This window comes from Leucopleurus acutus (assembly GCF_964270905.1).
Source record: "Leucopleurus acutus genome assembly, chromosome: 1".
NCBI classification, from domain to species: domain Eukaryota; kingdom Metazoa; phylum Chordata; class Mammalia; order Artiodactyla; family Delphinidae; genus Leucopleurus; species Leucopleurus acutus.
The window spans coordinates 102,243,014-102,315,102 of NC_139142.1; positions in this window are offsets into that span (position 1 = coordinate 102,243,014).

The window sequence follows — 72,089 nt, forward strand, 5'->3', positions numbered from 1 at the left end:
AGACCCATGGAATGGGTACCATGCAATATGACTTCAAAGGGTCTGCATTTGCTCACCGAACCTCACCAATCCTATCACTGCTGCGTTTATGCCGCTGTACACACGCTTGATTCTCTTTCGGAGACATATAAATCCGTAGTTTTTAAGATTATTTCTAGTCAGGTGTATTCTTAAGCGTTTAATATGGGGTGTTGAGTCCACTTCGTTGAGCAAGGAGTAGCTCTTGTCTATTGCATATTTGGCTTATGGAACGGTATCTGTGCTAATTTCAATCTCTGGTTTCATGCAGCACCCCAACTCACCTTTCCCCTTAAGCAAGCATAAGTTGGTTTTCTACATTTGACACCCTGTTCTGTTTTGTAATTCAGTTCCTGTGTAGCCAAGTTTACATTCCGTGTAGTAGTGATATCTTATGATGTTTCTTTTTCTGTGTGACTTATTTCACTTAGAATCATCGTACCTGAATCCACTCATTATGCTGCTACGGGCCTGATGACATAGATTTCAGTGCTGAGTGATATTGCATTGTACGTAAGTACCACAACTTCTTTATCCATTTTTTGCTTTCTGTGATATTGAACTTGTACCGTAAACGAGGTTCTTGTAAACAGAGCCGTCCCAACCTTTGGGGTGGCTGTGTCTTTTTGATTTTAATTTCCCTAAGCTATAGGACCATAAGTGGAAGTGCCCTAGGCTCTGTTGCTTTGTTTTTTAGATGTTTCAGGAAACACCATACACTTCTCCAGAGTGGCTGTTGGCAATTTACATCCCGCCCACCAGCATAACAAGGCTCCCAGTTCTCCATGGCCTGTCCTGCCTTTCTGGATTTTACACTTTTTTCAGATGGCCCTTTTGACCGGGGGGCAGTGAGACTTCATTGTAGTGCAGATTTCCTTTGCAAGCTTTCTTGGTTGGCCAAAAAGGGCGTATGCGTTTTTTCCTGAATATATTCAGGAAAAAACGCATACGCCCTTTTTGGCCAAGTGCATCATTGTGGACGTTCTGCCTCTTTTCCTATGCTTTACATGCAATTTCAGTGTACCCCCTGAAATCGATTTCCTGCAATTCTGCCCCGCTTTCAAGTCCTCTTGGCAGCCTTACTTCAATATATTTTTGGACGATAGCTGTCATTTATAACTCTGCAGGTTTGTGAATTACAGTGCCCCTGAGCTCGTTTCTTCAACTCGTTTTCTTGTGAGCTGGCCGCAACACCGCAGGATTGCTTCAGGCCCTAGTGTAGTTCCGGCACGGCACGCTGAGCCTTTGGTTAATTCCTCTTCCTGGTGGGAAATGAGAGTTAAATTTGCCCGTCCAGACACCTCCAGCTAGTCTCTCTTTCGTTCTCCCTATTCCTGTTCATTTTCCACAGAAATTACAAACTGGGCCAAACAGGAGGTTAAAGGCACTGACTCTCCAAGTGGGGAGAGTGTTAGTAAAGCGTCTGGAGTGTTGCACCCAAGTACCAGGGGACGAAAACTGAGACACATTTGAACACGTTTCCTGATCACACGGTGGATCATAATCTGTGTTCCACATGCATGTTTTAGCTGAAGGAAGAATCCCTTAAACCTGGAGAGTTGAGACCCATGGAATGGGTACCATGCAATATGACTTCAAAGGGTCTGCATTTGCTCACCGAACCTCACCAATCCTATCACTGCTGCGTTTATGCCGCTGTACACACGCTTGATTCTCTTTCGGAGACAAATAAATCCGTAGGTTTTAAGATTATTTCTAGTCAGGTATATTCTTAGGCGTTTAATATGGGGTGTTGAGTCCACTTCGTTGAGCAAGGAGTAGCTCTTGTCTATTACATATTTGGCTTATGGAACGGTATCTGTGCTAATTTCAATCTCTGGTTTCATGCAGCACCCCAACTCACCTTTCCCCTTAAGCAAGCATAAGTTGGTTTTCTACATTTGAGACCCTGTTCTGTTTTGTAATTCAGTTCCTTTGTAGCCAAGTTTACATTCCGTGTATTGGTGATATCTTATGAAGTTTCTTTTTCTGTGTGACTTATTTCACTTAGAATCATCGTACCTGAATCCACTCATTATGCTGCGACGGGCCTGATGACATAGATTTCATTGCTGAGTGATATTGCATTGTACGTAAGTACCACAACTTCTTTATCCATTTTTCGCTTTCTGTGATATTGAACTTGTACCATAAACGAGGTTCTTGTAAACAGAGCCGTCCCAAACTTTGGGGTGGCTGTGTCTTTTTGATTTTAATTTCCCTAAGCTATAGGACCATAAGTGCAAGTGCCCTAGGCTCTGTTGCTTTGTTTTTTAGATGTTTCAGGAAACACCATACACTTCTCCAGAGTGGCTGCTGGCAATTTACATCCCGCCCATCAGCATAACAAGGCTCCCAGTTCTCCATGGCCTGTCCTGCCTTTCTGGATTTTACACTTTTTTCAGATGGCCCTTTGACCGGGGTGAAGTGAGACTTCATTGTAGTGCAGATTTCCTTTGAGAGCTTGCTTGGTTGGCCAGAAAGGGCGTATGCGTTTCTTCCTGAATATATTCAGGAAAAAACGCATACGCCCTTTTTGGCCAAGTGCATCATTGTCGACGTTCTGAGTGTTTTCATATGTTTTCAGTGCAATTCCTGTCTACCTCCTGAAATCGGTTTCCTGCAGTTCTGCCTTGCTCTCAGTGCCTCTTCATAGCCTTACCTCAATATACTTTTGGAGAATAGTTGGCCTTTATAACTCTGCAGGTTTTTGAATTGCAGTGGCCCTTAGCTCCATTTTTCAGCTCTTATTTTTGTGATCTTGCCTCATATCCACAGGATTTCTTCAGGCCCTATTCTTCTTCTGGGGTGCCTTGCTCTGCCTTTGGTTAATTCTTCTTCCTGATGTGAAATTAGAGTGACATGTGCCCATTGATACCGCTACAGCTATTTTCTCACTGGTTCCCCCTATTCCCATTCATCCTCCGCACTAACTGCAGACTGTGCGATACCGGAACTTAAAGGCATTGACTCTCCATGTGGAGATGTTGTTAGTAAAGTGGCTGGAATGTTGATCCGGAGCCCCAGGAGAGGAAAATGAGGTGCATTTTAGAAACCTTTCCCGATCATATGGTATACCATCCGCTGGATTTCCCATGCATGGTTTAGCTGTAGGAAGATTCCCTTCAACTTGGAGTGTTGGGACCCTTGGAATAAGTAGCACGAAGTATTGCATTAAACTTTCGGCAGTTGCTCACCAAAGCTCTCCAATCCTTTCAGCCCCAAGTGTCCAGCCTTATGTCTTATCCAGCTGTGGGTTTATATGTGGTCATTCCAGGTTGCATCACAGCCCCTGAGCGAATTTTGTAAGAATTTTTCTCTCTTTCATTGTTTCTGCGTTTTGGTTTTAAAATTTATTTCTATAATGGGGTTTAGCTCATTTTCACTGCTGTGTTTGTGCCGCTCTGCGCACACTTGATTCCCTTATGGAGATATATCAATACATGGGTTTTAAGATTCTTATTACTCAGATATATTTCTCTGCGGTGTATAGGGTGTGTTGAGGCCAGTTCATTGAGCGAGGTGTAGATCTTGTCTGATACCTATTTGGTTTATTGAACGGTATCTGTGCTAATTTCAAACTCTGGTTTTATGCATCACCCCACCTCTCCTTTCCCCTTAAGCTGACATAAGTGTGTTTTCTAAATGTGAGACACTGTTCTGTTTTGTAATTCATTTTTTGTGCAGCCATATTTATCCTCCCTCTATAAGTGATATCTTATGATATGTTTCTTTTTCTGTTTGACTTATTTCAAGTAGTATTATCGGACCTCAATCCACTCTTTATCCTTCTACTAGCCTTATTACATTGATTTCATGGTGAAGAGATATTCCATTGTACATAAGTACCACATTTTCTTTATCCATTGTTCTCTTTCCTGGGATATTTAAGGTGTACTGAAGTTGAGGTTCTTGTAAACAGAGTAGCCCTAAACTGTGGTGTGCTTGTGTCTTGTTGATTTTTAGACTTCCCTAGATATACTCCCGTGATTGGAAGTGCCCTATGCTCTGTCGCTCTGTTTTTTAGATGATTTAGGAACCACCATACACTTCTCCAGAGTGGCTCTCGGCAGTTCACACACTGTCCATCAGCGTATAAAGGCTCCCTGTTCTCCATGGCCTGTCCTGCATTTCTGGTGTTTACAATTTTTTCGGATGGCCCTTTTGACCGGTGGGAAATGAGACTTCTTTGTTGTGCACATTTGCATTGCTTGCTTGCTTGGTTGCCCATAAAGTGCGTATGCGTTTTTTCCTGGATATATTCAGGAACTAACGCATACTCCCTTTTGGGCCAACTGCATCATTGTCGAAATTCTGCCGCTTTTCATGTGCTTTAAAGGCGAGTCCAATCTATCTCTTGAAATCTGTTTCTTGCAATTCTGTCTTGCATTCAGATCCTCTTCTTTGCCTTACCTCAACATATTTTTGGACGTTAGTTTTCATTTATAACTCTGCAGGTTTGTGAATTGCAGTGACCCTGAGCTCCATTTTTTAAGTTGCTCTTTTGTGAGCTGGCCTCAAAACCGCAGGATTGCTTCAGGCCCTATTTTGGCTCCGGCGAGGCGGGCTGAGCCTTTTTTTAATTCTTATTCTTAATGGGAAATTAGAGTGACATGTGCCCGTCCAAACCCCTACAACTATTCTCTCATTGTTTCCCCCTCTTCCCGTTCATCCTCCTCACAATTTGCAAAATGTGTGAAACAGAAGTTTAAATGTGCTGATTCTCTAAGTGGGGAGATTCTAAGTAACGTGGCTGGAATGATGAACAGGAGCACCAGGAGAGGATAAATGAGGTGCATTTTAGACACATCTCCCGATCACATGGTGTACAGTCCTCTGGGTTTTCCATGCATGTTTTAGCTGTAGGAAGATTCCTTGAACCTGCAGATTTGGGACCCATTGAATGGGTACCAGGTAGTATTACTTTAAAGGGTGTGCATTTCCTCACCCAACCTCACATTTCTCTTAGCGCGAACAGTTTCCAGCCTTATGTCTCATCCTGCTGTGGGTCTAGATGTGTTCAATCCATGTTGCATCACCGTCCCTGAGGAAAAGTTGTAAGAGGTTTTCTCTGTCTCTCTGTCGTTTATTTTTTTCAATTTATTACTATATTGGTTACAGCTGATTTTCAAAGCTCTGTTTCTTGCTGCTGTACATCCACTTGATTCACGTACAGAGAGACATCAATAAATTCTTTTTCAGATTCTTACCAGTCATAGATATTCTTTCCGGTGACTTGAGTGTGCTGAGTGCAGTTCTTTTAGCTACCGTGTAGGCCTTGTTGATTATCAGTTTGGTATTTGGAATGGTATCTTTGCTAATTTCAACCTCCTGGATGATGCCTCACCCCTCCCCACCTTTCCCGTTTAGCAGCCTTACGCGTGTTTTCTACATATTTGACTATGTTTTTGTTTTGTAATTTATTTCATGTGTAGCCATTTTGGATTCCACCTTTAAGTGATATCTTATGATATGTGTCTTTTTCTTTTTGAATTATGTCACTTAGAATGATCATACGTAACTCCTCCGGAGTTGTTACAACTGGCCATATTTCATTGATTTCCAGGCTGAGTAATATTCCACTCTACATAAGTACCACATCTCTATCCATTTTTTCCCTCCAGAGACATTTAAGTTATATCCTAGTCGAGGATCTTTTAAACAGAGAGGCAGTAAACATTGGGGTGCCTGTGTCCTCTCGATTTTTGTTTTTCCCAAGATATACGCCCATGAGTGCAAGTGCCCTATGCTCTGTAGCTCATTTTTTAGATGCTTTAGTAAACACAATACACTTCTCCAGAATGGCCGTTGGCAATATACATTTCCACTATAAGCCTCACAGGGCTCCCTCTTCTCCTTGCCCTGTCCTGCATTTCTGGCGTTTACACTTTATGAGGATGGCTCTTCTGACTGATGCGAAGTGATATCTTTTGTAATATTGATTTCCAGTGCCCACCTGTTTGGTTGGCTAAAAAAGTGTATGCCCTTTTCTTGAATATATACAGAAAAAAACGCATACAGCCTTTTTGGCCAACTGCAATGTCGGAAATGTTCAGCCCCTTTTCTTGTGCTTAATGGCGAATCCTTTCTACCTCCTCAAATCCCTTTCCTGCCATTCTCCCTTGCTTGCCAATCCTTTTCTTTGACTTTCCTCAAGACATTTTTCAGTGATAGATATTTTCAACTCTGCAGTTTCGTGAATTTTACTGCCCCTGAGTTCCATTGTTCAACTTGTGTTTATGGGAACTGGCCACAAAGCAGTGGGATTTCCTCAAGCCCTATACTGTTTCCATGGGCAACCCTAGCCTTTGGTCAATTCATCTTCCTGATTGGAAATTAGAGTGACATGTGCCTGTCTGAACACCTAGGACTTGTCTCTCATTGTTCCTCATCCTTCCGCTTCATCCTCTGGACAAATTCCAAACTGTACGCAACAGGATGTTGACAGTGTTGACATCTCCAAGTGGGGAGACTGTTAGTAAAGACGCTGGAGGGGTGAACCCGAGCACCAGGAGATGAGGAGATGAGATGCCTTTTCCAAACTCTTCCCGATCAGACGGTATACCATCCTCTGGGTGTGACAGACATGTTTTAGCAGTAGGAAGAGTCCCATTCATGTAAGGAGAACACCAGGGCTTTTTCAAAATCAGTGTCTCCCCGAAACCCAAACTGGGGAGTTTTTTAAGCTACGGCTACACATATGTTCATTAAGGGCCTTGGGAAGTAGGCAGAGTCCAAACTTTAGATGACTGAAGTCTTCAGGGTCAGAAGCACTCACCACCGGCTTCCCTTAGGTTACACTTTAACTGTCATTGATAGATGATGTCAATAAAAATATCTATTCTTTTTCCGATTATTTCCCCTTATAGGTTATTGCACAATATTGAGTGTAGTTCCCTGTGCTATACAGTAGTTCCTTGTTGATGATCTATTTTATACATAGCAGTGTGTATGTGTTAATTCCAAACTGTTAATTTATCCCTCCTCCCACCTTTCCCCTTTGGTAATAATAAATTATAAGATTTTATACTTCTCAGAAATGGGGGAGCTGAAAGAGAGGTATCATTTTCAATGGAAAAGCATTTAAAACAAGATTGAAGCTTTAACCAAGATTATTAGATGTACATCCTTGGAAAGAAATCACTTCATTTCTCTAATATTGACCTGACAAATAAGACAAACCTTTTCACTGAACTTGCTTATAATAAAGTGATGGAAATATCAAATGGAAGTGTTAGAAACATCTTATTTTACCCGAGCCTTATAAACTGTTCTATGTTAACTACAGTTTGGCTCACACATCTGTTCATTGAAGTTACAATAGTCTCAATTTCTGTTACTGATCCTCCAGAGTGGACCCCAACAAGGGTCCCCCTGCCCAGTGTCATTGGGGCCAACAGATCGAGACTGAGTTTGGTTCCCAAGCAAAGGAAACTTTATATTTTCATCAGAGAATGGAGAGGTGAGAGCATGCACTACCCCGTGGGCTGTGGGCTGGGCTGCTGTGTAGAGATCCTGTCAGAGTCAGTGAGAGGGAGGGGGCGGAGCTCTCAAGGGCCGGGTTGGCTGCAGCTCAGGCTCTATATCTCGGAGTCTGCACTGGGCCCCAGGAGCTGAGGTGTCGACCCAGCCATTCTGCACCAGGAAATCTGGTCTGAAGTGCCGGGTGTGGAACCTCTGCATGCGGGACCCTAGGAGCACGTGAAATTAGACAAAGCACAAAGGATAAAAAAGGTCAGACTTGACTTTATTGCCCAGATTCTATTTTTATCTCCCAGGGATTTTTAATGGGCTTTGCTGGGGACAAACCCCTCCTCTGCCTTTTGTCCCGTTCCTCATTCTTGGAGTGCTGAGGGTGCAGACCCTTCTTCTGTAACTGCTGAGTGCTGAGTTGGGAGCCCTCATACCAGGGGACGAGGGTCAGAACTTCTCCCCAGCAGCCTCCAGGTGACGTTGATTGGCCCCAGGACCCCTGCCTCCCTGCTCGTCCGCCTGAGCACCAGCATTGGAAGTGTTATAGATTCTAATGACCTTTAAGGGTCCAGGAAAGAGATGTGCAGAGACGCTGTGGGGGCCGGTTTCACCCCACCCCACATTTGTTCGGCCACCTTAGGCTGACCGTTTCTGCCAGCCTAGATGCTCTGACCAGTAGTCTGCTCTTTCTTCAATTAGGCCCCTGAATTAACGTAAAAACAGCACCAGGTGTCAGAGCCCTGCCCGCTCAACTCCCAGACAGTCCAGGGTCAGTGGTGATCAAGGACCATGATGGCCACTGAGTCAACAGCCTTTTGAAGTAAACAGGAGTCCAGCCGGTCTTATTGGCCACCATCATCACGGTGTCTGTAGGCTTTTCTATGGTGACAGTGTGATATACGGTTCCCCCGCCAAGATTATTAGCTCCCCTCCGGGTGCAGGAAGTCCTGCAAGCAGTAGTCTACTCCTTCGGGACACACTATTGTTGTTTTATGAGAGAAACTCCAGGTCAAGTGATGTTCACACGAGTCGTCATGGTGCCCTGTTGCCCCCGGTTATCTCTCTGGATGTTGGAGTTGGAGGGCCTCCTCACTCGAGGTCGGTGTGCCCACGGAGCGAACCCTGCAACTTCAGGGCATGGTTGGTGATTAGGATCACCACGTGGGGTCCTTTTCCCTTAGGAGGGAGGTGGCCTTTTGGGCTGCTGATTTCCAGGTTTTTAGATACCGCCAGTATCTTGGCCAGATGTGGCAGTGGGCCAAGCCCCTTGGTGACTGTAGTTTATCCTACCTGGATGGCATTCTTGCGTTGTTCCATTTCAAGTGGTCCCAGTTTTTGCACTAATTCTCCAATGGCGATTCACCTTTCACCGGGAATGGAAAGGTCAAAGGGTTTAGCTCAATTAGGGAGTTCCAGGGCAAGGGTCTGAATTGACTGCTCTTTCCATTCTTGAAAGGCCACTTCTGGATTCTGTTCAAAAGGATCATCATCTTTTCCTTTCAGTGTTTCATATAGAGGCCCAGCTAGTAGACTGTAGTTAGGGATCCAGAAGCAGCAAACCCTGGCCTCCCCAGGAACCCCTAAGCTGTCTTCTAGTTTTAGAAAGGGGTAAGGCTGCAAATGGTTTCTTCCCTTTCCTGGGATGGGCTTCTCTGACCTTGTGTGAGAATGAAGCCCAGGCAGGTCACTGCAGTCTGTGATATTTGAGCTTTTTCTTGGACAACTTCTATCCTTTATTGGCTTGGTAGTTCAGAGGCCTCCTTAGTAGGGCTGGCGATCAGAATGTCGTCTGCATATTGAAGGAGGGTTTCCTTTTCCAGAGGTAGAACTTTTCGGTCTTTAGCTAAGCTTTCCCCAAAGATGGTGTGGGAATTTTTGAACCCTTGGGGCAAGACGGCCCGGAAGTATTGTTTTAGTTGTATGTTGAGTCCTGCCACTCACAAGCCAAAATTTCTTGTGACTCTGGGACTAATGGAATACAAAAGAAGGCATCATTGAAGACTAATACAGAATACCATGTCCTGGTGGTTGGTAGAATGACCAGCAGGGTGTAGGAATCAGGAGCAACTGGAGGTATATCCTCGGTGGCTTCACTGACTGTCCTGACATCCTTTACCAGGTCCCCAGCAGCCCATGGGGCTCTCGTGGTCAGGCCAATCCCAGGATATGGAGCTCTCCTGGGCAGGTACCCCACCCCCAACCCAGCCCACGGGGCTCTCATGGTCAGGCCCCTCCCAGGATACAGAGCTACCCTTGCAGGTACCGTGGCAGGGCTGGGCACACAGGAACCGTGCACATAGCCCTCATTGAAGAGCACCCCCAGCTCACCTGTCACTCAGAGCTGACACAGAGCACCTCAGAGCAGGACTTGAACTAACAAACAGCAGCTCCGACAGGTCTGTGACCCTGGGCATCACTCTGTGTGGCCTCCCTCCACCTGGTCTTCCAGAGACTTCCACTGCACCCAGGGCACCAGGCCTCTGTCTCCAACCACCACCCACCCCTCCTCTCCCTGACTCCTGGGTTCCTCTCATTAGGAGAGGGTTTTCTTGAAGTTGTCTCCCACTCATGGGCCAGATAAAATGATTAGAAAACAAGCCAAAGCTGCAGCCCCTTGTCTATCCTGACTCTCAGGAGCCCACACCTGTTCCTTGGACCTGGCTGGTTCAGCAAGTTCCATTTTCTGCAACTGTGAGCCCCTGAGGGGTGATGATTGGCTACCTGGGCAGCCTTACCATGCCGGCCAGCCCTCCCCAGGTGTGCCTGGGTTGAGATCAATATAAATACCACTCCAGGCAGCAAAAGCCCCTGCAGCTGTGCCTGACGCCATTTTCTCTGCCCTGTCAGCAGTCTCGGGGCTGGGCTGGTGGGAGGGAGTGAGAGGCCACGGCTTTGTGGGTGGCCCAGTGTGAGTGGGGCTCTGCTGGACTTTCTGCAGCAGTTGCCAGGCTGCCACCTGCTAAAGAAGAGGATGTGTCACCCATACCTGCTGCTGGAATTTCTCCCTGGGCAGAGGTGAGGAAGGAAAAAAGCAGTGGGGGCAGGGACAGGACGGGTATCTCAGGCAGGGAAATGGAAATCTTCCAGAAGAGCACCCAGGGCCAGGACCATCCTGGCTGGCCTGCAGGCACCAAGTCAGCTGGCATGCTGTCACTCGTGTGGCTCCATGGCCCTTCCTCTAGGCTTTCAAGTCCTTGTATATATTCAGGTGTTTTACCTGGGAAGGGCGGGAACAGTTCAGCAGCAACTGGCCTGGGGCTCAGCTCACGTTTACTCACAGATGCCTCGGCACGGTGCCCCAGCTTTGCAATGAGGACGCTTGTTGTGTGGGGGCTGCTGGCTGAATGGGAGACGATTCCCCACCACTGACCAACTTCAGAATTGTTTACAACTGGAGCAAGTGCCCTGATACGGTTTTCCTCTGAGTAACTGGTGGGTTCTGTTTTTTTTTTCTCTTTTTTGTTTTTGGTTCAAGGTAGATTTTATTCCTCTTTTTTGTATTTACAGATATAAGCATGGAAATAATTTATTCATATAAATGTATGTGAAGGGAATAATTGTTTTTTCTGTTTTATTTTTTAAATTTTATTTCTTTTTAATTTTGAATTTTATTTTATATTTTTATACAGCAGGTTCTCATTGGTTATCTATTTTATACATATAAATGTTTACATGCCAATCCCAATCTCTCAACTCCTCCCACCACCACCCCTCCAAGAGCTTTCCCCCCTTGTTGTCCATACGATTGTTGTCTACATCTGTTGCTCTATTTATGCCTTGCAAAACGGTTAATCTGTACAGTTTTTCTAGGTTCCACATATATGCATGAATATACAAGATTTGTTTTTCTCTTTCTGACTTACTTCACTCTGTATGACAGTCTCTAGATCCATCGACGTCTCTACAAATGACCCAATTTCATTCCTTTCATGGCTTAGTAATATTCCATTTTATATATGTACCACATCTTTATGCATTCGTCTGTCTGTGGGCATTTAGGTTGCTTCCATTACCTCGATATTGTAAATAGTGATGCAATGAACATTGCGGTGAATGTCTCTTTTTGATTTATGGTTTTGTCTGGGTATATGTCCAGTCCTGGGATCGCTGTATCATATGGTAATTCTATTATTAGTTTCTTAAGAAACTCCATATTGTTCTCCATAGTGACTGTATCAACTTATATTCCCAACAATAGTGGAAGAGGGTTCCTTTTCTCCACACCCTTTCCAGCATTTGTTTGTAGATTTTCAGATGATGCCCATTCTAACAGGTGTGAGGTGATACCTCATTGTTGAGTCCATTTCGTTGAGCAGGGGGTAGGTCTTGTCTATTACATATTTGGCTTATGGAACGGTATCTGTGCTAATTTCAATCTCTGGTTTTATGCAGCACCCCCTTAACTCACCTTTCCCTTTAAGCAAGCATAAGTTGGTTTTCTAATCTTGAGACCCTGTTCTGTTTTGTAATTCAGTTCATGTGTAGCCAAGTTTACATTCCGTGCATTAGTGATACCTTATGATGTTTCTTTTTCTGTGTGACTTATTTCACTTAGAATCATCATGCCTCAATCCACTCATTATGCTGGTACAGGCCTGGTGACACAGATTTCATTGCTGAGTGGTATTCTGTTGTACGTAAGTACCGCAACTTCTTTATCAATTATTTGTTCTCTGGGATATTTAACTCGTACTGTAGAAGAGGTTCCTGTAAACAGAGCCGTCCCAAATTTTGGGGTGGCTGTGTCTTTTTGATTTTAATTTCCCTAAGCTATAGGACCATAAGTGGAAATGCCCTAGACTCTGTTGCTTTGTTTTTCAGATGTATCAGGAAACACCATACACTTCTCCAGAGTGGCTGTTGGCAATTTACATCCCGCCCATCAGCATAACAAGGCTCCTTTTTCCCCATGGCCTGTCTTGCCTTTCTGGATTTTACACTTTTCTCAGATGGCCCTTTAGACCGGGGGGAAGTGACACTTCATAGTAGTTCGGATTTCCATTGCAAGCTTGCTTGGTTTGCCAAAAAGGGCGTATGTGTTTTTTCCTGAATATATTCAGGAACAAACTCATACGCCCTTTGTTGCCAAGTGCATCATTGTCGATGTTCTGCCTCTTTTCCTATGCTTTAAATGCAATTCCAGTCTACCTCCTGAAATCGGTTTCCTGAAATTCTGCCCCGCTTTCAAGTCCTCTTCGCAGCCTTACTTCAATATATTTTTGGACGTTATCTGTTATTTATAACTCTCCAGGTTTGTGAATTACAGGGCCCCTGAGCTCCTTTCTTCAACTCGCTTTCTTGTGAGCTGGCCGCAAACCCGCAAGACTGCTTCAGGCCCTAATCTGCTTCTGGCAGGGCACGCTGAGCCTTTGGTTAATTTCTCTTCCTGGTGGGAAATGAGTGTTAAATATACCCGTCCAGACACCTACCTCACTCTCAACCCCTTGGTGATGTGGGTCCTCTGGTTTGTGGCCACCTTTGCTGGGTTCCTCACCTTTCGATGATGTGGCCCCACTAGTGTGAGGACACTCCTGCTTGGTTCTCATCCACGTGGTTATGTGGACCCCCTGGTGAGAGTCTGTTCCTGGCTTTGTTCCTCACCCACCTGTGAGGGAGACCCTCTGCTGATAGGTCACTCCTGCATGGCTGGCACACATTGCCTTGGTGAAGTCAGCCGTGTGGTGGCAGTTGGAGCGTGCTGGGAATCTCCTCCCCCCGGTGATGAGGACCCTCTTGCGTCAGGCCCTAACTGCTGGACTCACCAACTTTTCTTAGGGAGCCCGGTGATGCTTTGGCACTCCTCTTAGGATCCCATCTCCATGGGGTTGTGGGCCTTCTGCTCTGAGGTCCCAACGGCTGGGTTGTTCACATTTTCATGATGTGGGCTCTCTGGTGTTCACAGAAGCCTGGATCCCATAGCCTCTGTGCTCTTGGCCGCCTGCTGGGAGGTTCCAACTGCTGGATTCCTCAACTTTTATATTCTATGGACCCTGTGTTGTGAGGCCAGTCCTGCCAGCCTCATTCCGAACCCCTTGGTGATGTGGTTCCTCTGGTTTGAGGACACATGTGCTGGGATCCTCACCTTTCGATGATGTTGTCCCACTGGTGTGGGGACACTCCTGCCTGGTTCCCATCCCCTTGGTGATGTGGGCCCTCTGGTGAGAGTCTGATCCTGGCTGTGTTCCTCACCCTTCTGTGAGGTGGGCCCTCTGCTGTGAGGTCACTCCTGCCAGACTGGCACACATCGCCTTGGCGACGTTGGCCCTCTGGTGGCAGCTGGAGCCTGCTGGGAGCCTCCTCCTCTCGGTGATGAGTGCCCTCTAGCGTCAGGCCCTAACTTCTGAGCACCCCACGTTTTCTGATGTGAGCCCAGTGATGCCAGGACACTCCTGTCATGTTCCCATCACCATGGGGATGTGGGCCTTCTGCTCTGAGGTCCCAATGTCTGGGTTGCTCACAGTTTCATGATGTGGGCTGTCTGGTGTTAGTTCACTCTGGCCTGGTTCCTCTAGCCTCTGTGCTCTGGGCCGCCTGCTGGGAGGTTCCAACTGCTGGATTCCTCACCTTTCTTATTTTTGGGCCCTCTGTTATGAGGCTCCTCCTGCCTGCCTCACTCCCAGCCCCTTGGTGATGGGTGTCCTATGGTTTGAAGCCACATGTTCTGGGTTCCTCACCTTTAGATGATGTGGCCCTACTCATGTGAGGACACTCCTGCCTGGTTCCAATCCATTTGGTGATGTGGGCCCTCTGGTGCGAGTCTGATCCTGACTGGGTTCGTCACACTTCTCTGAGGTGGGCCCTCTGCTGTGAGGTCATTCGTGCCTGGTTGGCACACATCGCCTTGGCGACGTCAGCCCTCTGGTGGCAGTTGGAGCCTGCTGGGAGCCTCCTTCCCTTGGTGATGAGGGTCCTCTGGCGTCAGGCCCTAACTGCTGGTCGCCCAAAATTTTCTGATACATTCTCAGTGGTGCGAGGACACTCCTACCAGAATTCCATCCCCATGGGGATGTGGGCCTCCTGCTCTGAGGTCCCAATGGTTGGGTTGCTCAGTTTCATGACATGGGGCCTCTTCTGTGAGTTCACTGTGGCCTGGATCCCATAGCCTCGGTGCTCTGGGCCGCCTGCTGGGAGGTTCCAACTGCTGGATTCCTCACTTTTTTATTCTATGGGCCCAGTGTTGTGAGGCTACTCCTGCCTGCCTCACTCCGAGGTCCTTGGTGATGTGGGTCCTCTGGTTTGAGGACACATGTGCTGAGTACCTCAGCTTTTGATGATGTGGCCCCACTGATGTGAAGACACTCCTGCCTGGTTCCCATCCCCTTGGTGATGTGGGCCCTCTGGTGAGAGTCTGATGTTGGCTGGGTTTCTCACCCTTCTGTGAGGTGGGACCTCTGCTGTGAGGTAACTCCTGCCTGGCATGCTCACGTTGCCTTGGCAATGTGAGCCCTCAGGTGGCAGTTGGAGCCTGCTGGGAATCTCCTCCCCTCAGTTATGAGAGCTCTGGATAAAACACATATGCCCTTTTTTGCCAAGTGCATAATTTTCCAAGTTCTGTCTCTTTTCCTATGCTTTAAGAGCTACTCCCGTGTATGTTCTGAAATCAGTTTCCAGCAATTCTGCCCGGCATTCAAGTCCTCATCGCAGCCTTACTTCAGTATAATTTTGGATGATAGCTGTCATTTATAACTCCGCAGGTTTCTGAATTACAGTGCCCCTGAGCTGCTTTCTTCAACTCGCTTTCTTGTGAGCTGGCCGCAACACCGCAGGATCTCCTCAGGCCCTAATCTAGTTCCAGCATGGCACGCAGAGCCTTTGGTTCATTTATCTTCCTGGTGGGAAATGAGAGTTAAATTTGCCCGTCCAGACACCTACAGATAGTCTCCCATTGCTTCTCCTTATTCCTGTTCATCTTCCGAAGAAATTGCAAACTGGGCCAAACAGGAGGTTAAAGGCACTGACTCTCCAAGTGGGGAGAGTGTTAGTAAAGCGTCTGGAATGTTGCACCCGAGTACCAGGGGACGAAAACTGAGACACATTTGAACACGTTTCCCGATCACACGGTGGATCATACTCTTGGTTCCACATGCATGTTTTAGCTGAAGGAAGAATCCCTTAAACATGGAGAGTTGAGACCCATGGAATGGGTACCATGCAATATGACTTCAAAGGGTCTGCATTTGCTCACCAAAACTCACCAATCCTATCACTGCTGCGTTTATGCCACTGTACACACGCTTCATTCTCTTCCGGAGACATATAAATCCATAGGTTTTAAGATTCTTACTAGTCAGGTATATTGTTAGGCGTTTAATATGGGGTGTTGAGTCCACTTCGTTGAGCAAGGAGTAGCTCTTGTCTATTACATATTTGGCTTATGGAACGGTATCTGTGCTAATTTCAATCTCTGGTTTCATGCAGCACCCCAACTCACCTTTCCCCTTAAGCAAGTATAAGTTGGTTTTCTACATTTGACACCCTGTTCTGTTTTGTAATTCAGTTCCTGTGTAGCCAAGTTTACATTCCATGTAGTAGTGATATCTTATGATGTTTCTTTTTCTGTGTGACTTATTTCACTTAGAATCATCGTACCTGAATCCACTCATTATGCTGCTACGGACCTGATGACATAGATTTCATTGCTGAGTGATATTGCATTGTACGTAAGTACCACAACTTCTTTATCCATTTTTCGCTTTCTGTGATATTGAACTTGTACCGTAAACGAGGTTCTTGTAGACAGAGCCGGCCCAAACTTTGGGGTGGCTGTGTCTTTTGGATTTTAATTTCCCTAAGCTATAGGACCATAAGTGGAAGTGCCCTAGGCTCTGTTGCTTTGTTTTTTGGATGTTTCAGGAAACACCATACACTTCTCCAGAGTGGCTGCTGGCAATTTACATGCCGCCCATGATCATAACAAGGTTCCCAGTTCTCCATGGCCTGTCCTGCCTTTCTGGATTTTACACTTTTTTCAGATAGCCCTTTTGACCGGGGGGCAGTGAGACTTCATTGTAGTGCAGATTTCCTTTGCAAGCTTGCTTGGTTGGCCAAAACGGGCGTATGCGTTTTTTCCTGTATATATTCAGGAAAAAACGCATATGCCCTTTTTGGCCAAGTGCATCATTGTGGACGTTCTGCCTCTTTTCCTATGATTTACATGCAATTCCAGTCTACCTCCTGAAATCGGTTTCCTGCAATTCTGCCCCGCTTTCAAGTCCTCTTGGCAGCCTTCCTTCAATATATTTTTGGACGATAGCTGTCATTTATAACTCTGCAGGATTGTGAATTACAGAGCCCCTGAGCTCCTTTCTTCAACTCGCTTTCTTGTGAGCTGGCCGCAACACTGCAGGATTGCTTCAGGCCGTAGTTTGGTTCCGGCATCGCATGCTGAGCCTTTGGTTAATTCCTCTTCCTGGTGGGAAATGAGAGTTAAATTTGCCCGTCCTCACAGCTCCAGCTAGTCTCTCATTGGTTCTCCCTCTTCCTGTTCATCTTACGCAGAAATTGCAAACTGGGCCAAACAGGAGGTTAAAGGCACTGACTCTCCAAGTGGGGAGAGTGTTAGTAAAGCGTCTGGAATGTTGCACCCGAGTACCACGGAACGAAAACTGAGACACATTTGAACACGTTTCCCGATCACATGGTGGATCATTCTCTGGGTTCCACATGCATGTTTTAGCTGAAGGAAGAATCCCTTAAACCTGGAGAGTTGAGACCCATGGAATGGGTACCATGCAATATGACTTCAAAGGGTCTGCATTTGCTCACCGAACCTCACCAATCCTATCACTGCTGCGTTTATGCCACCGTACACACGCTTGATTCTCTTTCGGAGACATATAAATCCGTAGGTTTTAAGATTATTTCTAGTCAGGTATATTCTTAGGCGTTTAATATGGGGTGTTGAGTCCACTTCGTTCAGCAAGGAGTAGCTCTTGTCTATTGCATATTTGGCTTATGGAACGGTATCTGTGCTAATTTCAATCTCTGGTTTCATGCAGCACCCCAACTCACCTTTCCCCTTAAGCAAGCATAAGTTGGTGTTCTACATTTGAGAACCTGTTCTGTTTTGTAATTCAGTTCCTGTGTAGCCAAGTTTATATTCCGTGTAGTAGTGATATCTTATGATGTTTCTTTTTCTGTGTGACTTATTTCACTTAGAATCATCGTACCTGAATCCACTCATTATGCTGCGACGGGCCTGATGACAAGATTTCATTGCTGAGTGATATTGCATTGTACGTAAGTACCACAACTTCTTTATCCATTTTTCGGTTTTGTGATATTGAACTTGTACCGTAAACAAGATTCTTGTAAACAGAGCCGTCCCAAACTTTGGGGTGGCTGTGTCTTTTTGATTTTAATTTCCCTAAGCTATAGGACCATAAGTGGAAGTGCCCTAGGCTCTGTTGCTTGTTTTTTAGATGTTTCAGGAAACACCATACACTTCTCCAGAGTGGCTGTTGGCAATTTACATCCCGCCCACCAGCATAACAAGGCTCCCAGTTCTCCATGGCCTGTCCTGCCTTTCTGGATTTTACACTTTTTTCAGATGGCCCTTTTGACCGGGGGGCAGTGAGACTTCATTGTAGTGCAGATTTCCTTTACAAGCTTGCTTGGTTGGCCAAAAAGGGCGTATGCGTTTTTTCCTGAATATATTCAGGAAAAAACGCATACGCCCTTTTTGGCCAAGTGCATCATTGTGGACGTTCTGCCTCTTTTCCTATGCTTTACATGCAATTCCCATCTACCTCCTGAAATCGGTTTCCTGCAATTCTGCCCCGCTTTCAAGTCCTCTTGGCAGCCTTACTTCAATATATTTTTGGACGATAGCTGTCATTTATAACTCTGCAGGATTGTGAATTACAGAGCCCCTGAGCTCCTTTCTTCAACTCGCTTTCTTGTGAGCTGGCCGCAACACTGCAGGATTGCTTCAGGCCGTAGTTTGGTTCCGGCATCGCATGCTGAGCCTTTGGTTAATTCCTCTTCCTGGTGGGAAATGAGAGTTAAATTTGCCCGTCCTCACAGCTCCAGCTAGTCTCTCATTGGTTCTCCCTCTTCCTGTTCATCTTACGCAGAAATTGCAAACTGGGCCAAACAGGAGGTTAAAGGCACTGACTCTCCAAGTGGGGAGAGTGTTAGTAAAGCGTCTGGAATGTTGCACCCGAGTACCACGGAACGAAAACTGAGACACATTTGAACACGTTTCCCGATCACATGGTGGATCATTCTCTGGGTTCCACATGCATGTTTTAGCTGAAGGAAGAATCCCTTAAACCTGGAGAGTTGAGACCCATGGAATGGGTACCATGCAATATGACTTCAAAGAGTCTGCATTTGCTCACCGAACTTCACCAATCCTATCACTGCTGCGTTTATGCCACTGTACGCACGCTTGATTCTCTTTCGGAGACATATAAATCCATAGGTTTTAACATTCTTACTAGTCAGGTATATTGTTAGGCGTTTAATATGGGGTGTTGAGTCCACTTCGTTGAGCAAGGAGTAGCTCTTGTCTATTACATATTTGGCTTATGGAACGGTATCTGTGCTAATTTCAATCTCTGGTTTTATGCCGCACCCCAACTCACCTTTCCCCTTAAGCAAGCATAAGTTGGTTTTCTACATTTGAGACCCTGTTCTGTTTTGTAATTCAGTTCCTGTGTAGCCAAGTTTACATTCCGTGTAGTAGTGATACCTTATGATGTTTCTTTTTCTGTGTGACTGATTTCACTTAGAATCATCCTACCTGAATCCACTCATTATGCTGCTACGGGCCTGATGACATAGATTTCATTGCTGAGTGATATTGCATTGTACGTAAGTACCACAACTTCCTTATCCATTTTTCGCTTTCTGTGATATTGAACTTGTACCGTAAACGAGGTTCTTGTAAACAAAGCCGGCCCAAACTTTGGGGTGGCTGTGTCTTTTTGATTTTAATTTCCCTAAGCTATAGGACCATAAGTGGAAGTGCCCTAGGCTCTGTTGCTTTGTTTTTTAGATGTTTCAGGAAACACAATACACTTCTCCAGAGTGGCTGTTGGCAATTTACATCCCGCCCATCAGCATAACAAGGTTCCCAGTTCTCCATGGCCTGTCCTGCCTTTCTGGATTTTACACTTTTTTCAGATAGCCCTTTTGACCGGGGGGCAGTGAGACTTCATTGTAGTGCAGATTTCCTTTGCAAACTTGCTTGGTTGGCCAAAACGGGCGTATGCGTTTTTTCCTGTATATATTCAGGAAAAAACGCATATGCCCTTTTTGGCCAAGTGCATCATTGTGGACGTTCTGCCTCTTTTCCTATGCTTTACATGCAATTCCAGTCTACCTCCTGAAATCGGTTTCCTGCAATTCTGCCCCGCTTTCAGGTCCTCTTGGCAGCCTTCCTTCAATATATTTTTGGAAGATAGCTGTCATTTATAACTCTGCAGGATTGTGAATTACAGTGCCCCTGAGCTCCTTTCTTCAACTCGCTTTCTTGTGAGCTGGCCGCAACACCGCAGGATTGCTTCAGGCCCTAGTGTGGTTCCGGCACGGCACGCTGAGCCTTTGGTTAATTCCTCTTCCTGGTGGGAAATGAGAGTTAAATTTGCCCGTCCACACACCTCCAGCTAGTCTCTCATTGGTTCTCCCTATTCCTGTACATTTTCGCAGAAATTGCAAACTGGGCCAAACAGGAGGTTAAAGGCACTGACTCTCCAAGTGGGGAGAGTGTTAGTAAAGCGTCTTGAATGTTGCACCCGAGTACCAGGGGACGAAAACTGAGACACATTTGAACACGTTTCCTGATCACACGGTGGATCATACTCTGTGTTCCACATGCATGTTTCAGCTGAAGGAAGAATCCCTTAAACCTGGAGAGTTGAGACCCATGGAATGGGTACCATGCAATATGACTTCAAAGGGTCTGCATTTGCTCACCGAACCTCACCAATCCTATCACTGCTGCGTTTATGCCACCGTACACACACTTGATTCTCTTTCGGAGACATATAAATCCGTAGGTTTTAAGATTATTTCTAGTCAGGTATATTCTTAGGCGTTTAATATGGGGTGTTGAGTCCACTGCGTTGAGCAAGGAGTAGCTCTTGTCTATTACATATTTGGCTTATGGAACGGTATCTGTGCTAATTTCAATCTCTGGTTTCATGCAGCACCCCAATTCACCTTTCCCCTCAATCAAGCATAAGTTGGTTTTCTACATTTGAGACCCTGTTCTGTTTTGTAATTCAGTTCTTGTGTAGCCAAGTTTACCTTCCGTGTAGTAGTGATATCTTCTGGTGTTTCTTTTTCTGTGTGACTTATTTCACTTAGAATCATCATACCTGAATCCACTCATTATCTGCTACGGGCCTGATGACATAGATTTCATTGCTGAGTGATATTGCATTGTACGTAAGTACCACAACTTCTTTATCCATTTTTTGCTTTCTGTGATATTGAACTTGTACCGTAAACGAGGTTCTTGTAAACAGAGCCGTCCCAAACTTTGGGGTGGCTTTGTCGTTTTGATTTTAATTTCCCTAAGCTATAGGACCATAAGTGGAAGTGCCCTAGGCTCTGTTGCTTAGTTTTTTAGATGTTTCAGGAAACACCATACACTTCTCCAGAGTGGCTGTTGGCAATTTACATCCCGCCCACCAGCATAACAAGACTCCCAGTTCTCCATGGCCTGTCCTGCCTTTCTGGATTTTACACTTTTTTCAGATGGCCCTTTTGACCGGGGGGCAGTGAGACTTCATTGTAGTGCAGATTTCCTTTGCAAGCTTGCTTGGTTGGCCAAAAAGGGCGTATGCGTTTTTTCCTGAATATATTCAGGAAAAAACGCATACGCCCTTTTTGGCCAAGTGCATCATTGTGGACGTTTTGCCTCTTTTCCTATGCTGTACATGCAATTCCCGTCTACCTCCTGAAATCGGTTTCCTGCAATTCTGCCCCGCTTTCAAGTTCTCTTGGCAGCCTTACTTCAATATATTTTTGGACGATAGCTGTCATTTATAACTCTGCAGGTTTGTGAATTACAGTGCCCCTGAGCTCGTTTCTTCAACTCGCTTTCTTGTGAGCTGGCCGCAACACCGCAGGATTGCTTCAGGCCCTAGTGTAGTTCCGGCACGGCACGCTGAGCCTTTGGTTAATTCCTCTTCCTGGTGGGAAATGAGAGTTAAATTTGCCCGTCCAGACACCTCCAGATAGTCTCTCTTTCGTTCTCCCTATTCCTGTTCATTTTTCACAGAAATTACAAACTGGGCCAAACAGGAGGTTAAAGGCACTGACTCTCCAAGTGGGGAGAGTGTTAGTAAAGCATCTGGAATGTTGCACCCGAGTACCAGGGACGAAAACGAGACACATTTGAACACGTTTCCCGATCACACGGTGGATCATACTCTGGGTTCCACATGCATGTTTTAGCTGAAGGAAGAATCCCTTAAACCTGGAGAGTTGAGACCCATGGAATGGGTACCATGCAATATGACTTCAAAGGGTCTGCATTTGCTCACCGAACCTCACCAATCCTATCACTGCTGCGTTTATGCCGCCGTACACACGCTTGATTCTCTTTCGGAGACATATAAATCCGTAGTTTTTAAGATTATTTCTAGTCAGGTGTATTCTTAAGCGTTTAATATGGGGTGTTGAGTCTACTTCGTTGAGCAAGGAGTAGCTCTTGTCTATTACATATTTGGCTTATGGAACGGTATCTGTGCTAATTTCAATCTCTGGTTTCATGCAGCACCCCAACTCACCTTTCCCCTTAAGCAAGCATAAGTTGGTGTTCTACATTTGAGAACCTGTTTTGTTTTGTAATTCAGTTCCTGTGTAGCCAAGTTTATATTCCGTGTAGTAGTGATATCTTATGATGTTTCTTTTTCTGTGTGACTTATTTCACTTAGAATCATCGTACCTGAATCCACTCATTATGCTGCGACGGGCCTGATGACAAGATTTCATTGCTGAGTGATATTGCATTGTACGTAAGTACCACAACTTCTTTATCCATTTTTCGGTTTTGTGATATTGAACTTGTACCGTAAACAAGATTCTTGTAAACAGAGCCGTCCCAAACTTTGGGGTGGCTGTGTCTTTTTGATTTTAATTTCCCTAAGCTATAGGACCATAAGTGGAAGTGCCCTAGGCTCTGTTGCTTGTTTTTTAGATGTTTCAGGAAACACCATACACTTCTCCAGAGTGGCTGTTGGCAATTTACATCCCGCCCACCAGCATAACAAGGCTCCCAGTTCTCCATGGCCTGTCCTGCCTTTCTGGATTTTACACTTTTTTCAGATGGCCCTTTTGACCGGGGGGCAGTGAGACTTCATTGTAGTGCAGATTTCCTTTACAAGCTTGCTTGGTTGGCCAAAAAGGGCGTATGCGTTTTTTCCTGAATATATTCAGGAAAAAACGCATACGCCCTTTTTGGCCAAGTGCATCATTGTGGACGTTCTGCCTCTTTTCCTATGCTTTACATGCAACTCCCATCTACCTCCTGAAATCGGTTTCCTGCAATTCTGCCCCGCTTTCAAGTCCTCTTGGCAGCCTTACTTCAATATATTTTTGGACGATAGCTGTCATTTATAACTCTGCAGGATTGTGAATTACAGAGCCCCTGAGCTCCTTTCTTCAACTCGGTTTCTTGTGAGCTGGCCGCAACACTGCAGGATTGCTTCAGGCCGTAGTTTGGTTCCGGCATCGCATGCTGAGCCTTTGGTTAATTCCTCTTCCTGGTGGGAAATGAGAGTTAAATTTGCCCGTCCTCACAGCTCCAGCTAGTCTCTCATTGGTTCTCCCTCTTCCTGTTCATCTTACGCAGAAATTGCAAACTGGGCCAAACAGGAGGTTAAAGGCACTGACTCTCCAAGTGGGGAGAGTGTTAGTAAAGCGTCTGGAATGTTGCACCCGAGTACCACGGAACGAAAACTGAGACACATTTGAACACGTTTCCCGATCACATGGTGGATCATTCTCTGGGTTCCACATGCATGTTTTAGCTGAAGGAAGAATCCCTTAAACCTGGAGAGTTGAGACCCATGGAATGGGGACCATGCTGTATGACTTCAAAGGGTCTGCATTTGCTCACCGAACCTCACCAATCCTATCACTGCTGCGTTTATGCAGCCGTACAAACGCTTGATTCTCTTTCGGAGACATATAAATCCGTAGGTGTTAAGATTATTTCTAGTCAGGTATATTCTTAGGCGTTTAATATGGGGTGTTGAGTCCACTTCGTTGAGCAAGGAGTAGCTCTTGTCTATTACATATTTGGCTTATGGAACGGTATCTGTGCTAATTTCAATCTCTGGTTTCATGCAGCACCCCAACTCACCTTTCCCCTCAAGCAAGCATAAGTTGGTTTTCTACATTTGAGACCCTGTTCTGTTTTGTAATTCAGTTCTTGTGTAGCCAAGTTTACCTTCCGTGTAGTAGTGATATCTTATGGTGTTTCTTTTTCTGTGTGACTTATTTCACTTAGAATCATCATACCTGAATCCACTCATTATGCTGCTACGGGCCTGATGACATAGATTTCATTGCTGAGTGATATTGCATTGTACGTAAGTACCACAACTTCTTTATCCATTTTTCGCTTTCTGTGATATTGAACTTGTACCGTAAACGAGGTTCTTGTAAACAGAGCCGTCCCAAACTTTGGGGTGGCTGTGTCTTTTTGATTTTAATTTCCCTAAGCTATAGGACCATAAGTGGAAGTGCCCTAGGCTCTGTTGCTTTGTTTTTTAGATGTTTCAGGAAACACCATACACTTCTCCAGAGTGGCTGTTGGCAATTTACATCCCGCCCACCGGCATAACAAGGCTCCCAGTTCTCCATGGCCTGTCCTGCCTTTCTGGATTTTACACTTTTTTCAGATGGCCCTTTTGACCGGGGGGCAGTGAGACTTCATTGTAGTGCAGATTTCCTTTGCAAGCTTTTTTGGTTGGCTAAAAAGGGCGTATGCGTTTTTTCCTGAATATATTCAGGAAAAAACGCATACGCCCTTTTTGGCCAAGTGCATCATTGTGGACGTTCTGCCTCTTTTCCTATGCTTTACATGCAATTCCCGTCTACCTCCTGAAATCGGTTTCCTGCAATTCTGCCCCGCTTTCAAGTCCTCTTGGCAGCCTTACTTCAATATATTTTTGGACGATAGCTGTCATTTATAACTCTGCAGGTTTGTGAATTACAGTGCCCCTGAGCTCCTTTCTTCAACTCGCTTTCTTGTGAGCTGGCCGCAACACCGCAGGATTGCTTCAGGCCCTAGTGTGGTTCCGGCACGGCATGCTGAGCCTTTGGTTAATTCCTCTTTCTGGTGGGAAATGAGAGTTAAATTTGCCCGTCCAGACACCTCCAGCTAGTTTCTCATTGGTTCTCCCTATTCCTGTACATTTTCCGCAGAAATTGCAAACTGGGCCATACAGGAGGTTAAAGGCACTGACTCTCCAAGTGGGGAGAGTGTTAGTAAAGCGTCTGGAGTGTTGCACCCGAGTACCAGGGGACGAAAACTGAGACACATTTGAACACGTTTTCTGATCACACGGTGGATCATAATCTGTGTTCCACATGCATGTTTTAGCTGAAGGAATAATCCCTTAAACTTGGAGAGTTGAGACCCATGGAATGGGTACCATGCAATATGACTTCAAAGGGTCTGCATTTGCTCACCGAACCTCACCAATCCTATCACTGCTGCGTTTATGCCGCTGTACACACGCTTGATTCTCTTTCGGAGACATATAAATCCGTAGTTTTTAAGATTATTTCTAGTCAGGTGTATTCTTAAGCGTTTAATATGGGGTGTTGAGTCCACTTCGTTGAGCAAGGAGTAGCTCTTGTCTATTACATATTTGGCTTATGGAACGGTATCTGTGCTAATTTCAATCTCTGGTTTCATGCAGCACCCCAACTCACCTTTCCCCTTAAGCAAGCATAAGTTGGTTTTCTACATTTGAGACCCTGTTCTGTTTTGTAATTCAGTTCTTGTGTAGCCAAGTTTACCTTCCGTGTAGTAGTGATATCTTATGGTGTTTCTTTTCCTGTGTGACTTATTTCACTTAGAATCATCATACCTGAATCCACTCATTATGCTGCTACGGGCCTGATGACATAGATTTCATTGCTGAGTGATATTGCATTGTACGTAAGTACCACAACTTCTTTATCCATTTTTCGCTTTCTGTGATATTGAACTTGTACCGTAAACGAGGTTCTTGTAAACAGAGCCGTCCCAAACTTTGGGGTGGCTGTGTCTTTTTGATTTTAATTTCCCTAAGCTATAGGACCATAAGTGGAAGTGCCCTAGGCTCTGTTGCTTTGTTTTTTAGATGTTTCAGGAAACACCATACACTTCTCCAGAGTGGCTGTTGGCAATTTACATCCCGCCCACCAGCATAACAAGGCTCCCAGTTCTCCATGGCCTGTCCTGCCTTTCTGGATTTTACACTTTTTTCAAATGGCCCTTTTGACCGGGGGGCAGTGAGACTTCATTGTAGTGCAGATTTCCTTTGCAAGCTTGCTTGGTTGGCCAAAAAGGGCGTATGCGTTTTTTCTTGAATATATTCAGGAAAAAACGCATACGCTCTTTTTGGCCAAGTGCATCATTGTGGACGTTCTGCCTCTTTTCCTATGCTTTACTTGCAATTCCAGTGTACCTCCTGAAATCGATTTCCTGCAATTCTGCCCCGCTTTCAAGTCCTCTTGGCAGCCTTACTTCAATATATTTTTGGACGATAGCTGTCATTTATAACTCTGCAGGTTTGTGAATTACAGTGCCCCTGAGCTCGTTTCTTCAACTCGCTTTCTTGTGAGCTGTCCGCAACACCGCAGGATTGCTTCAGGCCCTAGTGTAGTTCCGGCACGGCACGCTGAGCCTTTGGTTAATTCCTCTTCCTGGTGGGAAATGAGAGTTAAATTTGCCCGTCCAGACACCTCCAGCTAGTCTCTCTTTCGTTCTCCCTATTCCTGTTCATTTTCCACAGAAATTACAAACTGGGCGAAACAGGAGGTTAAAGGCACTGACTCTCCAAGTGGGGAGAGTGTTAGTAAAGCATCTGGAATGTTGCACCCGAGTACCAGGGACGAAAACGAGATACATTTGAACACGTTTCCCGATCACACGGTGGATCATACTCTGGGTTCCACATGCATGTTTTAGCTGAAGGAAGAATCCCTTAAACCTGGAGAGTTGAGACCCATGGAATGGGTACCATGCAATATGACTTCAAAGGGTCTGCATTTGCTCACCGAACCTCACCAATCCTATCACTGCTGCGTTTATGCCGCTGTACACACGCTTGATTCTCTTTCGGAGACATATAAATCCGTAGGTTTTAAGATTATTTCTAGTCAGGTATATTCTTAGGCGTTTAATATGGGGTGTTGAGTCCACTTCGTTGAGCAAGGAGTAGCTCTTGTCTATTGCATATTTGGCTTATGGAACGGTATCTGTGCTAATTTCAATCTCTGGTTTCATGCAGCACCCCAACTCACCTTTCCCCTTAAGCAAGCATAAGTTGGTTTTCTACATTTGACACCCTGTTCTGTTTTGTAATTCAGTTCCTGTGTAGCCAAGTTTACATTCCGTGTAGTAGTGATATCTTATGATGTTTCTTTTTCTGTGTGACTTATTTCACTTAGAATCATCGTACCTGAATCCACTCATTATGCTGCTACGGGCCTGATGACATAGATTTCATTGCTGAGTGATATTGCATTGTACGTAAGTACCACAACTTCTTTATCCATTTTTTGCTTTCTGTGATATTGAACTTGTACCGTAAACGAGGTTCTTGTAAACAGAGCCGTCCCAACCTTTGGGGTGGCTGTGTCTTTTTGATTTTAATTTCCCTAAGCTATAGGACCATAAGTGGAAGTGCCCTAGGCTCTGTTGCTTTGTTTTTTAGATGTTTCAGGAAACACCATACACTTCTCCAGAGTGGCTGTTGGCAATTTACATCCCGCCCACCAGCATAACAAGGCTCCCAGTTCTCCATGGCCTGTCCTGCCTTTCTGGATTTTACACTTTTTTCAGATGGCCCTTTTGACCGGGGGGCAGTGAGACTTCATTGTAGTGCAGATTTCCTTTGCAAGCTTGCTTGGTTGGGCAAAAAGGGCGTATGCGTTTTTTCCTGAATATATTCAGGAAAAAACGCATACGCCCTTTTTGGCCAAGTGCATCATTGTGGACGTTCTGCCTCTTTTCCTATGCTTTACATGCAATTTCAGTGTACCCCCTGAAATCGATTTCCTGCAATTCTGCCCCGCTTTCAAGTCCTCTTGGCAGCCTTACTTCAATATATTTTTGGACGATAGCTGTCATTTATAACTCTGCAGGTTTGTGAATTACAGTGCCCCTGAGCTCGTTTCTTCAACTCGTTTTCTTGTGAGCTGGCCGCAACACCGCAGGATTGCTTCAGGCCCTAGTGTAGTTCCGGCACGGCACGCTGAGCCTTTGGTTAATTCCTCTTTCTGGTGGGAAATGAGAGTTAAATTTGCCCGTCCAGACACCTCCAGCTAGTCTCTCTTTGGTTCTCCCTATTCCTGTACATTTTCGGCAGAAATTGCAAACTGGGCCAAACAGGAGTTTAAAGGCACTGACTCTCCAAGTGGGGAGAGTGTTAGTAAAGCGTCTTGAATGTTGCACCCGAGTACCAGGGGACGAAAACTGAGACACATTTGAACACGTTTCCCGATCACACGGTGGATCATACTCTGTGTTCCACATGCATGTTTCAGCTGAAGGAAGAATCCCTTAAACCTGGAGAGTTGAGACCCATGGAATGGGGACCATGCTGTATGACTTCAAAGGGTCTGCATTTGCTCACCGAACCTCACCAATCCTATCACTGCTGCGTTTATGCAGCCGTACAAACGCTTGATTCTCTTTCGGAGACATATAAATCCGTAGGTGTTAAGATTATTTCTAGTCAGGTATATTCTTAGCCGTTTAATATGGGGTGTTGAGTCCACTTCGTTGAGCAAGGAGTAGCTCTTGTCTATTACATATTTGGCTTATGGAACGGTATCTGTGCTAATTTCAATCTCTGGTTTCATGCAGCACCCCAACTCACCTTTCCCCTCAAGCAAGCATAAGTTGGTTTTCTACATTTGAGACCCTGTTCTGTTTTGTAATTCAGTTCTTGTGTAGCCAAGTTTACCTTCCGTGTAGTAGTGATATCTTATGGTGTTTCTTTTTCTGTGTGACTTATTTCACTTAGAATCATCATACCTGAATCCACTCATTATGCTGCTACGGGCCTGATGACATAGATTTCATTGCTGAGTGATATTGCATTGTACGTAAGTACCACAACTTCTTTATCCATTTTTCGCTTTCTGTGATATTGAACTTGTACCGTAAACGAGGTTCTTGTAAACAGAGCTGTCCCAAACTTTGGGGTGGCTGTGTCTTTTTGATTTTAATTTCCCTAAGCTATAGGACCATAAGTGGAAGTGCCCTAGGCTCTGTTGCTTTGTTTTTTAGATGTTTCAGGAAACACCATACACTTCTCCAGAGTGGCTGTTGGCAATTTACATCCCGCCCACCGGCATAACAAGGCTCCCAGTTCTCCATGGCCTGTCCTGCCTTTCTGGATTTTACACTTTTTTCAGATGGCCCTTTTGACCGGGGGGCAGTGAGACTTCATTGTAGTGCAGATTTCTTTGCAAGCTTTCTTGGTTGGCTAAAAAGGGCGTATGCGTTTTTTCCTGAATATATTCAGGAAAAAACGCATACGCCCTTTTTGGCCAAGTGCATCATTGTGGACGTTCTGCCTCTTTTCCTATGCTTTACATGCAATTCCCGTCTACCTCCTGAAATCGGTTTCCTGCAATTCTGCCCCGCTTTCAAGTCCTCTTGGCAGCCTTACTTCAATATATTTTTGGACGATAGCTGTCATTTATAACTCTGCAGGTTTGTGAATTACAGTGCCCCTGAGCTCCTTTCTTCAACTCGTTTTCTTGTGAGCTGGCCGCAACACCGCAGGATTGCTTCAGGCCCTAGTGTAGTTCCGGCACGGCACGATGAGCCTTTGGTTAATTCCTCTTCCTGGTGGGAAATGAGAGTTAAATTTGCCCGTCCAGACACCTCCAGCTAGTCTCTCTTTCGTTCTCCCTATTCCTGTTCATTTTCCACAGAAATTACAAACTGGGCCAAACAGGAGGTTAAAGGCACTGACTCTCCAAGTGGGGAGAGTGTTAGTAAAGCGTCTGGAGTGTTGCACCCGAGTACCAGGGGACGAAAACTGAGACACATTTGAACACGTTTCCTGATCACACGGTGGATCATAATCTGTGTTCCACATGCATGTTTTAGCTGAAGGAAGAATCCCTTAAACCTGGAGAGTTGAGACCCATGGAATGGGTACCATGCAATATGACTTCAAAGGGTCTGCATTTGCTCACCGAACCTCACCAATCCTATCACTGCTGCGTTTATGCCGCTGTACACACGCTTGATTCTCTTTCGGAGACATATAAATCCGTAGGTTTTAAGATTATTTCTAGTCAGGTGTATTCTTAAGCGTTTAATATGGGGTGTTGAGTCCACTTCGTTGAGCAAGGAGTAGCTCTTGTCTATTACATATTTGGCTTATGGAACGGTATCTGTGCTAATTTCAATCTCTGGTTTCATGCAGCACCCCAACTCACCTTTCCCCTTAAGCAAGCATAAGTTGGTTTTCTACATTTGAGACCCTGTTCTGTTTTGTAATTCAGTTCTTGTGTAGCCAAGTTTACCTTCCGTGTAGTAGTGATATCTTATGGTGTTTCTTTTCCTGTGTGACTTATTTCACTTAGAATCATCATACCTGAATCCACTCATTATGCTGCTACGGGCCTGATGACATAGATTTCATTGCTGAGTGATATTGCATTGTACGTAAGTACCACAACTTCTTTATCCATTTTTCGCTTTCTGTGATATTGAACTTGTACCGTAAACGAGGTTCTTGTAAACAGAGCCGTCCCAAACTTTGGGGTGGCTGTGTCTTTTTGATTTTAATTTCCCTAAGCTATAGGACCATAAGTGGAAGTGCCCTAGGCTCTGTTGCTTTGTTTTTTAGATGTTTCAGGAAACACCATACACTTCTCCAGAGTGGCTGTTGGCAATTTACATCCCGCCCACCAGCATAACAAGGCTCCCAGTTCTCCATGGCCTGTCCTGCCTTTCTGGATTTTACACTTTTTTCAAATGGCCCTTTTGACCGGGGGGCAGTGAGACTTCATTGTAGTGCAGATTTCCTTTGCAAGCTTGCTTGGTTGGGCAAAAAGGGCGTATGCGTTTTTTCCTGAATATATTCAGGAAAAAACGCATACGCCCTTTTTGGCCAAGTGCATCATTGTGGACGTTCTGCCTCTTTTCCTATGCTTTACATGCAATTCCAGTGTACCCCCTGAAATCGATTTCCTGCAATTCTGCCCCGCTTTCAAGTCCTCTTGGCAGCCTTCCTTCAATATATTTTTGGACGATAGCTGTCATTTATAACTCTGCAGGTTTGTGAATTACAGTGCCCCTGAGCTCGTTTCTTCAACTCGCTTTCTTGTGAGCTGGCCGCAACACCACAGGATTGCTTCAGGCCCTAGTGTAGTTCCGGCACGGCACGCTGAGCCTTTGGTTAATTCCTCTTCCTGGTGGGAAATGAGAGTTAAATTTGCCCGTCCAGACACCTCCAGATAGTCTCTCTTTCGTTCTCCCTATTCCTGTTCATTTTTCACAGAAATTACAAACTGGGCCAAACAGGAGGTTAAAGGCACTGACTCTCCAAGTGGGGAGAGTGTTAGTAAAGCATCTGGAATGTTGCACCCGAGTACCAGGGACGAAAACGAGACACATTTGAACACGTTTCCCGATCACACGGTGGATCATACTCTGGGTTCCACATGCATGTTTTAGCTGAAGGAAGAATCCCTTAAACCTGGAGAGTTGAGACCCATGGAATGGGTACCATGCAATATGACTTCAAAGGGTCTGCATTTGCTCACCGAACCTCACCAATCCTATCACTGCTGCGTTTATGCCGCTGTACACACGCTTGATTCTCTTTCGGAGACATATAAATCCGTAGGTTTTAAGATTATTTCTAGTCAGGTATATTCTTAGGCGTTTAATATGGGGTGTTGAGTCCACTTCGTTGAGCAAGGAGTAGCTCTTGTCTATTGCATATTTGGCTTATGGATCAGTATCTGTGCTAATTTCAATCTCTGGTTTCATGCAGCACCCCAACTCACCTTTCCCCTTAAGCAAGCATAAGTTGGTTTTCTACATTTGACACCCTGTTCTGTTTTGTAATTCAGTTCCTGTGTAGCCAAGTTTACATTCCGTGTAGTAGTGATATCTTATGATGTTTCTTTTTCTGTGTGACTTATTTCACTTAGAATCATCGTACCTGAATCCACTCATTATGCTGCTACGGGCCTGATGACAAAAATTTCAGTGCTGAGTGATATTGCATTGTACGTAAGTACCACAACTTCTTTATCCATTTTTTGCTTTCTGTGATATTGAACTTGTACCGTAAACGAGGTTCTTGTAAACAGAGCCGTCCCAACCTTTGGGGTGGCTGTGTCTTTTTGATTTTAATTTCCCTAAGCTATAGGACCATAAGTGGAAGTGCCCTAGGCTCTGTTGCTTTGTTTTTTAGATGTTTCAGGAAACACCATACACTTCTCCAGAGTGGCTGTTGGCAATTTACATCCCGCCCACCAGCATAACAAGGCTCCCAGTTCTCCATGGCCTGTCCTGCCTTTCTGGATTTTACACTTTTTTCAGATGGCCCTTTTGACCGGGGGGCAGTGAGACTTCATTGTAGTGCAGATTTCCTTTGCAAGCTTGCTTGGTTGGCCAAAAAGGGCGTATGCGTTTTTTCCTGAATATATTCAGGAAAAAACGCATACGCCCTTTTTGGCCAAGTGCATCATTGTGGACGTTCTGCCTCTTTTCCTATGCTTTACATGCAATTCCAGTGTACCCCCTGAAATCGATTTCCTGCAATTCTGCCCCGCTTTCAAGTCCTCTTGGCAGCCTTACTTCAATATATTTTTGGACGATAGCTGTCATTTATAACTCTGCAGGTTTGTGAATTACAGTGCCCCTGAGCTCGTTTCTTCAACTCGTTTTCTTGTGAGCTGGCCGCAACACCGCAGGATTGCTTCAGGCCCTAGTGTAGTTCCGGCACGGCACGCTGAGCCTTTGGTTAATTCCTCTTCCTGGTGGGAAATGAGAGTTAAATTTGCCCGTCCAGACACCTCCAGGTAGTCTCTCTTTTGTTCTCCCTATTCCTGTTCATTTTCCACAGAAATTACAAACTGGGCCAAACAGGAGGTTAAAGGCACTGACTCTCCAAGTGGGGAGAGTGTTAGTAAAGCATCTGGAATGTTGCACCCGAGTACCAGGGACGAAAACGAGACACATTTGAACACGTTTCCCGATCACACGGTGGATCATACTCTGGGTTCCACATGCATGTTTTAGCTGAAGGAAGAATCCCTTAAACCTGGAGAGTTGAGACCCATGGAATGGGTACCATGCAATATGACTTCAAAGGGTCTGCATTTGCTCACCGAACCTCACCAATCCTATCACTGCTGCGTTTATGCCGCTGTACACACGCTTGATTCTCTTTCGGAGACATATAAATCTGTAGGTTTTAAGATTATTTCTAGTCAGGTATATTCTTAGGCGTTTAATATGGGGTGTTGAGTCCACTTCGTTGAGCAAGGAGTAGCTCTTGTCTATTGCATATTTGGCTTATGGAACGGTATCTGTGCTAATTTCAATCTCTGGTTTCATGCAGCACCCCAACTCACCTTTCCCCTTAAGCAAGCATAAGTTGGTTTTCTACATTTGAGACCCTGTTCTGTTTTGTAATTCAGTTCTTGTGTAGCCAAGTTTACCTTCCGTGTAGTAGTGATATCTTATGGTGTTTCTTTTCCTGTGTGACTTATTTCACTTAGAATCATCATACCTGAATCCACTCATTATGCTGCTACGGGCCTGATGACATAGATTTCATTGCTGAGTGATATTGCATTGTACGTAAGTACCACAACTTCTTTATCCATTTTTCGCTTTCTGTGATATTGAACTTGTACCGTAAACGAGGTTCTTGTAAACAGAGCCGTCCCAAACTTTGGGGTGACTGTGTCTTTTTGATTTTAATTTCCCTAAGCTATAGGACCATAAGTGGAAGTGCCCTAGGCTCTGTTGCTTTGTTTTTTAGATGTTTCAGGAAACACCATACACTTCTCCAGAGTGGCTGTTGGCAATTTACATCCCGCCCATCAGCATAACAAGGCTCCCAGTTCTCCATGGCCTGTCCTGCCTTTCTGGATTTTACACTTTTTTCAGATGGCCCTTTTGACCGGGGGGCAGTGAGACTTCATTGTAGTGCAGATATCCTTTGCAAGCTTGCTTGGTTGGCCAAAAAGGGCGTATGCGTTTTTTCCTGAATATATTCAGGAAAAAACGCATACGCCCTTTTTGGCCAAGTGCATCATTGTGGACGTTCTGCCTCTTTTCCTATGCTTTACTTGCAATTCCAGTGTACCTCCTGAAATCGATTTCCTGCAATTCTGCCCCGCTTTCAAGTCCCCTTGGCAGCCTTACTTCAATATATTTTTGGACGATAGCTGTCATTTATAACTCTGCAGGTTTGTGAATTACAGTGCCCCTGAGCTCGTTTCTTCAACTCGCTTTCTTGTGAGCTGTCCGCAACACCGCAGGATTGCTTCAGGCCCTAGTGTAGTTCCGGCACGGCACGCTGAGCCTTTGGTTAATTCCTCTTCCTGGTGGGAAATGAGAGTTAAATTTGCCCGTCCAGACACCTCCAGCTAGTCTCTCTTTCGTTCTCCCTATTCCTGTTCATTTTCCACAGAAATTACAAACTGGGCGAAACAGGAGGTTAAAGGCACTGACTCTCCAAGTGGGGAGAGTGTTAGTAAAGCATCTGGAATGTTGCACCCGAGTACCAGGGACGAAAACGAGATACATTTGAACACGTTTCCCGATCACACGGTGGATCATACTCTGGGTTCCACATGCATGTTTTAGCTGAAGGAAGAATCCCTTAAACCTGGAGAGTTGAGACCCATGGAATGGGTACCATGCAATATGACTTCAAAGGGTCTGCATTTGCTCACCGAACCTCACCAATCCTATCACTGCTGCGTTTATGCCGCTGTACACACGCTTGATTCTCTTTCGGAGACATATAAATCCGTAGTTTTTAAGATTATTTCTAGTCAGGTGTATTCTTAAGCGTTTAATATGGGGTGTTGAGTCCACTTCGTTGAGCAAGGAGTAGCTCTTGTCTATTACATATTTGGCTTATGGAACGGTATCTGTGCTAATTTCAATCTCTGGTTTCATGCAGCACCCCAACTCACCTTTCCCCTTAAGCAAGCATAAGTTGGTTTTCTACATTTGAGACCCTGTTCTGTTTTGTAATTCAGTTCTTGTGTAGCCAAGTTTACCTTCCGTGTAGTAGTGATATCTTATGGTGTTTCTTTTCCTGTGTGACTTATTTCACTTAGAATCATCATACCTGAATCCACTCATTATGCTGCTACGGGCCTGATGACATAGATTTCATTGCTGAGTGATATTGCATTGTACGTAAGTACCACAACTTCTTTATCCATTTTTCGCTTTCTGTGATATTGAACTTGTACCGTAAACGAGGTTCTTGTAAACAGAGCCGTCCCAAACTTTGGGGTGGCTGTGTCTTTTTGATTTTAATTTCCCTAAGCTATAGGACCATAAGTGGAAGTGCCCTAGGCTCTGTTGCTTTGTTTTTTAGATGTTTCAGGAAACACCATACACTTCTCCAGAGTGGCTGTTGGCAATTTACATCCCGCCCACCAGCATAACAAGGCTCCCAGTTCTCCATGGCCTGTCCTGCCTTTCTGGATTTTACACTTTTTTCAGATGGCCCTTTTGACCGGGGGGCAGTGAGACTTCATTGTAGTGCAGATATCCTTTGCAAGCTTGCTTGGTTGGCCAAAAAGGGCGTATGCGTTTTTTCCTGAATATATTCAGGAAAAAACGCATACGCCCTTTTTGGCCAAGTGCATCATTGTGGACGTTCTGCCTCTTTTCCTATGCTTTACATGCAATTCCAGTCTACCTCCTGAAATCGATTTCCTGCAATTCTGCCCCGCTTTCAAGTCCTCTTGGCAGCCTTACTTCAATATATTTTTGGACGATAGCTGTCATTTATAACTCTGCAGGTTTGTGAATTACAGTGCCCCTGAGCTCCTTTCTTCAACTCGCTTTCTTGTGAGCTGGCCGCAACACCGCAGGATTGCTTCAGGCCCTAGTGTAGTTCCGGCACGGCACGATGAGCCTTTGGTTAATTCCTCTTCCTGGTGGGAAATGAGAGTTAAATTTGCCCGTCCAGACACCTCCAGCTAGTCTCTCTTTCGTTCTCCCTATTCCTGTTCATTTTCCACAGAAATTACAAACTGGGCCAAACAGGAGGTTAAAGGCACTGACTCTCCAAGTGGGGAGAGTGTTAGTAAAGCGTCTGGAGTGTTGCACCCGAGTACCAGGGGACGAAAACTGAGACACATTTGAACACGTTTCCTGATCACACGGTGGATCATAATCTGTGTTCCACATGCATGTTTTAGCTGAAGGAAGAATCCCTTAAACCTGGAGAGTTGAGACCCATGGAATGGGTACCATGCAATATGACTTCAAAGGGTCTGCATTTGCTCACCGAACCTCACCAATCCTATCACTGCTGCGTTTATGCCGCTGTACACACGCTTGATTCTCTTTCGGAGACATATAAATCCGTAGTTTTTAAGATTATTTCTAGTCAGGTGTATTCTTAAGCGTTTAATATGGGGTGTTGAGTCCACTTCGTTGAGCAAGGAGTAGCTCTTGTCTATTACATATTTGGCTTATGGAACGGTATCTGTGCTAATTTCAATCTCTGGTTTCATGCAGCACCCCAACTCACCTTTCCCCTTAAGCAAGCATAAGTTGGTTTTCTACATTTGAGACCCTGTTCTGTTTTGTAATTCAGTTCTTGTGTAGCCAAGTTTACCTTCCGTGTAGTAGTGATACCTTATGATGTTTCTTTTCCTGTGTGACTTATTTCACTTAGAATCATCATACCTGAATCCACTCATTATGCTGCTACGGGCCTGATGACATAGATTTCATTGCTGAGTGATATTGCATTGTACGTAAGTACCACAACTTCTTTATCCATTTTTCGCTTTCTGTGATATTGAACTTGTACCGTAAACGAGGTTCTTGTAAACAGAGCCGTCCCAAACTTTGGGGTGGCTGTGTCTTTTTGATTTTAATTTCCCTAAGCTATAGGACCATAAGTGGAAGTGCCCTAGGCTCTGTTGCTTTGTTTTTTAGATGTTTCAGGAAACACCATACACTTCTCCAGAGTGGCTGTTGGCAATTTACATCCCGCCCACCAGCATAACAAGGCTCCCAGTTCTCCATGGCCTGTCCTGCCTTTCTGGATTTTACACTTTTTTCAAATGGCCCTTTTGACCGGGGGGCAGTGAGACTTCATTGTAGTGCAGATTTCCTTTGCAAGCTTGCTTGGTTGGCCAAAAAGGGCGTATGCGTTTTTTCCTGAATATATTCAGGAAAAAACGCATACGCCCTTTTTGGCCAAGTGCATCATTGTGGACGTTCTGCCTCTTTTCCTATGCTTTACATGCAATTCCAGTGTACCCCCTGAAATCGATTTCCTGCAATTCTGCCCCGCTTTCAAGTCCTCTTGGCAGCCTTCCTTCAATATATTTTTGGACGATAGCTGTCATTTATAACTCTGCAGGTTTGTGAATTACAGTGCCCCTGAGCTCGTTTCTTCAACTCGCTTTCTTGTGAGCTGGCCGCAACACCGCAGGATTGCTTCAGGCCCTAGTGTAGTTCCGGCACGGCACGCTGAGCCTTTGGTTAATTCCTCTTCCTGGTGGGAAATGAGAGTTAAATTTGCCCGTCCAGACACCTCCAGATAGTCTCTCTTTCGTTCTCCCTATTCCTGTTCATTTTTCACAGAAATTACAAACTGGGCCAAACAGGAGGTTAAAGGCACTGACTCTCCAAGTGGGGAGAGTGTTAGTAAAGCATCTGGAATGTTGCACCCGAGTACCAGGGACGAAAACGAGACACATTTGAACACGTTTCCCGATCACACGGTGGATCATACTCTGGGTTCCACATGCATGTTTTAGCTGAAGGAAGAATCCCTTAAACCTGGAGAGTTGAGACCCATGGAATGGGTACCATGCAATATGACTTCAAAGGGTCTGCATTTGCTCACCGAACCTCACCAATCCTATCACTGCTGCGTTTATGCCGCTGTACACACGCTTGATTCTCTTTCGGAGACATATAAATCCGTAGGTTTTAAGATTATTTCTAGTCAGGTATATTCTTAGGCGTTTAATATGGGGTGTTGAGTCCACTTCGTTGAGCAAGGAGTAGCTCTTGTCTATTGCATATTTGGCTTATGGATCGGTATCTGTGCTAATTTCAATCTCTGGTTTCATGCAGCACCCCAACTCACCTTTCCCCTTAAGCAAGCATAAGTTGGTTTTCTACATTTGACACCCTGTTCTGTTTTGTAATTCAGTTCCTGTGTAGCCAAGTTTACATTCCGTGTAGTAGTGATATCTTATGATGTTTCTTTTTCTGTGTGACTTATTTCACTTAGAATCATCGTACCTGAATCCACTCATTATGCTGCTACGGGCCTGATGACATAGATTTCAGTGCTGAGTGATATTGCATTGTACGTAAGTACCACAACTTCTTTATCCATTTTTTGCTTTCTGTGATATTGAACTTGTACCGTAAACGAGGTTCTTGTAAACAGAGCCGTCCCAACCTTTGGGGTGGCTGTGTCTTTTTGATTTTAATTTCCCTAAGCTATAGGACCATAAGTGGAAGTGCCCTAGGCTCTGTTGCTTTGTTTTTTAGATGTTTCAGGAAACACCATACACTTCTCCAGAGTGGCTGTTGGCAATTTACATCCCGCCCACCAGCATAACAAGGCTCCCAGTTCTCCATGGCCTGTCCTGCCTTTCTGGATTTTACACTTTTTTCAGATGGCCCTTTTGACCGGGGGGCAGTGAGACTTCATTGTAGTGCAGATTTCCTTTGCAAGCTTGCTTGGTTGGCCAAAAAGGGCGTATGCGTTTTTTCCTGAATATATTCAGGAAAAAACGCATACGCCCTTTTTGGCCAAGTGCATCATTGTGGACGTTCTGCCTCTTTTCCTATGCTTTACATGCAATTCCAGTGTACCCCCTGAAATCGATTTCCTGCAATTCTGCCCCGCTTTCAAGTCCTCTTGGCAGCCTTACTTCAATATATTTTTGGACGATAGCTGTCATTTATAACTCTGCAGGTTTGTGAATTACAGTGCCCCTGAGCTCGTTTCTTCAACTCGTTTTCTTGTGAGCTGGCCGCAACACCGCAGGATTGCTTCAGGCCCTAGTGTAGTTCCGGCACGGCACGCTGAGCCTTTGGTTAATTCCTCTTCCTGGTGGGAAATGAGAGTTAAATTTGCCCGTCCAGACACCTCCAGATAGTCTCTCTTTTGTTCTCCCTATTCCTGTTCATTTTCTACAGAAATTACAAACTGGGCCAAACAGGAGGTTAAAGGCACTGACTCTCCAAGTGGGGAGAGTGTTAGTAAAGCATCTGGAATGTTGCACCCGAGTACCAGGGACGAAAACGAGACACATTTGAACACGTTTCCCGATCACACGGTGGATCATACTCTGGGTTCCACATGCATGTTTTAGCTGAAGGAAGAATCCCTTAAACCTGGAGAGTTGAGACCCATGGAATGGGTACCATGCAATATGACTTCAAAGGGTCTGCATTTGCTCACCGAACCTCACCAATCCTATCACTGCTGCGTTTATGCCGCTGTACACACGCTTGATTCTCTTTCGGAGACATATAAATCTGTAGGTTTTAAGATTATTTCTAGTCAGGTATATTCTTAGGCGTTTAATATGGGGTGTTGAGTCCACTTCGTTGAGCAAGGAGTAGCTCTTGTCTATTGCATATTTGGCTTATGGAACGGTATCTGTGCTAATTTCAATCTCTGGTTTCATGCAGCACCCCAACTCACCTTTCCCCTTAAGCAAGCATAAGTTGGTTTTCTACATTTGAGACCCTGTTCTGTTTTGTAATTCAGTTCTTGTGTAGCCAAGTTTACCTTCCGTGTAGTAGTGATATCTTATGGTGTTTCTTTTCCTGTGTGACTTATTTCACTTAGAATCATCGTACCTGAATCCACTCATTATGCTGCTACGGGCCTGATGACATAGATTTCATTGCTGAGTGATATTGCATTGTACGTAAGTACCACAACTTCTTTATCCATTATTGCTTTCTGTGATATTGAACTTGTACCGTAAACGAGGTTCTTGTAAACAGAGCCGTCCCAACCTTTGGGGTGGCTGTGTCTTTTTGATTTTAATTTCCCTAAGCTATAGGACCATAAGTGGAAGTGCCCTAGGCTCTGTTGCTTTGTTTTTTAGATGTTTCAGGAAACACCATACACTTCTCCAGAGTGGCTCTTGGCAATTTACATCCCGCCCATCAGCATAACAAGGATCCCAGTTCTCCATGGCCTGTCCTGCCTTTCTGGATTTTACACTTTTTTCAGATGGCCCTTTTGACCGTGGGGCAGTGAGACTTCATTGTAGTGCAGATTTCCTTTGCAAGCTTGCTTGGTTGGGCAAAAAGGGCGTATGCGTTTTTTCCTGAATATATTCAGGAAAAAACGCATACGCCCTTTTTGGCCAAGTGCATCATTGTGGACGTTCTGCCTCTTTTCCTATGCTTTACATGCAATTTCAGTGTACCCCCTGAAATCGATTTCCTGCAATTCTGCCCTGCTTTCAAGTCCTCTTGGCAGCCTTACTTCAATATATGTTTGGACGATAGCTGTCATTTATAACTCTGCAGGTTTGTGAATTACAGTGCCCCTGAGCTCGTTTCTTCAACTCGTTTTCTTGTGAGCTGGCCGCAACACCGCAGGATTGCTTCAGGCCCTAGTGTAGTTCCGGCACGGCACGCTGAGCCTTTGGTTAATTCCTCTTCCTGGTGGGAAATGAGAGTTAAATTTGCCCGTCCAGACACCTCCAGCTAGTCTCTCTTTCGTTCTCCCTATTCCTGTTCATTTTCTACAGAAATTACAAACTGGGCCAAACAGGAGTTTAAAGGCACTGACTCTCCAAGTGGGGAGAGTGTTAGTAAAGCGTCTGGAGTGTTGCACCCGAGTACCAGGGGACGAAAACTGAGACACATTTGAACACGTTTCCTGATCACACGGTGGATCATAATCTGTGTTCCACATGCATGTTTTAGCTGAAGGAAGAATCCCTTAAACCTGGAGAGTTGAGACCCATGGAATGGGTACCATTCAATATGACTTCAAAGGGTCTGCATTTGCTCACCGAACCTCACCAATCCTATCACTGCTGCGTTTATGCCGCTGTACACACGCTTGATTCTCTTTCGGAGACATATAAATCCGTAGTTTTTAAGATTATTTCTAGTCAGGTGTATTCTTAAGCGTTTAATATGGGGTGTTGAGTCCACTTCGTTGAGCAAGGAGTAGCTCTTGTCTATTACATATTTGGCTTATGGAACGGTATCTGTGCTAATTTCAATCTCTGGTTTCATGCAGCACCCCAACTCACCTTTCCCCTTAAGCAAGCATAAGTTGGTTTTCTACATTTGAGACCCTGTTCTGTTTTGTAATTCAGTTCTTGTGTAGCCAAGTTTACCTTCCGTGTAGTAGTGATATCTTATGGTGTTTCTTTTCCTGTGTGACTTATTTCACTTAGAATCATCATACCTGAATCCACTCATTATGCTGCTACGGGCCTGATGACATAGATTTCATTGCTGAGTGATATTGCATTGTACGTAAGTACCACAACTTCTTTATCCATTTTTCGCTTTCTGTGATATTGAACTTGTACCGTAAACGAGGTTCTTGTAAACAGAGCCGTCCCAAACTTTGGGGTGGCTGTGTCTTTTTGATTTTAATTTCCCTAAGCTATAGGACCATAAGTGGAAGTGCCCTAGGCTCTGTTGCTTTGTTTTTTAGATGTTTCAGGAAACACCATACACTTCTCCAGAGTGGCTGTTGGCAATTTACATCCCGCCCACCAGCATAACAAGGCTCCCAGTTCTCCATGGCCTGTCCTGCCTTTCTGGATTTTACACTTTTTTCAGATGGCCCTTTTGACCGGGGGGCAGTGAGACTTCATTGTAGTGCAGATATCCTTTGCAAGCTTGCTTGGTTGGCCAAAAAGGGCGTATGCGTTTTTTCCTGAATATATTCAGGAAAAATCGCATACGCCCTTTTTGGCCAAGTGCATCATTGTGGACGTTCTGCCTCTTTTCCTATGCTTTACATGCAATTCCAGTCTACCTCCTGAAATCGATTTCCTGCAATTCTGCCCCGCTTTCAAGTCCTCTTGGCAGCCTTACTTCAATATATTTTTGGACGATAGCTGTCATTTATAACTCTGCAGGTTTGTGAATTACAGTGCCCCTGAGCTCCTTTCTTCAACTCGCTTTCTTGTGAGCTGGCCGCAACACCGCAGGATTGCTTCAGGCCCTAGTGTAGTTCCGGCACGGCACGATGAGCCTTTGGTTAATTCCTCTTCCTGGTGGGAAATGAGAGTTAAATTTGCCCGTCCAGACACCTCCAGCTAGTCTCTCTTTCGTTCTCCCTATTCCTGTTCATTTTCCACAGAAATTACAAACTGGGCCAAACAGGAGGTTAAAGGCACTGACTCTCCAAGTGGGGAGAGTGTTAGTAAAGCGTCTGGAGTTTTGCACCCGAGTACCAGGGGACGAAAACTGAGACACATTTGAACACGTTTCCTGATCACACGGTGGATCATAATCTGTGTTCCACATGCATGTTTTAGCTGAAGGAAGAATCCCTTAAACCTGGAGAGTTGAGACCCATGGAATGGGTACCATGCAATATGACTTCAAAGGGTCTGCATTTGCTCACCGAACCTCACCAATCCTATCACTGCTGCGTTTATGCCGCTGTACACACGCTTGATTCTCTTTCGGAGACATATAAATCCGTAGTTTTTAAGATTATTTCTAGTCAGGTGTATTCTTAAGCGTTTAATATGGGGTGTTGAGTCCACTTCGTTGAGCAAGGAGTAGCTCTTGTCTATTACATATTTGGCTTATGGAACGGTATCTGTGCTAATTTCAATCTCTGGTTTCATGCAGCACCCCAACTCACCTTTCCCCTTAAGCAAGCATAAGTTGGTTTTCTACATTTGAGACCCTGTTCTGTTTTGTAATTCAGTTCTTGTGTAGCCAAGTTTACCTTCCGTGTAGTAGTGATATCTTATGGTGTTTCTTTTCCTGTGTGACTTATTTCACTTAGAATCATCATACCTGAATCCACTCATTATGCTGCTACGGGCCTGATGACATAGATTTCATTGCTGAGTGATATTGCATTGTACGTAAGTACCACAACTTCTTTATCCATTTTTCGCTTTCTGTGATATTGAACTTGTACCGTAAACGAGGTTCTTGTAAACAGAGCCGTCCCAAACTTTGGGGTGGCTGTGTCTTTTTGATTTTAATTTCCCTAAGCTATAGGACCATAAGTGGAAGTGCCCTAGGCTCTGTTGCTTTGTTTTTTAGATGTTTCAGGAAACACCATACACTTCTCCAGAGTGGCTGTTGGCAATTTACATCCCGCCCACCAGCATAACAAGGCTCCCAGTTCTCCATGGCCTGTCCTGCCTTTCTGGATTTTACACTTTTTTCAGATGGCCCTTTTGACCGGGGGGCAGTGAGACTTCATTGTAGTGCAGATATCCTTTGCAAGCTTGCTTGGTTGGCCAAAAAGGGCGTATGCGTTTTTTCCTGAATATATTCAGGAAAAAACGCATACGCCCTTTTTGGCCAAGTGCATCATTGTGGACGTTCTGCCTCTTTTCCTATGCTTTACATGCAATTCCAGTGTACCCCCTGAAATCGATTTCCTGCAATTCTGCCCCGCTTTCAAGTCCTCTTGGCAGCCTTCCTTCAATATATTTTTGGACGATAGCTGTCATTTATAACTCTGCAGGTTTGTGAATTACAGTGCCCCTGAGCTCGTTTCTTCAACTCGCTTTCTTGTGAGCTGGCCGCAACACCGCAGGATTGCTTCAGGCACTAGTGTAGTTCCGGCACGGCACGCTGAGCCTTTGGTTAATTCCTCTTCCTGGTGGGAAATGAGAGTTAAATTTGCCCGTCCAGACACCTCCAGATAGTCTCTCTTTCGTTCTCCCTATTCCTGTTCATTTTTCACAGAATTTACAAACTGGGCCAAACAGGAGGTTAAAGGCACTGACTCTGCAAGTGGGGAGAGTGTTAGTAAAGCATCTGGAATGTTGCACCCGAGTACCAGGGACGAAAACGAGACACATTTGAACACGTTTCCCGATCACACGGTGGATCATACTCTGGGTTCCACATGCATGTTTTAGCTGAAGGAAGAATCCCTTAAACCTGGAGAGTTGAGACCCATGGAATGGGTACCATGCAATATGACTTCAAAGGGTCTGCATTTGCTCACCGAACCTCACCAATCCTATCACTGCTGCGTTTATGCCGCTGTACACACGCTTGATTCTCTTTCGGAGACATATAAATCCGTAGTTTTTAAGATTATTTCTAGTCAGGTGTATTCTTAAGCGTTTAATATGGGGTGTTGAGTCCACTTCGTTGAGCAAGGAGTAGCTCTTGTCTATTACATATTTGGCTTATGGAACGGTATCTGTGCTAATTTCAATCTCTGGTTTCATGCAGCACCCCAACTCACCTTTCCCCTTAAGCAAGCATAAGTTGGTTTTCTACATTTGAGACCCTGTTCTGTTTTGTAATTCAGTTCTTGTGTAGCCAAGTTTACCTTCCGTGTAGTAGTGATATCTTATGGTGTTTCTTTTCCTGTGTGACTTATTTCACTTAGAATCATCATACCTGAATCCACTCATTATGCTGCTACGGGCCTGATGACATAGATTTCATTGCTGAGTGATATTGCATTGTACGTAAGTACCACAACTTCTTTATCCATTTTTCGCTTTCTGTGATATTGAACTTGTACCGTAAACGAGGTTCTTGTAAACAGAGCCGTCCCAAACTTTGGGGTGGCTGTGTCTTTTTGATTTTAATTTCCCTAAGCTATAGGACCATAAGTGGAAGTGCCCTAGGCTCTGTTGCTTTGTTTTTTAGATGTTTCAGGAAACACCATACACTTCTCCAGAGTGGCTGTTGGCAATTTACATCCCGCCCACCAGCATAACAAGGCTCCCAGTTCTCCATGGCCTGTCCTGCCTTTCTGGATTTTACACGTTTTTCAAATGGCCCTTTTGACCGGGGGGCAGTGAGACTTCATTGTAGTGCAGATTTCCTTTGCAAGCTTGCTTGGTTGGCCAATAAGGGCGTATGCGTTTTTTCCTGAATATATTCAGGAAAAAACGCATACGCCCTTTTTGGCCAAGTGCATCATTGTGGACGTTCTGCCTCTTTTCCTATGCTTTACATGCAATTCCAGTGTACCCCCTGAAATCGATTTCCTGCAATTCTGCCCCGCTTTCAAGTCCTCTTGGCAGCCTTCCTTCAATATATTTTTGGACGATAGCTGTCATTTATAACTCTGCAGGTTTGTGAATTACAGTGCCCCTGAGCTCGTTTCTTCAACTCGTTTTCTTGTGAGCTGGCCGCAACACCGCAGGATTGCTTCAGGCCCTAGTGTAGTTCCGGCACGGCACGCTGAGCCTTTGGTTAATTCCTCTTCCTGGTGGGAAATGAGAGTTAAATTTGCCCGTCCAGACACCTCCAGATAGTCTCTCTTTCGTTCTCCCTATTCCTGTTCATTTTTCACAGAAATTACAAACTGGGCCAAACAGGAGGTTAAAGGCACTGACTCTCCAAGTGGGGAGAGTGTTAGTAAAGCATCTGGAATGTTGCACCCGAGTACCAGGGACGAAAACGAGACACATTTGAACACGTTTCCCGATCACACGGTGGATCATACTCTGGGTTCCACATGCATGTTTTAGCTGAAGGAAGAATCCCTTAAACCTGGAGAGTTGAGACCCATGGAATGGGTACCATGCAATATGACTTCAAAGGGTCTGCATTTGCTCACCGAACCTCACCAATCCTATCACTGCTGCGTTTATGCCGCTGTACACACGCTTGATTCTCTTTCGGAGACATATAAATCCGTAGGTTTTAAGATTATTTCTAGTCAGGTATATTCTTAGGCGTTTAATATGGGGTGTTGAGTCCACTTCGTTGAGCAAGGAGTAGCTCTTCTCTATTGCATATTTGGCTTATGGATCGGTATCTGTGCTAATTTCAATCTCTGGTTTCATGCAGCACCCCAACTCACCTTTCCCCTTAAGCAAGCATAAGTTGGTTTTCTACATTTGACACCCTGTTCTGTTTTGTAATTCAGTTCCTGTGTAGCCAAGTTTACATTCCGTGTAGTAGTGATATCTTATGATGTTTCTTTTTCTGTGTGACTTATTTCACTTAGAATCATCGTACCTGAATCCACTCATTATGCTGCTACGGGCCTGATGACATAGATTTCAGTGCTGAGTGATATTGCATTGTACGTAAGTACCACAACTTCTTTATCCATTTTTTGCTTTCTGTGATATTGAACTTGTACCGTAAACGAGGTTCTTGTAAACAGAGCCGTCCCAACCTTTGGGGTGGCTGTGTCTTTTTGATTTTAATTTCCCTAAGCTGTAGGACCATAAGTGGAAGTGCCCTAGGCTCTGTTGCTTTGTTTTTTAGATGTTTCAGGAAACACCATACACTTCTCCAGAGTGGCTGTTGGCAATTTACATCCCGCCCACCAGCATAACAAGGCTCCCAGTTCTCCATGGCCTGTCCTGCCTTTCTGGATTTTACACTTTTTTCAGATGGCCCTTTTGACCGGGGGGCAGTGAGACTTCATTGTAGTGCAGATTTCCTTTGCAAGCTTGCTTGGTTGGCCAAAAAGGGCGTATGCGTTTTTTCCTGAATATATTCAGGAAAAAACGCATACGCCCTTTTTGGCCAAGTGCATCATTGTGGACGTTCTGCCTCTTTTCCTATGCTTTACATGCAATTCCAGTGTACCCCCTGAAATCGATTTCCTGCAATTCTGCCCCGCTTTCAAGTCCTCTTGGCAGCCTTACTTCAATATATTTTTGGACGATAGCTGTCATTTATAACTCTGCAGGTTTGTGAATTACAGTGCCCCTGAGCTCGTTTCTTCAACTCGTTTTCTTGTGAGCTGGCCGCAACACCGCAGGATTGCTTCAGGCCCTAGTGTAGTTCCGGCACGGCACGCTGAGCCTTTGGTTAATTCCTCTTCCTGGTGGGAAATGAGAGTTAAATTTGCCCGTCCAGACACCTCCAGATAGTCTCTCTTTTGTTCTCCCTATTCCTGTTCATTTTCTACAGAAATTACAAACTGGGCCAAACAGGAGGTTAAAGGCACTGACTCTCCAAGTGGGGAGAGTGTTAGTAAAGCATCTGGAATGTTGCACCCGAGTACCAGGGACGAAAACGAGACACATTTGAACACGTTTCCCGATCACACGGTGGATCATACTCTGGGTTCCACATGCATGTTTTAGCTGAAGGAAGAATCCCTTAAACCTGGAGAGTTGAGACCCATGGAATGGGTACCATGCAATATGACTTCAAAGGGTCTGCATTTGCTCACCGAACCTCACCAATCCTATCACTGCTGCGTTTATGCCGCTGTACACACGCTTGATTCTCTTTCGGAGACATATAAATCTGTAGGTTTTAAGATTATTTCTAGTCAGGTATATTCTTAGGCGTTTAATATGGGGTGTTGAGTCCACTTCGTTGAGCAAGGAGTAGCTCTTGTCTATTGCATATTTGGCTTATGGAACGGTATCTGTGCTAATTTCAATCTCTGGTTTCATGCAGCACCCCAACTCACCTTTCCCCTTAAGCAAGCATAAGTTGGTTTTCTACATTTGAGACCCTGTTCTGTTTTGTAATTCAGTTCTTGTGTAGCCAAGTTTACCTTCCGTGTAGTAGTGATATCTTATGGTGTTTCTTTTCCTGTGTGACTTATTTCACTTAGAATCATCATACCTGAATCCACTCATTATGCTGCTACGGGCCTGATGACATAGATTTCATTGCTGAGTGATATTGCATTGTACGTAAGTACCACAACTTCTTTATCCATTTTTCGCTTTCTGTGATATTGAACTTGTACCGTAAACGAGGTTCTTGTAAACAGAGCCGTCCCAAACTTTGGGGTGACTGTGTCTTTTTGATTTTAATTTCCCTAAGCTATAGGACCATAAGTGGAAGTGCCCTAGGCTCTGTTGCTTTGTTTTTTAGATGTTTCAGGAAACACCATACACTTCTCCAGAGTGGCTGTTGGCAATTTACATCCCGCCCATCAGCATAACAAGGCTCCCAGTTCTCCATGGCCTGTCCTGCCTTTCTGGATTTTACACTTTTTTCAGATGGCCCTTTTGACCGGGGGGCAGTGAGACTTCATTGTAGTGCAGATATCCTTTGCAAGCTTGCTTGGTTGGCCAAAAAGGGCGTATGCGTTTTTTCCTGAATATATTCAGGAAAAAACGCATACGCCCTTTTTGGCCAAGTGCATCATTGTGGACGTTCTGCCTCTTTTCCTATGCTTTACTTGCAATTCCAGTGTACCTCCTGAAATCGATTTCCTGCAATTCTGCCCCGCTTTCAAGTCCCCTTGGCAGCCTTACTTCAATATATTTTTGGACGATAGCTGTCATTTATAACTCTGCAGGTTTGTGAATTACAGTGCCCCTGAGCTCGTTTCTTCAACTCGCTTTCTTGTGAGCTGTCCGCAACACCGCAGGATTGCTTCAGGCCCTAGTGTAGTTCCGGCACGGCACGCTGAGCCTTTGGTTAATTCCTCTTCCTGGTGGGAAATGAGAGTTAAATTTGCCCGTCCAGACACCTCCAGCTAGTCTCTCTTTCGTTCTCCCTATTCCTGTTCATTTTCCACAGAAATTACAAACTGGGCGAAACAGGAGGTTAAAGGCACTGACTCTCCAAGTGGGGAGAGTGTTAGTAAAGCATCTGGAATGTTGCACCCGAGTACCAGGGACGAAAACGAGATACATTTGAACACGTTTCCCGATCACACGGTGGATCATACTCTGGGTTCCACATGCATGTTTTAGCTGAAGGAAGAATCCCTTAAACCTGGAGAGTTGAGACCCATGGAATGGGTACCATGCAATATGACTTCAAAGGGTCTGCATTTGCTCACCGAACCTCACCAATCCTATCACTGCTGCGTTTATGCCGCTGTACACACGCTTGATTCTCTTTCGGAGACATATAAATCCGTAGGTTTTAAGATTATTTCTAGTCAGGTATATTCTTAGGCGTTTAATATGGGGTGTTGAGTCCACTTCGTTGAGCAAGGAGTAGCTCTTGTCTATTGCATATTTGGCTTATGGAACGGTATCTGTGCTAATTTCAATCTCTGGTTTCATGCAGCACCCCAACTCACCTTTCCCCTTAAGCAAGCATAAGTTGGTTTTCTACATTTGACACCCTGTTCTGTTTTGTAATTCAGTTCCTGTGTAGCCAAGTTTACATTCCGTGTAGTAGTGATATCTTATGATGTTTCTTTTTCTGTGTGACTTATTTCACTTAGAATCATCGTACCTGAATCCACTCATTATGCTGCTACGGGCCTGATGACATAGATTTCATTGCTGAGTGATATTGCATTGTACGTAAGTACCACAACTTCTTTATCCATTTTTTGCTTTCTGTGATATTGAACTTGTACCGTAAACGAGGTTCTTGTAAACAGAGCCGTCCCAACCTTTGGGGTGGCTGTGTCTTTTTGATATTAATTTCCCTAAGCTATAGGACCATAAGTGGAAGTGCCCTAGGCTCTGTTGCTTTGTTTTTTAGATGTTTCAGGAAACACCATACACTTCTCCAGAGTGGCTGTTGGCAATTTACATCCCGCCCACCAGCATAACAAGGCTCCCAGTTCTCCATGGCCTGTCCTGCCTTTCTGGATTTTACACTTTTTTCAGATGGCCCTTTTGACCGGGGGGCAGTGAGACTTCATTGTAGTGCAGATTTCCTTTGCAAGCTTGCTTGGTTGGGCAAAAAGGGCGTATGCGTTTTTTCCTGAATATATTCAGGAAAAAACGCATACGCCCTTTTTGGCCAAGTGCATCATTGTGGACGTTCTGCCTCTTTTCCTATGCTTTACATGCAATTTCAGTGTACCCCCTGAAATCGATTTCCTGCAATTCTGCCCCGCTTTCAAGTCCTCTTGGCAGCCTTACTTCAATATATTTTTGGACGATAGCTGTCATTTATAACTCTGCAGGTTTGTGAATTACAGTGCCCCTGAGCTCGTTTCTTCAACTCGTTTTCTTGTGAGCTGGCCGCAACACCGCAGGATTGCTTCAGGCCCTAGTGTAGTTCCGGCACGGCATGCTGAGCCTTTGGTTAATTCCTCTTCCTGGTGGGAAATGAGAGTTAAATTTGCCCGTCCAGACACCTCCAGCTAGTCTCTCTTTCGTTCTCCCTATTCCTGTTCATTTTCTACAGAAATTACAAACTGGGCCAAACAGGAGTTTAAAGGCACTGACTCTCCAAGTGGGGAGAGTGTTAGTAAAGCGTCTGGAGTGTTGCACCCGAGTACCAGGGGACGAAAACTGAGACACATTTGAACACGTTTCCTGATCACACGGTGGATCATAATCTGTGTTCCACATGCATGTTTTAGCTGAAGGAAGAATCCCTTAAACCTGGAGAGTTGAGACCCATGGAATGGGTACCATGCAATATGACTTCAAAGGGTCTGCATTTGCTCACCGAACCTCACCAATCCTATCACTGCTGCGTTTATGCCGCTGTACACACGCTTGATTCTCTTTCGGAGACATATAAATCCGTAGTTTTTAAGATTATTTCTAGTCAGGTGTATTCTTAAGCGTTTAATATGGGGTGTTGAGTCCACTTCGTTGAGCAAGGAGTAGCTCTTGTCTATTACATATTTGGCTTATGGAACGGTATCTGTGCTAATTTCAATCTCTGGTTTCATGCAGCACCCCAACTCACCTTTCCCCTTAAGCAAGCATAAGTTGGTTTTCTACATTTGAGACCCTGTTCTGTTTTGTAATTCAGTTCTTGTGTAGCCAAGTTTACCTTCCGTGTAGTAGTGATATCTTATGGTGTTTCTTTTCCTGTGTGACTTATTTCACTTAGAATCATCATACCTGAATCCACTCATTATGCTGCTACGGGCCTGATGACATAGATTTCATTGCTGAGTGATATTGCATTGTACGTAAGTACCACAACTTCTTTATCCATTTTTCGCTTTCTGTGATATTGAACTTGTACCGTAAACGAGGTTCTTGTAAACAGAGCCGTCCCAAACTTTGGGGTGGCTGTGTCTTTTTGATTTTAATTTCCCTAAGCTATAGGACCATAAGTGGAAGTGCCCTAGGCTCTGTTGCTTTGTTTTTTAGATGTTTCAGGAAACACCAAACACTTCTCCAGAGTGGCTGTTGGCAATTTACATCCCGCCCACCAGCATAACAAGGCTCCCAGTTCTCCATGGCCTGTCCTGCCTTTCTGGATTTTACACTTTTTTCAGATGGCCCTTTTGACCGGGGGGCAGTGAGACTTCATTGTAGTGCAGATATCCTTTGCAAGCTTGCTTGGTTGGCCAAAAAGGGCGTATGCGTTTTTTCCTGAATATATTCAGGAAAAAACGCATACGCCCTTTTTGGCCAAGTGCATCATTGTGGACGTTCTGCCTCTTTTCCTATGCTTTACATGCAATTCCAGTCTACCTCCTGAAATCGATTTCCTGCAATTCTGCCCCGCTTTCAAGTCCTCTTGGCAGCCTTACTTCAATATATTTTTGGACGATAGCTGTCATTTATAACTCTGCAGGTTTGTGAATTACAGTGCCCCTGAGCTCCTTTCTTCAACTCGCTTTCTTGTGAGCTGGCCGCAACACCGCAGGATTGCTTCAGGCCCTAGTGTAGTTCCGGCACGGCACGATGAGCCTTTGGTTAATTCCTCTTCCTGGTGGGAAATGAGAGTTAAATTTGCCCGTCCAGACACCTCCAGCTAGTCTCTCTTTCGTTCTCCCTATTCCTGTTCATTTTCCACAGAAATTACAAACTGGGCCAAACAGGAGGTTAAAGGCACTGACTCTCCAAGTGGGGAGAGTGTTAGTAAAGCGTCTGGAGTGTTGCACCCGAGTACCAGGGGACGAAAACTGAGACACATTTGAACACGTTTCCTGATCACACGGTGGATCATACTCTGGGTTCCACATGCATGTTTTAGCTGAAGGAAGAATCCCTTAAACCTGGAGAGTTGAGACCCATGGAATGGGTACCATGCAATATGACTTCAAAGGGTCTGCATTTGCTCACCGAACCTCACCAATCCTATCACTGCTGCGTTTATGCCGCTGTACACACGCTTGATTCTCTTTCGGAGACATATAAATCCGTAGGTTTTAAGATTGTTTCTAGTCAGGTATATTCTTAGGCGTTTAATATGGGGTGTTGAGTCCACTTCGTTGAGCAAGGAGTAGCTCTTGTCTATTGCATATTTGGCTTATGGATCGGTATCTGTGCTAATTTCAATCTCTGGTTTCATGCAGCACCCCAACTCACCTTTCCCCTTAAGCAAGCATAAGTTGGTTTTCTACATTTGACACCCTGTTCTGTTTTGTAATTCAGTTCCTGTGTAGCCAAGTTTACATTCCGTGTAGTAGTGATATCTTATGATGTTTCTTTTTCTGTGTGACTTATTTCACTTAGAATCATCGTACCTGAATCCACTCATTATGCTGCTACGGGCCTGATGACATAGATTTCAGTGCTGAGTGATATTGCATTGTACGTAAGTACCACAACTTCTTTATCCATTTTTTGCTTTCTGTGATATTGAACTTGTACCGTAAACGAGGTTCTTGTAAACAGAGCCGTCCCAACCTTTGGGGTGGCTGTGTCTTTTTGATTTTAATTTCCCTAAGCTATAGGACCATAAGTGGAAGTGCCCTAGGCTCTGTTGCTTTGTTTTTTAGATGTTTCAGGAAACACCATACACTTCTCCAGAGTGGCTGTTGGCAATTTACATCCCGCCCACCAGCATAACAAGGCTCCCAGTTCTCCATGGCCTGTCCTGCCTTTCTGGATTTTACACTTTTTTCAGATGGCCCTTTTGACCGGGGGGCAGTGAGACTTCATTGTAGTGCAGATTTCCTTTGCAAGCTTGCTTGGTTGGCCAAAAAGGGCGTATGCGTTTTTTCCTGAATATATTCAGGAAAAAACGCATACGCCCTTTTTGGCCAAGTGCATCATTGTGGACGTTCTGCCTCTTTTCCTATGCTTTACATGCAATTCCAGTGTACCCCCTGAAATCGATTTCCTGCAATTCTGCCCCGCTTTCAAGTCCTCTTGGCAGCCTTACTTCAATATATTTTTGGACGATAGCTGTCATTTATAACTCTGCAGGTTTGTGAATTACAGTGCCCCTGAGCTCGTTTCTTCAACTCGTTTTCTTGTGAGCTGGCCGCAACACCGCAGGATTGCTTCAGGCCCTAGTGTAGTTCCGGCACGGCACGCTGAGCCTTTGGTTAATTCCTCTTCCTGGTGGGAAATGAGAGTTAAATTTGCCCGTCCAGACACCTCCAGATAGTCTCTCTTTTGTTCTCCCTATTCCTGTTCATTTTCTACAGAAATTACAAACTGGGCCAAACAGGAGGTTAAAGGCACTGACTCTCCAAGTGGGGAGAGTGTTAGTAAAGCATCTGGAATGTTGCACCCGAGTACCAGGGACGAAAACGAGACACATTTGAACACGTTTCCCGATCACACGGTGGATCATACTCTGGGTTCCACATGCATGTTTTAGCTGAAGGAAGAATCCCTTAAACCTGGAGAGTTGAGACCCATGGAATGGGTACCATGCAATATGACTTCAAAGGGTCTGCATTTGCTCACCGAACCTCACCAATCCTATCACTGCTGCGTTTATGCCGCTGTACACACGCTTGATTCTCTTTCGGAGACATATAAATCTGTAGGTTTTAAGATTATTTCTAGTCAGGTATATTCTTAGGCGTTTAATATGGGGTGTTGAGTCCACTTCGTTGAGCAAGGAGTAGCTCTTGTCTATTGCATATTTGGCTTATGGAACGGTATCTGTGCTAATTTCAATCTCTGGTTTCATGCAGCACCCCAACTCACCTTTCCCCTTAAGCAAGCATAAGTTGGTTTTCTACATTTGAGACCCTGTTCTGTTTTGTAATTCAGTTCTTGTGTAGCCAAGTTTACCTTCCGTGTAGTAGTGATATCTTATGGTGTTTCTTTTCCTGTGTGACTTATTTCACTTAGAATCATCGTACCTGAATCCACTCATTATGCTGCTACGGGCCTGATGACATAGATTTCATTGCTGAGTGATATTGCATTGTACGTAAGTACCACAACTTCTTTATCCATTATTGCTTTCTGTGATATTGAACTTGTACCGTAAACGAGGTTCTTGTAAACAGAGCCGTCCCAACCTTTGGGGTGGCTGTGTCTTTTTGATTTTAATTTCCCTAAGCTATAGGACCATAAGTGGAAGTGCCCTAGGCTCTGTTGCTTTGTTTTTTAGATGTTTCAGGAAACACCATACACTTCTCCAGAGTGGCTCTTGGCAATTTACATCCCGCCCATCAGCATAACAAGGATCCCAGTTCTCCATGGCCTGTCCTGCCTTTCTGGATTTTACACTTTTTTCAGATGGCCCTTTTGACCTTGGGGCAGTGAGACTTCATTGTAGTGCAGATTTCCTTTGCAAGCTTGCTTGGTTGGCCAAAAAGGGCGTATGCGTTTTTTCCTGAATATATTCAGGAAAAAACGCATACGCCCTTTTTGGCCAAGTGCATCATTGTGGACGTTCTGCCTCTTTTCCTATGCTTTACATGCAATTTCAGTGTACCCCCTGAAATCGATTTCCTGCAATTCTGCCCCGCTTTCAAGTCCTCTTGGCAGCCTTACTTCAATATATGTTTGGACGATAGCTGTCATTTATAACTCTGCAGGTTTGTGAATTACAGTGCCCCTGAGCTCGTTTCTTCAACTCGTTTTCTTGTGAGCTGGCCGCAACACCGCAGGATTGCTTCAGGCCCTAGTGTAGTTCCGGCACGGCACGCTGAGCCTTTGGTTAATTCCTCTTCCTGGTGGGAAATGAGAGTTAAATTTGCCCGTCCAGACACCTCCAGCTAGTCTCTCTTTCGTTCTCCCTATTCCTGTTCATTTTCTACAGAAATTACAAACTGGGCCAAACAGGAGTTTAAAGGCACTGACTCTCCAAGTGGGGAGAGTGTTAGTAAAGCGTCTGGAGTGTTGCACCCGAGTACCAGGGGACGAAAACTGAGACACATTTGAACACGTTTCCTGATCACACGGTGGATCATAATCTGTGTTCCACATGCATGTTTTAGCTGAAGGAAGAATCCCTTAAACCTGGAGAGTTGAGACCCATGGAATGGGTACCATGCAATATGACTTCAAAGGGTCTGCATTTGCTCACCGAACCTCACCAATCCTATCACTGCTGCGTTTATGCCGCTGTACACACGCTTGATTCTCTTTCGGAGACATATAAATCCGTAGTTTTTAAGATTATTTCTAGTCAGGTGTATTCTTAAGCGTTTAATATGGGGTGTTGAGTCCACTTCGTTGAGCAAGGAGTAGCTCTTGTCTATTACATATTTGGCTTATGGAACGGTATCTGTGCTAATTTCAATCTCTGGTTTCATGCAGCACCCCAACTCACCTTTCCCCTTAAGCAAGCATAAGTTGGTTTTCTACATTTGAGACCCTGTTCTGTTTTGTAATTCAGTTCTTGTGTAGCCAAGTTTACCTTCCGTGTAGTAGTGATATCTTATGGTGTTTCTTTTCCTGTGTGACTTATTTCACTTAGAATCATCATACCTGAATCCACTCATTATGCTGCTACGGGCCTGATGACATAGATTTCATTGCTGAGTGATATTGCATTGTACGTAAGTACCACAACTTCTTTATCCATTTTTCGCTTTCTGTGATATTGAACTTGTACCGTAAACGAGGTTCTTGTAAACAGAGCCGTCCCAAACTTTGGGGTGGCTGTGTCTTTTTGATTTTAATTTCCCTAAGCTATAGGACCATAAGTGGAAGTGCCCTAGGCTCTGTTGCTTTGTTTTTTAGATGTTTCAGGAAACACCATACACTTCTCCAGAGTGGCTGTTGGCAATTTACATCCCGCCCACCAGCATAACAAGGCTCCCAGTTCTCCATGGCCTGTCCTGCCTTTCTGGATTTTACACTTTTTTCAGATGGCCCTTTTGACCGGGGGGCAGTGAGACTTCATTGTAGTGCAGATATCCTTTGCAAGCTTGCTTGGTTGGCCAAAAAGGGCGTATGCGTTTTTTCCTGAATATATTCAGGAAAAATCGCATACGCCCTTTTTGGCCAAGTGCATCATTGTGGACGTTCTGCCTCTTTTCCTATGCTTTACATGCAATTCCAGTCTACCTCCTGAAATCGATTTCCTGCAATTCTGCCCCGCTTTCAAGTCCTCTTGGCAGCCTTACTTCAATATATTTTTGGACGATAGCTGTCATTTATAACTCTGCAGGTTTGTGAATTACAGTGCCCCTGAGCTCCTTTCTTCAACTCGCTTTCTTGTGAGCTGGCCGCAACACCGCAGGATTGCTTCAGGCCCTAGTGTAGTTCCGGCACGGCACGATGAGCCTTTGGTTAATTCCTCTTCCTGGTGGGAAATGAGAGTTAAATTTGCCCGTCCAGACACCTCCAGCTAGTCTCTCTTTCGTTCTCCCTATTCCTGTTCATTTTCCACAGAAATTACAAACTGGGCCAAACAGGAGGTTAAAGGCACTGACTCTCCAAGTGGGGAGAGTGTTAGTAAAGCGTCTGGAGTTTTGCACCCGAGTACCAGGGGACGAAAACTGAGACACATTTGAACACGTTTCCTGATCACACGGTGGATCATAATCTGTGTTCCACATGCATGTTTTAGCTGAAGGAAGAATCCCTTAAACCTGGAGAGTTGAGACCCATGGAATGGGTACCATGCAATATGACTTCAAAGGGTCTGCATTTGCTCACCGAACCTCACCAATCCTATCACTGCTGCGTTTATGCCGCTGTACACACGCTTGATTCTCTTTCGGAGACATATAAATCCGTAGTTTTTAAGATTATTTCTAGTCAGGTGTATTCTTAAGCGTTTAATATGGGGTGTTGAGTCCACTTCGTTGAGCAAGGAGTAGCTCTTGTCTATTACATATTTGGCTTATGGAACGGTATCTGTGCTAATTTCAATCTCTGGTTTCATGCAGCACCCCAACTCACCTTTCCCCTTAAGCAAGCATAAGTTGGTTTTCTACATTTGAGACCCTGTTCTGTTTTGTAATTCAGTTCCTGTGTAGCCAAGTTTACCTTTCGTGTAGTAGTGATATCTTATGGTGTTTCTTTTCCTGTGTGACTTATTTCACTTAGAATCATCATACCTGAATCCACTCATTATGCTGCTACGGGCCTGATGACATAGATTTCATTGCTGAGTGATATTGCATTGTACGTAAGTACCACAACTTCTTTATCCATTTTTCGCTTTCTGTGATATTGAACTTGTACCGTAAACGAGGTTCTTGTAAACAGAGCCGTCCCAAACTTTGGGGTGGCTGTGTCTTTTTGATTTTAATTTCCCTAAGCTATAGGACCATAAGTGGAAGTCCCCTAGGCTCTGTTGCTTTGTTTTTTAGATGTTTCAGGAAACACCATACACTTCTCCAGAGTGGCTGTTGGCAATTTACATCCCGCCCACCAGCATAACAAGGCTCCCAGTTCTCCATGGCCTGTCCTGCCTTTCTGGATTTTACACTTTTTTCAGATGGCCCTTTTGACCGGGGGGCAGTGAGACTTCATTGTAGTGCAGATATCCTTTGCAAGCTTGCTTGGTTGGCCAAAAAGGGCGTATGCGTTTTTTCCTGAATATATTCAGGAAAAAACGCATACGCCCTTTTTGGCCAAGTGCATCATTGTGGACGTTCTGCCTCTTTTCCTATGCTTTACATGCAATTCCAGTCTACCTCCTGAAATCGATTTCCTGCAATTCTGCCCCGCTTTCAAGTCCTCTTGGCAGCCTTACTTCAATATATTTTTGGACGATAGCTGTCATTTATAACTCTGCAGGTTTGTGAATTACAGTGCCCCTGAGCTCCTTTCTTCAACTCGCTTTCTTGTGAGCTGGCCGCAACACCGCAGGATTGCTTCAGGCCCTAGTGTAGTTCCGGCACGGCACGATGAGCCTTTGGTTAATTCCTCTTCCTGGTGGGAAATGAGAGTTAAATTTGCCCGTCCAGACACCTCCAGCTAGTCTCTCTTTCGTTCTCCCTATTCCTGTTCATTTTCCACAGAAATTACAAACTGGGCCAAACAGGAGGTTAAAGGCACTGACTCTCCAAGTGGGGAGAGTGTTAGTAAAGCGTCTGGAGTGTTGCACCCGAGTACCAGGGGACGAAAACTGAGACACATTTGAACACGTTTCCTGATCACACGGTGGATCATAATCTGTGTTCCACATGCATGTTTTAGCTGAAGGAAGAATCCCTTAAACCTGGAGAGTTGAGACCCATGGAATGGGTACCATGCAATATGACTTCAAAGGGTCTGCATTTGCTCACCGAACCTCACCAATCCTATCACTGCTGCGTTTATGCCGCTGTACACACGCTTGATTCTCTTTCGGAGACATATAAATCCGTAGTTTTTAAGATTATTTCTAGTCAGGTGTATTCTTAAGCGTTTAATATGGGGTGTTGAGTCCACTTCGTTGAGCAAGGAGTAGCTCTTGTCTATTACATATTTGGCTTATGGAACGGTATCTGTGCTAATTTCAATCTCTGGTTTCATGCAGCACCCCAACTCACCTTTCCCCTTAAGCAAGCATAAGTTGGTTTTCTACATTTGAGACCCTGTTCTGTTTTGTAATTCAGTTCTTGTGTAGCCAAGTTTACCTTCCGTGTAGTAGTGATATCTTATGGTGTTTCTTTTCCTGTGTGACTTATTTCACTTAGAATCATCATACCTGAATCCACTCATTATGCTGCTACGGGCCTGATGACATAGATTTCATTGCTGAGTGATATTGCATTGTACGTAAGTACCACAACTTCTTTATCCATTTTTCGCTTTCTGTGATATTGAACTTGTACCGTAAACGAGGTTCTTGTAAACAGAGCCGTCCCAAACTTTGGGGTGGCTGTGTCTTTTTGATTTTAATTTCCCTAAGCTATAGGACCATAAGTGGAAGTGCCCTAGGCTCTGTTGCTTTGTTTTTTAGATGTTTCAGGAAACACCATACACTTCTCCAGAGTGGCTGTTGGCAATTTACATCCCGCCCACCAGCATAACAAGGCTCCCAGTTCTCCATGGCCTGTCCTGCCTTTCTGGATTTTACACTTTTTTCAAATGGCCCTTTTGACCGGGGGGCAGTGAGACTTCATTGTAGTGCAGATTTCCTTTGCAAGCTTGCTTGGTTGGCCAATAAGGGCGTATGCGTTTTTTCCTGAATATATTCAGGAAAAAACGCATACGCCCTTTTTGGCCAAGTGCATCATTGTGGACGTTCTGCCTCTTTTCCTATGCTTTACATGCAATTCCAGTGTACCCCCTGAAATCGATTTCCTGCAATTCTGCCCCGCTTTCAAGTCCTCTTGGCAGCCTTCCTTCAATATATTTTTGGACGATAGCTGTCATTTATAACTCTGCAGGTTTGTGAATTACAGTGCCCCTGAGCTCGTTTCTTCAACTCGTTTTCTTGTGAGCTGGCCGCAACACCGCAGGATTGCTTCAGGCCCTAGTGTAGTTCCGGCACGGCACGCTGAGCCTTTGGTTAATTCCTCTTCCTGGTGGGAAATGAGAGTTAAATTTGCCCGTCCAGACACCTCCAGATAGTCTCTCTTTTGTTCTCCCTATTCCTGTTCATTTTCTACAGAAATTACAAACTGGGCCAAACAGGAGGTTAAAGGCACTGACTCTCCAAGTGGGGAGAGTGTTAGTAAAGCATCTGGAATGTTGCACCCGAGTACCAGGGACGAAAACGAGACACATTTGAACACGTTTCCCGATCACACGGTGGATCATACTCTGGGTTCCACATGCATGTTTTAGCTGAAGGAAGAATCCCTTAAACCTGGAGAGTTGAGACCCATGGAATGGGTACCATGCAATATGACTTCAAAGGGTCTGCATTTGCTCACCGAACCTCACCAATCCTATCACTGCTGCGTTTATGCCGCTGTACACACGCTTGATTCTCTTTCGGAGACATATAAATCTGTAGGTTTTAAGATTATTTCTAGTCAGGTATATTCTTAGGCGTTTAATATGGGGTGTTGAGTCCACTTCGTTGAGCAAGGAGTAGCTCTTGTCTATTGCATATTTGGCTTATGGAACGGTATCTGTGCTAATTTCAATCTCTGGTTTCATGCAGCACCCCAACTCACCTTTCCCCTTAAGCAAGCATAAGTTGGTTTTCTACATTTGAGACCCTGTTCTGTTTTGTAATTCAGTTCTTGTGTAGCCAAGTTTACCTTCCGTGTAGTAGTGATATCTTATGGTGTTTCTTTTCCTGTGTGACTTATTTCACTTAGAATCATCGTACCTGAATCCACTCATTATGCTGCTACGGGCCTGATGACATAGATTTCATTGCTGAGTGATATTGCATTGTACGTAAGTACCACAACTTCTTTATCCATTATTGCTTTCTGTGATATTGAACTTGTACCGTAAACGAGGTTCTTGTAAACAGAGCCGTCCCAACCTTTGGGGTGGCTGTGTCTTTTTGATTTTAATTTCCCTAAGCTATAGGACCATAAGTGGAAGTGCCCTAGGCTCTGTTGCTTTGTTTTTTAGATGTTTCAGGAAACACCATACACTTCTCCAGAGTGGCTCTTGGCAATTTACATCCCGCCCATCAGCATAACAAGGATCCCAGTTCTCCATGGCCTGTCCTGCCTTTCTGGATTTTACACTTTTTTCAGATGGCCCTTTTGACCGGGGGGCAGTGAGACTTCATTGTAGTGCAGATATCCTTTGCAAGCTTGCTTGGTTGGCCAAAAAGGGCGTATGCGTTTTTTCCTGAATATATTCAGGAAAAATCGCATACGCCCTTTTTGGCCAAGTGCATCATTGTGGACGTTCTGCCTCTTTTCCTATGCTTTACATGCAATTCCAGTCTACCTCCTGAAATCGATTTCCTGCAATTCTGCCCCGCTTTCAAGTCCTCTTGGCAGCCTTACTTCAATATATTTTTGGACGATAGCTGTCATTTATAACTCTGCAGGTTTGTGAATTACAGTGCCCCTGAGCTCCTTTCTTCAACTCGCTTTCTTGTGAGCTGGCCGCAACACCGCAGGATTGCTTCAGGCCCTAGTGTAGTTCCGGCACGGCACGATGAGCCTTTGGTTAATTCCTCTTCCTGGTGGGAAATGAGAGTTAAATTTGCCCGTCCAGACACCTCCAGCTAGTCTCTCTTTCGTTCTCCCTATTCCTGTTCATTTTCCACAGAAATTACAAACTGGGCCAAACAGGAGGTTAAAGGCACTGACTCTCCAAGTGGGGAGAGTGTTAGTAAAGCGTCTGGAGTTTTGCACCCGAGTACCAGGGGACGAAAACTGAGACACATTTGAACACGTTTCCTGATCACACGGTGGATCATAATCTGTGTTCCACATGCATGTTTTAGCTGAAGGAAGAATCCCTTAAACCTGGAGAGTTGAGACCCATGGAATGGGTACCATGCAATATGACTTCAAAGGGTCTGCATTTGCTCACCGAACCTCACCAATCCTATCACTGCTGCGTTTATGCCGCTGTACACACGCTTGATTCTCTTTCGGAGACATATAAATCCGTAGTTTTTAAGATTATTTCTAGTCAGGTGTATTCTTAAGCGTTTAATATGGGGTGTTGAGTCCACTTCGTTGAGCAAGGAGTAGCTCTTGTCTATTACATATTTGGCTTATGGAACGGTATCTGTGCTAATTTCAATCTCTGGTTTCATGCAGCACCCCAACTCACCTTTCCCCTTAAGCAAGCATAAGTTGGTTTTCTACATTTGAGACCCTGTTCTGTTTTGTAATTCAGTTCTTGTGTAGCCAAGTTTACCTTCCGTGTAGTAGTGATATCTTATGGTGTTTCTTTTCCTGTGTGACTTATTTCACTTAGAATCATCATACCTGAATCCACTCATTATGCTGCTACGGGCCTGATGACATAGATTTCATTGCTGAGTGATATTGCATTGTACGTAAGTACCACAACTTCTTTATCCATTTTTCGCTTTCTGTGATATTGAACTTGTACCGTAAACGAGGTTCTTGTAAACAGAGCCGTCCCAAACTTTGGGGTGGCTGTGTCTTTTTGATTTTAATTTCCCTAAGCTATAGGACCATAAGTGGAAGTGCCCTAGGCTCTGTTGCTTTGTTTTTTAGATGTTTCAGGAAACACCAAACACTTCTCCAGAGTGGCTGTTGGCAATTTACATCCCGCCCACCAGCATAACAAGGCTCCCAGTTCTCCATGGCCTGTCCTGCCTTTCTGGATTTTACACTTTTTTCAGATGGCCCTTTTGACCGGGGGGCAGTGAGACTTCATTGTAGTGCAGATATCCTTTGCAAGCTTGCTTGGTTGGCCAAAAAGGGCGTATGCGTTTTTTCCTGAATATATTCAGGAAAAAACGCATACGCCCTTTTTGGCCAAGTGCATCATTGTGGACGTTCTGCCTCTTTTCCTATGCTTTACATGCAATTCCAGTGTACCCCCTGAAATCGATTTCCTGCAATTCTGCCCCGCTTTCAAGTCCTCTTGGCAGCCTTCCTTCAATATATTTTTGGACGATAGCTGTCATTTATAACTCTGCAGGTTTGTGAATTACAGTGCCCCTGAGCTCGTTTCTTCAACTCGCTTTCTTGTGAGCTGGCCGCAACACCGCAGGATTGCTTCAGGCACTAGTGTAGTTCCGGCACGGCACGCTGAGCCTTTGGTTAATTCCTCTTCCTGGTGGGAAATGAGAGTTAAATTTGCCCGTCCAGACACCTCCAGATAGTCTCTCTTTCGTTCTCCCTATTCCTGTTCATTTTTCACAGAATTTACAAACTGGGCCAAACAGGAGGTTAAAGGCACTGACTCTGCAAGTGGGGAGAGTGTTAGTAAAGCATCTGGAATGTTGCACCCGAGTACCAGGGACGAAAACGAGACACATTTGAACACGTTTCCCGATCACACGGTGGATCATACTCTGGGTTCCACATGCATGTTTTAGCTGAAGGAAGAATCCCTTAAACCTGGAGAGTTGAGACCCATGGAATGGGTACCATGCAATATGACTTCAAAGGGTCTGCATTTGCTCACCGAACCTCACCAATCCTATCACTGCTGCGTTTATGCCGCTGTACACACGCTTGATTCTCTTTCGGAGACATATAAATCCGTAGTTTTTAAGATTATTTCTAGTCAGGTGTATTCTTAAGCGTTTAATATGGGGTGTTGAGTCCACTTCGTTGAGCAAGGAGTAGCTCTTGTCTATTACATATTTGGCTTATGGAACGGTATCTGTGCTAATTTCAATCTCTGGTTTCATGCAGCACCCCAACTCACCTTTCCCCTTAAGCAAGCATAAGTTGGTTTTCTACATTTGAGACCCTGTTCTGTTTTGTAATTCAGTTCCTGTGTAGCCAAGTTTACCTTTCGTGTAGTAGTGATATCTTATGGTGTTTCTTTTCCTGTGTGACTTATTTCACTTAGAATCATCATACCTGAATCCACTCATTATGCTGCTACGGGCCTGATGACATAGATTTCATTGCTGAGTGATATTGCATTGTACGTAAGTACCACAACTTCTTTATCCATTTTTCGCTTTCTGTGATATTGAACTTGTACCGTAAACGAGGTTCTTGTAAACAGAGCCGTCCCAAACTTTGGGGTGGCTGTGTCTTTTTGATTTTAATTTCCCTAAGCTATAGGACCATAAGTGGAAGTCCCCTAGGCTCTGTTGCTTTGTTTTTTAGATGTTTCAGGAAACACCATACACTTCTCCAGAGTGGCTGTTGGCAATTTACATCCCGCCCACCAGCATAACAAGGCTCCCAGTTCTCCATGGCCTGTCCTGCCTTTCTGGATTTTACACTTTTTTCAGATGGCCCTTTTGACCGGGGGGCAGTGAGACTTCATTGTAGTGCAGATATCCTTTGCAAGCTTGCTTGGTTGGCCAAAAAGGGCGTATGCGTTTTTTCCTGAATATATTCAGGAAAAATCGCATACGCCCTTTTTGGCCAAGTGCATCATTGTGGACGTTCTGCCTCTTTTCCTATGCTTTACATGCAATTCCAGTCTACCTCCTGAAATCGATTTCCTGCAATTCTGCCCCGCTTTCAAGTCCTCTTGGCAGCCTTACTTCAATATATTTTTGGACGATAGCTGTCATTTATAACTCTGCAGGTTTGTGAATTACAGTGCCCCTGAGCTCCTTTCTTCAACTCGCTTTCTTGTGAGCTGGCCGCAACACCGCAGGATTGCTTCAGGCCCTAGTGTAGTTCCGGCACGGCACGATGAGCCTTTGGTTAATTCCTCTTCCTGGTGGGAAATGAGAGTTAAATTTGCCCGTCCAGACACCTCCAGCTAGTCTCTCTTTCGTTCTCCCTATTCCTGTTCATTTTCCACAGAAATTACAAACTGGGCCAAACAGGAGGTTAAAGGCACTGACTCTCCAAGTGGGGAGAGTGTTAGTAAAGCGTCTGGAGTGTTGCACCCGAGTACCAGGGGACGAAAACTGAGACACATTTGAACACGTTTCCTGATCACACGGTGGATCATAATCTGTGTTCCACATGCATGTTTTAGCTGAAGGAAGAATCCCTTAAACCTGGAGAGTTGAGACCCATGGAATGGGTACCATGCAATATGACTTCAAAGGGTCTGCATTTGCTCACCGAACCTCACCAATCCTATCACTGCTGCGTTTATGCCGCTGTACACACGCTTGATTCTCTTTCGGAGACATATAAATCCGTAGTTTTTAAGATTATTTCTAGTCAGGTGTATTCTTAAGCGTTTAATATGGGGTGTTGAGTCCACTTCGTTGAGCAAGGAGTAGCTCTTGTCTATTACATATTTGGCTTATGGAACGGTATCTGTGCTAATTTCAATCTCTGGTTTCATGCAGCACCCCAACTCACCTTTCCCCTTAAGCAAGCATAAGTTGGTTTTCTACATTTGAGACCCTGTTCTGTTTTGTAATTCAGTTCTTGTGTAGCCAAGTTTACCTTCCGTGTAGTAGTGATATCTTATGGTGTTTCTTTTCCTGTGTGACTTATTTCACTTAGAATCATCATACCTGAATCCACTCATTATGCTGCTACGGGCCTGATGACATAGATTTCATTGCTGAGTGATATTGCATTGTACGTAAGTACCACAACTTCTTTATCCATTTTTCGCTTTCTGTGATATTGAACTTGTACCGTAAACGAGGTTCTTGTAAACAGAGCCGTCCCAAACTTTGGGGTGGCTGTGTCTTTTTGATTTTAATTTCCCTAAGCTATAGGACCATAAGTGGAAGTGCCCTAGGCTCTGTTGCTTTGTTTTTTAGATGTTTCAGGAAACACCATACACTTCTCCAGAGTGGCTGTTGGCAATTTACATCCCGCCCACCAGCATAACAAGGCTCCCAGTTCTCCATGGCCTGTCCTGCCTTTCTGGATTTTACACTTTTTTCAAATGGCCCTTTTGACCGGGGGGCAGTGAGACTTCATTGTAGTGCAGATTTCCTTTGCAAGCTTGCTTGGTTGGCCAATAAGGGCGTATGCGTTTTTTCCTGAATATATTCAGGAAAAAACGCATACGCCCTTTTTGGCCAAGTGCATCATTGTGGACGTTCTGCCTCTTTTCCTATGCTTTACATGCAATTCCAGTGTACCCCCTGAAATCGATTTCCTGCAATTCTGCCCCGCTTTCAAGTCCTCTTGGCAGCCTTCCTTCAATATATTTTTGGACGATAGCTGTCATTTATAACTCTGCAGGTTTGTGAATTACAGTGCCCCTGAGCTCGTTTCTTCAACTCGTTTTCTTGTGAGCTGGCCGCAACACCGCAGGATTGCTTCAGGCCCTAGTGTAGTTCCGGCACGGCACGCTGAGCCTTTGGTTAATTCCTCTTCCTGGTGGGAAATGAGAGTTAAATTTGCCCGTCCAGACACCTCCAGATAGTCTCTCTTTCGTTCTCCCTATTCCTGTTCATTTTTCACAGAAATTACAAACTGGGCCAAACAGGAGGTTAAAGGCACTGACTCTCCAAGTGGGGAGAGTGTTAGTAAAGCATCTGGAATGTTGCACCCGAGTACCAGGGACGAAAACGAGACACATTTGAACACGTTTCCCGATCACACGGTGGATCATACTCTGGGTTCCACATGCATGTTTTAGCTGAAGGAAGAATCCCTTAAACCTGGAGAGTTGAGACCCATGGAATGGGTACCATGCAATATGACTTCAAAGGGTCTGCATTTGCTCACCGAACCTCACCAATCCTATCACTGCTGCGTTTATGCCGCTGTACACACGCTTGATTCTCTTTCGGAGACATATAAATCCGTAGGTTTTAAGATTATTTCTAGTCAGGTATATTCTTAGGCGTTTAATATGGGGTGTTGAGTCCACTTCGTTGAGCAAGGAGTAGCTCTTGTCTATTGCATATTTGGCTTATGGATCGGTATCTGTGCTAATTTCAATCTCTGGTTTCATGCAGCACCCCAACTCACCTTTCCCCTTAAGCAAGCATAAGTTGGTTTTCTACATTTGACACCCTGTTCTGTTTTGTAATTCAGTTCCTGTGTAGCCAAGTTTACATTCCGTGTAGTAGTGATATCTTATGATGTTTCTTTTTCTGTGTGACTTATTTCACTTAGAATCATCGTACCTGAATCCACTCATTATGCTGCTACGGGCCTGATGACATAGATTTCAGTGCTGAGTGATATTGCATTGTACGTAAGTACCACAACTTCTTTATCCATTTTTTGCTTTCTGTGATATTGAACTTGTACCGTAAACGAGGTTCTTGTAAACAGAGCCGTCCCAACCTTTGGGGTGGCTGTGTCTTTTTGATTTTAATTTCCCTAAGCTGTAGGACCATAAGTGGAAGTGCCCTAGGCTCTGTTGCTTTGTTTTTTAGATGTTTCAGGAAACACCATACACTTCTCCAGAGTGGCTGTTGGCAATTTACATCCCGCCCACCAGCATAACAAGGCTCCCAGTTCTCCATGGCCTGTCCTGCCTTTCTGGATTTTACACTTTTTTCAGATGGCCCTTTTGACCGGGGGGCAGTGAGACTTCATTGTAGTGCAGATTTCCTTTGCAAGCTTGCTTGGTTGGCCAAAAAGGGCGTATGCGTTTTTTCCTGAATATATTCAGGAAAAAACGCATACGCCCTTTTTGGCCAAGTGCATCATTGTGGACGTTCTGCCTCTTTTCCTATGCTTTACATGCAATTCCAGTGTACCCCCTGAAATCGATTTCCTGCAATTCTGCCCCGCTTTCAAGTCCTCTTGGCAGCCTTACTTCAATATATTTTTGGACGATAGCTGTCATTTATAACTCTGCAGGTTTGTGAATTACAGTGCCCCTGAGCTCGTTTCTTCAACTCGTTTTCTTGTGAGCTGGCCGCAACACCGCAGGATTGCTTCAGGCCCTAGTGTAGTTCCGGCACGGCACGCTGAGCCTTTGGTTAATTCCTCTTCCTGGTGGGAAATGAGAGTTAAATTTGCCCGTCCAGACACCTCCAGATAGTCTCTCTTTTGTTCTCCCTATTCCTGTTCATTTTCTACAGAAATTACAAACTGGGCCAAACAGGAGGTTAAAGGCACTGACTCTCCAAGTGGGGAGAGTGTTAGTAAAGCATCTGGAATGTTGCACCCGAGTACCAGGGACGAAAACGAGACACATTTGAACACGTTTCCCGATCACACGGTGGATCATACTCTGGGTTCCACATGCATGTTTTAGCTGAAGGAAGAATCCCTTAAACCTGGAGAGTTGAGACCCATGGAATGGGTACCATGCAATATGACTTCAAAGGGTCTGCATTTGCTCACCGAACCTCACCAATCCTATCACTGCTGCGTTTATGCCGCTGTACACACGCTTGATTCTCTTTCGGAGACATATAAATCTGTAGGTTTTAAGATTATTTCTAGTCAGGTATATTCTTAGGCGTTTAATATGGGGTGTTGAGTCCACTTCGTTGAGCAAGGAGTAGCTCTTGTCTATTGCATATTTGGCTTATGGAACGGTATCTGTGCTAATTTCAATCTCTGGTTTCATGCAGCACCCCAACTCACCTTTCCCCTTAAGCAAGCATAAGTTGGTTTTCTACATTTGAGACCCTGTTCTGTTTTGTAATTCAGTTCTTGTGTAGCCAAGTTTACCTTCCGTGTAGTAGTGATATCTTATGGTGTTTCTTTTCCTGTGTGACTTATTTCACTTAGAATCATCATACCTGAATCCACTCATTATGCTGCTACGGGCCTGATGACATAGATTTCATTGCTGAGTGATATTGCATTGTACGTAAGTACCACAACTTCTTTATCCATTTTTCGCTTTCTGTGATATTGAACTTGTACCGTAAACGAGGTTGTTGTAAACAGAGCCGTCCCAAACTTTGGGGTGACTGTGTCTTTTTGATTTTAATTTCCCTAAGCTATAGGACCATAAGTGGAAGTGCCCTAGGCTCTGTTGCTTTGTTTTTTAGATGTTTCAGGAAACACCATACACTTCTCCAGAGTGGCTGTTGGCAATTTACATCCCGCCCATCAGCATAACAAGGCTCCCAGTTCTCCATGGCCTGTCCTGCCTTTCTGGATTTTACACTTTTTTCAGATGGCCCTTTTGACCGGGGGGCAGTGAGACTTCATTGTAGTGCAGATATCCTTTGCAAGCTTGCTTGGTTGGCCAAAAAGGGCGTATGCGTTTTTTCCTGAATATATTCAGGAAAAAACGCATACGCCCTTTTTGGCCAAGTGCATCATTGTGGACGTTCTGCCTCTTTTCCTATGCTTTACTTGCAATTCCAGTGTACCTCCTGAAATCGATTTCCTGCAATTCTGCCCCGCTTTCAAGTCCTCTTGGCAGCCTTACTTCAATATATTTTTGGACGATAGCTGTCATTTATAACTCTGCAGGTTTGTGAATTACAGTGCCCCTGAGCTCGTTTCTTCAACTCGCTTTCTTGTGAGCTGTCCGCAACACCGCAGGATTGCTTCAGGCCCTAGTGTAGTTCCGGCACGGCACGCTGAGCCTTTGGTTAATTCCTCTTCCTGGTGGGAAATGAGAGTTAAATTTGCCCGTCCAGACACCTCCAGCTAGTCTCTCTTTCGTTCTCCCTATTCCTGTTCATTTTCCACAGAAATTACAAACTGGGCGAAACAGGAGGTTAAAGGCACTGACTCTCCAAGTGGGGAGAGTGTTAGTAAAGCATCTGGAATGTTGCACCCGAGTACCAGGGACGAAAACGAGATACATTTGAACACGTTTCCCGATCACACGGTGGATCATACTCTGGGTTCCACATGCATGTTTTAGCTGAAGGAAGAATCCCTTAAACCTGGAGAGTTGAGACCCATGGAATGGGTACCATGCAATATGACTTCAAAGGGTCTGCATTTGCTCACCGAACCTCACCAATCCTATCACTGCTGCGTTTATGCCGCTGTACACACGCTTGATTCTCTTTCGGAGACATATAAATCCGTAGTTTTTAAGATTATTTCTAGTCAGGTGTATTCTTAAGCGTTTAATATGGGGTGTTGAGTCCACTTCGTTGAGCAAGGAGTAGCTCTTGTCTATTACATATTTGGCTTATGGAACGGTATCTGTGCTAATTTCAATCTCTGGTTTCATGCAGCACCCCAACTCACCTTTCCCCTTAAGCAAGCATAAGTTGGTTTTCTACATTTGAGACCCTGTTCTGTTTTGTAATTCAGTTCTTGTGTAGCCAAGTTTACCTTCCGTGTAGTAGTGATATCTTATGGTGTTTCTTTTCCTGTGTGACTTATTTCACTTAGAATCATCATACCTGAATCCACTCATTATGCTGCTACGGGCCTGATGACATAGATTTCATTGCTGAGTGATATTGCATTGTACGTAAGTACCACAACTTCTTTATCCATTTTTCGCTTTCTGTGATATTGAACTTGTACCGTAAACGAGGTTCTTGTAAACAGAGCCGTCCCAAACTTTGGGGTGGCTGTGTCTTTTTGATTTTAATTTCCCTAAGCTATAGGACCATAAGTGGAAGTGCCCTAGGCTCTGTTGCTTTGTTTTTTAGATGTTTCAGGAAACACCATACACTTCTCCAGAGTGGCTGTTGGCAATTTACATCCCGCCCACCAGCATAACAAGGCTCCCAGTTCTCCATGGCCTGTCCTGCCTTTCTGGATTTTACACTTTTTTCAGATGGCCCTTTTGACCGGGGGGCAGTGAGACTTCATTGTAGTGCAGATATCCTTTGCAAGCTTGCTTGGTTGGCCAAAAAGGGCGTATGCGTTTTTTCCTGAATATATTCAGGAAAAATCGCATACGCCCTTTTTGGCCAAGTGCATCATTGTGGACGTTCTGCCTCTTTTCCTATGCTTTACATGCAATTCCAGTCTACCTCCTGAAATCGATTTCCTGCAATTCTGCCCCGCTTTCAAGTCCTCTTGGCAGCCTTACTTCAATATATTTTTGGACGATAGCTGTCATTTATAACTCTGCAGGTTTGTGAATTACAGTGCCCCTGAGCTCCTTTCTTCAACTCGCTTTCTTGTGAGCTGGCCGCAACACCGCAGGATTGCTTCAGGCCCTAGTGTAGTTCCGGCACGGCACGATGAGCCTTTGGTTAATTCCTCTTCCTGGTGGGAAATGAGAGTTAAATTTGCCCGTCCAGACACCTCCAGCTAGTCTCTCTTTCGTTCTCCCTATTCCTGTTCATTTTCCACAGAAATTACAAACTGGGCCAAACAGGAGGTTAAAGGCACTGACTCTCCAAGTGGGGAGAGTGTTAGTAAAGCGTCTGGAGTGTTGCACCCGAGTACCAGGGGACGAAAACTGAGACACATTTGAACACGTTTCCTGATCACACGGTGGATCATAATCTGTGTTCCACATGCATGTTTTAGCTGAAGGAAGAATCCCTTAAACCTGCAGAGTTGAGACCCATGGAATGGGTACCATGCAATATGACTTCAAAGGGTCTGCATTTGCTCACCGAACCTCACCAATCCTATCACTGCTGCGTTTATGCCGCTGTACACACGCTTGATTCTCTTTCGGAGACATATAAATCCGTAGTTTTTAAGATTATTTCTAGTCAGGTGTATTCTTAAGCGTTTAATATGGGGTGTTGAGTCCACTTCGTTGAGCAAGGAGTAGCTCTTGTCTATTACATATTTGGCTTATGGAACGGTATCTGTGCTAATTTCAATCTCTGGTTTCATGCAGCACCCCAACTCACCTTTCCCCTTAAGCAAGCATAAGTTGGTTTTCTACATTTGAGACCCTGTTCTGTTTTGTAATTCAGTTCTTGTGTAGCCAAGTTTACCTTCCGTGTAGTAGTGATATCTTATGGTGTTTCTTTTCCTGTGTGACTTATTTCACTTAGAATCATCATACCTGAATCCACTCATTATGCTGCTACGGGCCTGATGACATAGATTTCATTGCTGAGTGATATTGCATTGTACGTAAGTACCACAACTTCTTTATCCATTTTTCGCTTTCTGTGATATTGAACTTGTACCGTAAACGAGGTTCTTGTAAACAGAGCCGTCCCAAACTTTGGGGTGGCTGTGTCTTTTTGATTTTAATTTCCCTAAGCTATAGGACCATAAGTGGAAGTGCCCTAGGCTCTGTTGCTTTGTTTTTTAGATGTTTCAGGAAACACCATACACTTCTCCAGAGTGGCTGTTGGCAATTTACATCCCGCCCACCAGCATAACAAGGCTCCCAGTTCTCCATGGCCTGTCCTGCCTTTCTGGATTTTACACTTTTTTCAGATGGCCCTCTTGACCGGGGGGCAGGGAGACTTCATTGTAGTGCAGATTTCCTTTGCAAGCTTGCTTGGTTGGCCAAAAAGGGCGTATGCGTTTTTTCCTGAATATATTCAGGAAAAAACGCATACGCCCTTTTTGGCCAAGTGCATCATTGTGGACGTTCTGCCTCTTTTCCTATGCTTTACATGCAATTTCAGTGTACCCCCTGAAATCGATTTCCTGCAATTCTGCCCCGCTTGCAAGTCCTCTTGGCAGCCTTACTTCAATATATTTTTGGACGATAGCTGTCATTTATAACTCTGCAGGTTTGTGAATTACAGTGCCCCTGAGCTCGTTTCTTCAACTCGTTTTCTTGTGAGCTGGCCGCAACACCGC